Here is a 63,363-nt window from a genome sequence, read left to right as displayed (position 1 = left end):
AGCCTGGGCACATTTTTTGCTTGCTCCAGATCTGCTTGTAAAACATTGTAACATTTATTTTGAAATGAAATTTTCTTCAGGAAAAAAACTAAACCAAAAAACAACACAACCCCTCACCGGTTTGAAAGCAACATTTGTTTAACATGCTTGTGTTACTAATCTACTGACAAGGACCAAGTAGGAAACGTAGCTTAGCAGGAGGCCTCCCAGGACTCTAGGACTGGGTCAGCCTTTACTTTGCCCTTTGCAAACAGAGGTTACACCTCTATGCTTTAAAGGTTGCCAAAGTTTTAAATATAGGCTATACCACTAACGGAATCACTTCAGTCACCAACTCCAACGGTTGAACTCCTGGGAAAGCATTTAAAACTATGTTTATAAACCTATCAAACTCTGTTTTCAAAGGAAAATTCTCATTGTTGATTATGGTGCCACTGTAAAGCTGAAACTGGGGTCATTCTTTTAGTCATTAACTTCTATTCCCCCAAAGTTAAACATTTAAATTAGTATTTCTGTATTCATGGCAGTGACAAGTGCTAGGCCTGAGAACAGTGGCTGAGTTTGACAGCCAGCTTGGGGACACAGCCTTAGAAATCATTCAACGATGAAGTGTCCTGGTGTAGAATGAGCTAAAGAGGGAATTTACAGTTTAAACATTAAACATGTTGCTTAGCTATTAAACAATTAGACTGCCCAGTCCTTATGGGGAGACCAGTATGTCATCTCTGGATCTGGGTTTCCAGCAAATGTACCCAACAATGTCATTTTACAGCGATACCCAGATCACCTGGAATACAAGTAATGGAAGAAAAAAAAAACAGCATAACCCCTCTCCAGGCAGCTCTTCTCGATTTTGCCTGTCTTATGAACAGCAGAATTGCACTTCACTTTCAAGTAATGGCAAAAATTAACTTCATGGGTTATTAACTTTTCTGGGTTATAAGTGTCCCTGTGGAGCTAGAAACATCACTTAACTCTCCTGCAGTAGCTGATGGCAGGTCCCTTTTTTGTTCTTTGGGATGACATTTAATGCTGGTGCCCTGCAGCCCTTCAAAAACACCTCAGTTACTTGGTACGAGACACAAAATGTTCTCCCAGGGCTTTGTACCTGAACCTGCTAGAGATGCTTACTCATGGTGAGCAGAAGTGCCTGTACACACACCAACTGGCCGAAGAAGGCCTTAGGGAGAAGTCTCTGGGAGAGTGTTCACATGGGTGCAATTACTCTGATACCCAGATTGGCTCTGGGGAAGTGGTTGCCCACAATCCGTGGAGGCAGCAGCATATTGCTCCTTCAGGGCTTCATGCAGGGCAGCAGCTTCTACATGCAGCCTCAGGAGACCACCCTCAAAAAAACAGAATTCGTCACTCTGAACTCAGTGCTGGCTGTCTCCACTCTGCACCGCAAACTTATGCTTGGCTTCATTGCTGCTTCATTCATGGGTCTGCTTTTGAAGGTTAAAACCATAGCTATGCTCCTTTGTGCTTCACACCCTGTAGCCAATGCAGCCTGCTGCTCTGCCACTTGCTGAGTTCTGGGAGATTAGGCAGCTGCCAGTACTTGTGCCCTTTCTCAACCCTTTCCAATTTAAAACCCATGCAGACATAACACTTAACATCATAAGAGCCTTAAAACAACTTACCAAAGTTCAGACCTGCACAACTAAATTGCTGCCATTAAAGTGCCCATGTGAGGAAGGCATAATGCCTCTGGTGGACCTGTTTTATGGGGATGGTTGCTAAGCAGCCCTGGAGAAGGCTTTGGAAAAACACATCCTCAATGGACTATTGATTTCATAAATCACTAGATAGCTGAGATATTCTTTCACTAATTAATGTATTTAGAGACAGAGTTACGCAGTGAAGGCCATAATGACATAACACTCAGAAAAAGAGTCTAACCCCTAACAGAAGAGAGATCTTGAGAAACGTTTGTTAATGTAATGCATGTAGGTGAGTTACCAACTCCCCTCCCAAAGAAAGCAATTCTCAGTCAAGCGAGTTTTTATTTTACAACCCTTAAATCTTCACTGAAGCTATTTCTAAATAAGGAAAAAGATCTATGTTGCCTCTTTGATGTCTGTTCTCCATTAACAATTTGAACATGCTGGCCGCAGGTAGCACAGGCACAGGTTTTCCTTGTGTTATTGTGATTAGTGTGCAGCTGCAGATGTCAAGAAGGACTCTCTTTTCACCCAAGGTAACCTGAAAGCTTTCTTCTTTGTTCTAATGGAAACACTGGAATTTTTAACAAATTTATTTTAGTAACACTAATGTATTCCAGCAAGATGATCCATGTTTATGTCTCCTGTACTATACTTTGAGGGAATGTTGGATGAAATTTTTGTCTGTTTTAGAGAGGTGGCTAGGGGGAAGGGTGAAATTTATACTTTTCTTCTGAACCAGGAATAGAGATTTTACAATGGAGATTTTTCCCTGGACTGTGTCAGGGAAAATGTAAGACATATGAAAACTAAATGCTCCTCTGCACAGAGTTAATTTCCATTAAAAAAAAAAAAAATCAGTAGAATATAACATTTTTTTTTTTATCTGCTGAAAAAATACCTATCAAACTAAAACAGCAGTGAGAATGATGGAAATTTTCTTATTAATATAGTTAACATTTTTTCCCTGAGCATTTTGGGTTTTTTCATCATATTTACTAGAGAACACCTATAAAATTGCCTGTTAGGAATTGTAGGAAATCCAGTTATTGAAATAGTCAAGAGTAACATTTTCCAGAAATGTTTCCTTGATATCAAAGCGAGGTCAGAAAATTAAGTACAAAAAACATGACCTTATGATTTTTAGGGAATCCCTAAAAATGGAGCTAAATTTATGATACAGTGAAAATTCTGCTTTATTCCAATCAGCTTTTTTTTTATATATTACAAAAGCAGAGTTTTGATAATAGCAATAAAAATAGGTCTTACGGATAAAGATGGACATTATAAATCCATATATACATAGATAACCATGCCAAGTGCAAGGTCCTACACTTGGGTCAGAGCAATCCCAGGCACAGCTACAGGTTGGGCAGAGAAAAGATTCAGAGCAGCCCTGCAGAGAAGGACTTGGGGGTGTTGGCTGATGGGAAAATGAACATGAGCCGGCTTCAGTGTGCACTTGCAACCCAGAAAGCCAACTGTATCCTGGGCTGCATCAAAAGGAGAGTGACCAGCAGGTCCAAGGAGGTGATCCTGCCCCTCTACTCTGCTCTTGTGAGACCTCACCTGGAGTATTGTGTGCAGTTCTGGTGTCCTCAACATAAAAAGGACATGGAACTGTTGGAACAAGTCCAGAGGAGGGCCACGAGGATGATCAGGGGACTGGAGCACCTCCCGTATGAAGACAGGCTGAGAAAGTTGGGGCTGTTCAGCCTGGAGAAGAGAAGCTGCGTGGAGACCTGCAGCCTTCCAGTATCTGAAGGGGGCCTATAGGGATGCTGGGGAGGGACTCTTCATTAGGGACTGTAGTGACAGGACAAGGGGTAACGGGTTCAAACTTAAACAGGGGAAGTTTAGGTTGGATATAAGAAGGAAATTCTTTCCTGTAAGGGTGGTGAGGCACTGGAGTGGGTTGCCCAGGGAGGTTGTGAATGCTCCATCCCTGGCAGTGTTCAAGGCCAGGTTGGACGAGGCCTTGGGTATGATTTAGCGTAAGGTGTCCCTGCCCACGGCAGGGGGGTTGGAACTAGATGATCTTAAGGTCCTTTCCAACCCTAACGATTCTATGATTCTATGATTCTATGATAAAATATAGATATATATAAATATTATTTAGATAAAGCTGGATTAATAATAACATATTATGTACAACTCTGTAACCCAAATGACATCCCAATGCTTACTACAGCAAAATTAAATTGTCTTTACACCTGTATGAACCACCTGAGCTACTGCAAACCTGTGTGGTATGACGGCTGATGGTTTCTTCACCAAACACTGCACTGTGGGTAGCCTGAGCAGTTCCTTGCTCTGGTAGTAATTTCCAGTAGTAATCAATAAATGGATTAAAAGGTAAATGAACTGAATTATGTGAGTTACCATCTTGATGTACGAAATAGCATGCACTTTGTCACGTGAAATGCTGTTAGCACTGTATCTGGTATAACAGATGATGCCTGTGAGCAGAATGAAAGAGATGAAATTACGCCCTGGTGCAGACGGCACAGCACAGTGCGGGCAATGAGGCATCGGTGGGGGCATTGTGGGAAGGTCCTCTATGGATCAGTTGTAATCAAGCAAGTGCAGTGTACGTGCTTTCTGTTTGTGCTATCATTGAAATGGTGCGGAGTGACCCGACAGAAAATTGTTCTGAAGTGGGAGCAGATGCATTGAGCTGTCAGGGGCAGAGCCATGACGAGACACCATGGCGCCAGGGACACACCTTCACGTCTCCTCAGTCGTTCTCCGTGGCTGAAAAGACACCCCCCCCTCTCCCTCCCCTCCCCAGGCAGCTTTGACACTGAGGAATATTTTTCTCCTTATGGCAACATCCCTGGTCACGGCCTCAGCAGGACCTGCTGCTTGTGCAGATACCAGCAGGGCTGGGCGCAGTGCAAGGGATGCTGGAGAGAAGTGAAGCTCTTGCTGCTGTCTCATACAGACTGGGTGAAGCAGAGATAAAGGGAATATCATACCCTGCTCTGCTGTCTCAGGCAAATGTCTGCCCAGATTTAAAGACTTTCCACCCTTCCGAAACCCTTCAGGATCTGTGGGATCAGCTGCACAGGGCTGGTGGTAATGAAAACCAGTACATGCTGCAAATATGAAGAGAAACTCCATGACACCTTTGGCACATTATACTGTACTGAGCTTCACTGCATCTATTTCAACAAGCTCCAAAGTCAAACATGGTCCACTGCCCAGCTGCATCATGCTATCCTGTTGTCCTGGGTTCAGCAATTCCTACTCAAAAGTTTGACATTCTCATCTATCCACTCCATCCATAAATAGATTATTTTGGTATAAGAATAGACGGTATCAACTCAAGTAATTAATCTCAACTCCAGATTTCTTCAGTTTCACAGTTTTTTTGGGTGTGTGTCAGTGTATTATTTCCCTTTTTATTACTGGCATGGAAGTTACCAGCCTCAGGATTAATGATGTCTTTTCATCTTTTTTTTTTTTTTTCCCATTTACTAACTTCTTATTTTCATACTGTTATTAAAAAAGTTAGCTTAGCTCCCTGACCCACAGCAGTGTCAGAGATAGTAGGATTTCTGTTGCATGTGCTCTTTTAAAAGTTTTGGAGAGGAGAAAAGTAAGAGGACAAATAATGGCAAATATGTGGATGGTGCCCCAATGAAGGATGCATATTCCTCTGTCTGGCAGAAACTCTGTGACTGTAAAGGCACGACCTGGGTGCCAAAGCATTGCTCTGTCTCTGCCAGTATGCAGCAGCCAGGCTCCGTCATCCCTCACTGCCTACAATGAAAAGGACAGCCATGAAGAACATTTTCCATGAGAAGGGACCTTCCTCCACTTTTGCTCGCCTCAGCACTTTCTCACCCAAAGTCTTCCTTCCCCTACTGTGGCAAACTGAAAATCCCCAGCCACTTGTTCAGTTTCCAGAGGGTGCTCAGGCAGCCAGTGGGGCTATGAGATGGTGGTCCAGTTCCCTGCTTTACAACCTATTTCTGCGGTGACTATTAATGGGGATATGAATCCCAGCACAGAGAGGGATTATGAGGTGATATCAGAGAAAAAGGTCAATGGCCCAGTATATGAATAACAATATTTACAAGAACCTCAGCCAGCTTTCTCTTGCCGATGTTTTTTCATTGGCATTATTGAAGATAATTCTCAGTCCAGTGCAATATCCTGCAGGCAGATAACTAGGGAGGATCTATAAACACTGCTTTTAGGAGAACAGGTATTGACACTTTGATAACTGTATTTTTCAAAATGGCTTTTTTCATCTGCAGGAAAATCATAAAATGAGACATGCAAATACAATTACAGATGTTATGATTTTAGACTGATTTAAATTTATGAGTTACAGTCTGACTTGCATGTGAGAGATAATGATGTGTCCTTCATGGAAGGCTTACACCTCTCTTCTTATGGATGGGCTTCTGACCAGGACCAGGAGATTCAGGAAAGAAAGAACATTTTCTTTTCATATTTTCTTTCCATATGAAGGAAATATCCTCAGAATTTGCAATATTTATCTGTTTCTCTTATTTCAGAGACTCTAATATAACAAACAAAAGGACCTGTGAAGCTATCACATGCAGGTAGAGGGTTAGATGGTATAGACACTGGTTTGATATTCAAATGTGTTTTTCTGGCTGACTTGTAGATGAAAAAAAGAAAAACCTTTTATTGCTGTCATGTTTTAAAATTTGTCCTTAAAACTATAGGCTTAGTGCCCTATTTTCAGGCTTGGGAGGGAGGGGGAGAGGTAAATGACAGCTATAGATGTTATCTACTTGGTTCTGAGCTTTAATTTTAATTCCCTACAGAAACTGTAGCCACTGGTTACTTTTTGCCATTTGGGGAAAAAGGGAGAGCTCCTACTACCTGCTTTAGGTTTATTTGATGTCAAGAAAGACATGCTTCGCTATAGAGGCACGCAGAATGATGTGCTATAAAGATTTTATGAGTTTGAGGTTTGGAATACTGTCTTACTCATGAGTAGTGAAGTCACGAGTAAATCGTGGGTGAGATTCCACTCTTCCAGGAAATACAGAAAGCTGGTGCTCAGCAGTATCTGACGGAAACAGAACCCAGAGCCTTCAGGAACAGGATTCTGCCAATCACATGTTCAATATTGGCAACACACCCCGCCCCCCCATGTAAATACTTTATTAGTAATGTATTTATATATGCACACAGGAGAATATATGTATGAACACATATACGTTTATACAGTGTGCTATTTTAATTCTGAATTAACAGAATGTAAATCTTGTAATTAATATGAACAGGATTGTGCCTATCACGTGTTTGATAGGGGCAATATATGGGTAACATATATGCATATACTATATATTATGTAGTACTATATTACATAAAATAGGATGTATTATGTATCGTCTATTATACAGTATATAAGATATTAAGCATGGGTAAAGCCCTTCCCAAATCTTCATTTGCAAAGTCAAGCCATCATCATATAAGATATTGTATAGCATGTATATACATATATATAAACCTATATACATGTATGTATACAGTTAGTTCTTTTCACTCTCAAAATTAACAGAAGTTAACTTGTTTAGCTCCAAACATTAACTCTATATATTTATATATTAAATATATAGCTATACTTTAACTAATTAGTGGGAACAGAATATTGTCTTTCATATATTTGGTAGCAGCACTTTTCCTGTATTTGGTAATGGCAACATCTACACCTATATCTGCATCTACATCTATATACATACATCTATATCTGCATCTACATCTATATACATACGTATGTCTATACATGTGTAAAAGTATGTAAAACTTCTTTATTAAAATCTTAACTAAAATACATCTACAGATCTGTATGTATATATACACACATTCAGACACAGGTGTATATATATATATATATATATACACACACACATACATGCCCATATTGTCTATGTCGACATATGTAAAAGAGACTGTATATCTAATAGTTATCTAATATACATACACATATCTCCGTATATAGAGACTATATCTAAGCTACTTTTAGATAAATATAGAGACTACATAAGCACGTATGCACATGCATATACAGGCGTGTACATATCACACAGAGTGTGTTAACTCTCTGCATTGGTTTATATGAACACATATCTATATATAAGTATGTGTGTTTATATGACTGCACACAAATAAATCTCTTTCAAGGCACTTTGTAGAGGCAGGAGTACGCTCGGGCAGTGCCTGCAATTCTCAGACCCATCCCTCTCCGCATGTACCGGGTTTTAGGAGCCGGTGCCTGGGTGCCAGAGCACTCCTCGGCGCTGGCCCTCACGCGGCCTGAGCACCTGCCTGCGGCTGGGACCCGGCCCGCGCCCGGCGCCCCCGCGGCCTCCGACAGCGGCCGCGGACTGCAGGGGCGGTGGCGGGGCCGGTCCGCGGCTTTGCCCCGCGGGGGCGGCCCCGGGGGGAGCGGGACGCCGCTGGCGGCCGGCGGCGCCGGGCCCGGCCTCGCCCAGTCACCGGGGAGGAGGCGGAGCCGGCAGGGCCGCGGCGGCGACAGGTGCCCGCGGCGGCGGGATGGTGGCGGCTGCCGGCGCGGGGCCGTAGGGCAGCTGCGCGCCGGTCCCGGGAGCGGGGAGGCCATGGGCAGCCGCGGCGGCCCCCCGTGCCCTGCCGCGCCTCGGCCGCCGGCGCTGGCGCTGGTGCCGGTGCTAGCGGTGCTGGCGGCCGGGGCGGCAGAGGCGCGGGCCACCTCGGAGAGCCATCTGCCCGGCGCCTCGGCAATGGGCACCGGCACCCCGCCGAGCCCCAGCGGCACCACTTTCGAGGAGACGAGGCTCCACGTCTTCACCCTGGACTACCCCCACGTGCAAATTCCCTTCGAAATCACGCTCTGGATCCTGCTGGCCTCGCTCGCCAAGATCGGTGAGCGTGGCCGTCAGGCGACTCTCCTTCTTTCCCCCTCTCCCTGCTTTCCTTTGCCCTCCCCGGCCGGCAGCGGCAGCCGGTCCGGTACGGTCCGGGGCCGGAGTGTGATGCTCTGCGTGGGGCGGGATGCCCGGGCGTGATTTGGCTGGTAGGAAACCGGGTTTTCTCGGTTAGGGAACGCGCGGTGGAGAAAAGAGATTCCCTCCAGCCCTTTGCGGCAAGGCGTAAACCCCGGGCTATAGAAGACTCTACACCCCAGCGCTCACCCCGTGCACCTCTGCCTTTTCCTTGAGCTGTCATTTGAGCACTGTCTTCTTTTTCTTAAAATAACGCCGGATATAATAATACTTTAAGAACAGAGGAAGCAGATCGATGCAAAGCAAATTTTTATGGGGTTAGAGTAAGTCTCCCTGTCCTACTTTCCCACCATTGACTTATGTCCCGAAAAAGACAAAAAAGCACTGCATGAGTAAGGAAGGCCACCTCTTCCCTCATGTGGAAAATATTTGTATTGCATAGTTTCACTGTGTTTTGTGCAGCTTATATATAATGTTTTCAATTAGCTTTCTATGTTCCAAGCAGAAACATACGTACAATGTAATTATCTAAAGAATGGCAGGTAATGGCGTACTAGAGAGCTATTTAAAAATTGGCACATCTCTGTAAGTGGTGTACTTTGTATCTTACCTAGAAGGTAATCTTAAGGTAAGAAATAAAGGCATGGGAGCAACAGCAACAAAAAAGGTTTACTCATACTACAGTTGTTTGATTCAGGACTCTGATTTTGCAGTGGAGAGTAGAGTTCCATAAAAAATTATGATCATACTTATTCTGGTAAAACAATTTCATAAAACATGCAACCTTGACTTCTGATGATAGTGATAGTTAAATAGACTGTGTCACATTCTGGTTAGTGATCAGGTAGTTAGGAGTCTGCAGGAAGAAAGATTTGTACTAACCTCCTGTCAAGGCTGGTGCTGTATTTGGGGGCCTGATGCTCTATCCAAACAGCATGCTATGGCTTTATTACTTTCTGCAGAAATGTTGTATGTTGCTCCCATTAAGGGTACATGTATCTTGATACATGTATTATAACACATTGAAGATGCATGCTTAGTCCTGAGTATGTATTTAGGCATTTGCAAATCAGAATATCATATACTCAAGTATATTATGGACTCCAGTAGCCAGAAAATACAGAGTTTGTTAAAGAAGTTAACCAGCTGAGTATTGTAACATTGCTCTGGCTTCTGAGCATGGATGCAGTAAGAACATTTGAATAAGCTAAGACTAGTGAAAAAAATCTATTTTATTTAAGATTACAGGGAAGCCATTTGAAACGTGTAGACACACAGACATACACAATAGTATATAATTTTCTGTAGGACTGTATTTTCTAACTATTACGATATTTCATAAGTGCATAGGCATCTAAAAAGTAAAAAAAAAAAAAAAAAGAAGTTACTTGACAACTTTAATTTTCTGATCTGGCTGCAATGCAGTTTAAACAAGCAAACAGCACAGATGAGGAAAAAGTGCATATAATGTTTAAATCCCTTCAGTTGTACCAAACTACAGCTAATGTGGCTAATCTAGGGCATGCTGCTAGAAGTGTGCATGCGCTAACCAATGAGGGCTGGATCCAGGAGAGGCCCTAGGTGTGGCAGTGCTCGGCTTTGCCACACCCATCTGCAGGCACCCTAACTCCGGGACTGGAATTAGGAACATCCAGTTCTTTCTCCTGGAGCTCTGTCTGTGATTCCTTATCCAGTGAGTGCATCAGGTAAACTTTCCCAGGACAGACTTGTCGCTCCTAAGCCACATTCCTACAGCATCAATTTTTTACTCGCTTGTGCTTTGGTTTGTACTGCAGGTAGCCCTGATGGGCAGCTCTCTAACCACCAAGATAGATACAGAAATGTCATCTCTGCCACCTCCTACTGTTACAAGGAGTGGGCCGTGTGTCTCAGTTCAGAGGGATGGAGGGGGATTTTCCAGCCCATCTCACTGCCTATAGACCCAAGAGAGAGGCCCTGTGAGAGAGGAGGCTCTCCAGTGCATTCCTTTCCCCAGCTTTTCCTGCTGGGCAGCACTGGCATCTCGCCCCTCATGCCAAGCAGCATGAAATCTACCTCGAGACTCATGCACTGCCCAGGAAACTTTGGTGCTTAATCTGGCATCGCAAATTCCTTTCTGGGGCTAGGCACTGAACGCTTACGCTTGGCACTGCCAAGTAGCAAACCTTTATGAGTGGAGCCCTAAGGTCTTTTCAGCTGCAAGGAGCCCAGAAGATAGGGTCACATTTAGTAACAGCCCTCACAGTGCGTGAAGGATCCCAAAAAAAAACCATTATCGCAGAACTTGCTTATTGCCTGAAGACTCTTTTTGAACAAATGTGTTTTTGCAGAAGGGCAGTTTTACTTTAGCTGAAATGTTTTAGCATTTCCTAATTTTTATAGTGGGTTTACCTAAGAGGTTTCTCAGACTCTGGCTGTGATTGTGTCATTGTAGGCTAGGTTTAGAGGGAGCAAGAAAGACAGCATGAGAAAGGAAAACCTGAAGCTGGCAAGCAGAACTTGAACATTTTGACAAGGTACATTTTCGCGAAGACATTAGAAACATGGTGCTTTTTATTCCAGCATAGAACACGGGCACATTTTGAAATCAATTTTCAAGAAATTGCCTTGAACAACCTTGTTGTTTCCTGGCTACGTCTACTTATTATCTTATGTGTTGATACAGTATAGATGGTATGTTACTCCATGAGTGTGTTAAGTGGGACCCAGTGCACCCTAAGTATGCTGCAGTGTCTAGGCAGTGAGACTAGTCTATTTACCTCCCAGTTTTGCTTAATTCTTGTGCTAACTGGTATAGCAGATCCAGATTCCCATCAGTTTTACATTTAATCACAAATGCACAATTAGAAGTGTTCCTTCTGGGAACTGAGCTGATATCCTTCCAACACTTCTCTCCTTAAAAATGGCATAAGCTGTTCAGAGGCTCCTTAGAAAACTCCCTTGTAATCAGAAGCACAGATCTGAGTGGCATTTCCAGCATCAGAGAGCACTGGATTTCACCCAAGAAGTAGTATACCAGGACTCTGCAGACTTTTAGCTTGAAGAATATAGAACTTGCATTTTAGGCAGATTGTCTTCTGCCCAAAGGCCTGAGGGTAAACATCTTCCATGCTGTTGAAGCTGGGTCACTGAATGGTCAGGAGCCCCAGAACAGGGTCAGAAGAGGGGAAAGTAGTTGTAGTCCTGGGTTCAGCATAGAAGTCTGAGTTTTCATGTACTGCAGGTGCTTGTGACCTAGGTGCTTGTGACCATGTGGCTGCTCCTAGGGCGCTTGTGAACATGTGGCTGTACATCTTTCAGAGCAGGGAAGATGTCCCTCATCTTGCAGGGCACCTGAGTCTGATGGATGTGCACTGGATTCTAAATCCAGCTCTCTGCCCTTAAATGGGAAACCACAGCCTCTCCCTCATCACCTCTGAATGCTTTGTGTGGAGGCAGGCAGTCTTTCAGGAGTTTTAGTGCTGCTTGCATGGATAAAAAGCACCTTTAAGTTAGTGGGAGCCTTTCCATTAGCTTTAAAGATGAGGTGGAGTCACAAAAGTTCTGAGAGGGTATGAACTTTTCAAAGGGTGACTTGTAAAGAAGAAAAGAAAAAGATTTTTACTTTTATATTCTCAATAGACATTTCATTGCCATTGTGTTCCAGCTGGATGGGACAGTGTTTGCTTACATTAAAAGCTGCTTTTACAAAAATCTCCTCCTCTTCAGTTTTTATGGAGAAAATGATTTAAGGTATTTTGAAGGGCTTAAAACACTTCTGTCAAAATCTGTTTACTTGGGGGAAACTTCAGTCACTGTATTGGAAATTTTGGCATCCTGCCACTGCAGAAACTAAGAGAAACTATAAAATTTTTATGTGGAAGTGGCTGAAAGGTGAAGAGTCAAGTCTTCAACTCAAATTCTTGTATTTCCAGGGTCACTGCCTGTTCTGCCAATATCATATTGGTGGTTCCGGTTTCGAAGAATGACAATTTGGCAATGCTTTCAATGAGTCACATAGGCCATGTTTCTAAATATTGAAAAGCAGTCTGTATCAACCAGAAAGGAAAGAAATGCAGCTTGAACTGCTTACTTTTTAAAATAGCTTTAATAGTTATAGAATACACAAGTTAAAAAAACATAGATTAAAACAGCTTTCCCCTTGGTCCTTCCTAGCCATTTGTTTTGGCTGAGTTCAGACTTTCTTTTACTTGGAAAAAATCTGTGATGAAAGGAGAATTAACAAAATAGGTGTTACAAGATACAGAAGCCTGAAATTGGGAAATTAGATGTGAACTATACCAAACTTAAACTGGTTTAACTGTTTCCATGACAGGTGTGATTTTTACTGAAATAGTTTTACTGAAATAGATGCCCGTTATTACCACACCCAGTGTTTCCATGCAGCTCTCATTTAAAATGATTTAAATGCTTTTTAGTTAGGCAGGAACTGTGGGATCTTGTGGGTGTGTATAGTTTTCTATATAATTATGTGGGCCAAATATAGATAAGGAGGAGCCTGGAAAAGATTGGCATCGCCAAGAGCTGGAATGTGACCTTGGTGCATAAGGTTCATCATTCCATTAGATTGTCCAGAGTAAGTTCCTTCAAAACTTACCCCATTCATTACCAAAATTATTTTTACAACAGCCAACTTTTGCAAGTAACGAGAATCTTTAAGTCAAAACTGCATATCTTTGAGAATTTTAGTAGGCTAAGGAACATTCAACCACTAAGTCCTCATTCAGAACCTTTATTCAATTCATTTTTTTCAGTACTTTGCACAGATTTTTATGAGAGACTCCTGACACTTCTAGAATGAATATAATACAGAAGAATAAGCATAATAACATAGGCTACATCTTTTTGTCACTTTATGGAAAACATGCTGCTGCTTGTGAAATTAATTTGGAGACGCCTCTAAAATAACAATAATTGTGTCTGTAAATGCTTCCTCATGGTGGCTGGTGAAGTGACCATGGGTGACTGGGTGCAGGTCACATGTACTAGTTCCCCTCCCTAGCTTTGAGACTCTAAAAGACTTCTAAAAATGAAATGAATGTAGTTTTAAACTCCTTTGTGAAGCTGCGCATGGAGGAAGGGGTGGTTAGCATGAGTATTTTTTTCCTCTATCTAGATGTAGTTTGCCCTAGAAAAGTGTTTGGATTGTGTTTCTGGAGGATTCCACATTACAAAATACCCACACTTCCACAAACAGAACACTTGTGCAGAGTTGCTGCCACCAGCTTAGCTAATAAACGGGAACGTTTATCTACTAAATTGTCTCTCCACCAAATTAACTGAATTAACTACCCTAGCCAACAGATTTGCCTTGACCTGTTGTGGCTGTCCAGTTCAGTCTTTGCAATTAAAATGAAATTGCTCTGTGATTGGTGCTTGCTTACGATAGAAGCTAAGGTAGCAGAATCCAGAATAATCTTTTGGATTCTGTATAAATAACCATTTCACTTTCTTGTGTTTGAATTTCCTTTGAAGGCTTTCATCTTTATCACAAGTTGCCCTCAATTGTACCTGAAAGCTGTCTCCTTATTCTGGTTGGATTGCTTCTTGGTGGGATTATTTTTGGAGCAGAGGAGAAGTCCCCACCTGTAATGAACAGTGATGTTTTTTTCTTGTATCTTTTACCACCCATTGTACTTGATGCTGGATATTTTATGCCAACTCGTCTTTTCTTTGAGAACTTTGGTACCATATTCTGGTATGCTGTGGTGGGCACGCTCTGGAATGCCATCGGCATTGGGATGTCACTTTATGGAATTTGCCAGATCAGTGCATTTGGTTTGACTGATATCACACTGCTGCAGAATTTGCTCTTTGGCAGCCTCATTTCAGCTGTGGATCCTGTGGCGGTGTTAGCCGTTTTTGAAAATATTCATGTCAATGAGCAGCTTTACATCCTGGTGTTTGGAGAGTCTTTGCTGAATGATGCTATCACTGTGGTAAGTTACTTGATAAATGATTAGTTGATAAAAATGATAAATGATTGTTTGCATGCCACTCCACTATATCTCTTTGTATCTGGTTATTACAGTTTGCCAATAGACCGAAGTCAAGGAGTGCTAATGTATTTATGTAATTCTCTAAACTTCAGATTTAGAAAGTATGGTAATCTTACTACACCAGAGTAATGTGTAACGGTAACATATTTACTCTACAGATTTTACTACCTGATCTCTTTAGTTTCTGTATCTTTGAATTCTGTTATTTCTCTAAAGTGAAACTGGAGGTGTTCCTCAACTGCAGAAATGTCTTTGGACAATAGAGGGAAAAGGCACAATGTGGGGTGTCCCAGCATGTTCACAGGAGAGTGGGCAAATCATTGAGATAACGCAGGACACAGTTTTGCATCTGCCCATCCAGTTGGAAGTACCCTGAGACTACCAATATGTTCCTCACAGGCTATAGATGAGATAGGACGGCCATCTGGAAGCAGTAATTTCTAATCATTAACTAGCTGAACTTGGTTTGTGGTTCTGACCTATGGGCATCAATCTTCACATTCCATTAACACCCCAGTGCCCCTTATTTGTACCTGATGACAACATGTCTCAGACATTACTCCCATTTATCCATGCCTTACTTGAAAACCTGCCCATGACAGCTGTGTCCTGGCATGCTTCCTGTTTTGTGGGACATGGAGATTCAGTTTTTCATATGCTAGAAGGATCAGAAAGATTTATTAACTGGGTCCGCATCTTCTCTGTCTCTGGCACTCACTTCTTAACCCTGTTCCGTTCTATGCACTGTTGTCCTTCAGTTTTCCCTCTTTCTAGGACTTTGCCTCATGTGCTTGACACGTGTATCTCATCCTTTAATTTGAGCCTTTGTACTGACCATTTCTTGTTTGCCCATGGGAGTACTGTTTGTTGTGAGTACTGTTTTTTTTTCACTTAGGCTTCATGTTATACCTGTTTCTCTTGCTATCCAGTCATCTGAATCATCTTCTCTCTTATGGGCTTGCCTTAAAGCCTAGCTTTTCTCTCTGGCTTACAGCTGAAACTACCTGGTACTTAAGCCAGTCCTGAAAATTAGTGAATGTAAATACCAGGTTTCAGAATGCTTATCAGTTCAGCCATGCCTTGTCTTCTCACTCCTAATGGCCACTTCTGCGGTGGAGCTCTACATACACGTTTTTCTGGGGGAAGAAGGTCTGTTTTTATGTGAATGTAAAACTGTTTTGGGTTTTGTTTTGTTTTGTTTTGTTTTTTGTGTGCATGTGTGTATTTTTCCAACCAAAATAACTTTTTTCCAATTGCAAAAATCAGTCACCTTTCCACTGGAGCAGCAGTTAATCCAGCAGGATTTGCTAGGAAAACACTGAATCTTGATGATGGAATTATTCATGCATGCCATAATTCAATGGCAAATTACTACAAAACACCATTTTTATGGGTGCTGGCATAGCAATTTAATAATCATGATGCATGGCTTTCCTGTAGGTGTCATTACTGCCTTCTTTGGAGGTAGTCCTTTCTGATGGCACGCTTGCCCAGATGCCCTAGCACAGGGGTGGTACTCTGAGGAGTCTGTAGAGCCAGCCCAGTAATGCACTGGCCATACATATGTTCACGAGGGAGTGAAAGGAATTTAGAGTACCTTTGGTCTTACTTCCTAGCTATCGCTTAAAGGTAGCACTTGGCAGAAGATCAAGTGATTTCTACATGCTAAGCAGTGGTCTGCTAATGGTTCCTTGTTATGATTTTGCACACCTGCGATCATGTGATTATACTCAGAACATGATCCAGGCCGTCACACAGATTGCCCATGGGGTGTCCTTAAAAGACCTGGAACCCCATGCCCATAGCAGTGCTGCCAGACCAGTCCTTGCTGCCAGAGTTACTCAGCTATCTGCTCAAAGGAGATGATGTTTTGTAAATACTGTCTCTTTATTTGCCCTTGTTGTGTTACTGGGACAGCTGATAAAACCAGCTAGAAGGAAGAGTGCAGAACCTTCCAGCTTTCATCTGCTGGAGCCCTTGAATTTCACCTGCCGTGGCAGGTGGCTCCAGTGGCGTGCAGAGGCAAAGCAGGAGCAGAGATGAATGCGGGCGGGCCATCCACAGAAGCTGCCTAATGCCTACAGCCCCTGCAGTATCAAAAAACCCAGGGGCTGAACAGATGGGCAGTGCAGAACAGTGGCTTTAGTAAACATGCTTTCAAAATACTTTAAGCCCTTCTTCCTCCTATCTGCTTGCACTGCCTGGCTGCTCCTAATAAAAGCTTTTACTAGAATAGCAGTGTCATCTATGCTTTCTCTTTTCAGAAAACATACTACCACTTCTGCATTTTAGGTGCAAAGCGAGGCGTGTTTTCTTAGGAATCTCAGCTCTTCTGTGTTTCTCATGTGGTCTTTCATGCCTGGTAGTTTTTGTGATAAGCCTGTGCATTTGAATGATCCTTATTCCCCACTGATGGAATTTTGGAGCTTGAATTCAGCTGAGGACAATGCTTGCTAGTTGGCTTCATGTTCAGAGTTGGTGTGTTAGCGAAAGACTGGGTCAGTGATATTAAATGGCAAGATCATATTTTGAAGTGGAGTGTTATCAGTTCAAATTCCAGTTCTAGGTTTAAAATCACAAAGAAGGAGCCAGTGTAATTACAATAATATTATTCCCGTGTTAGAAAACATTACAGCAGAGCACTGTATTCTGCCTCTGCTGAAAACATTATTTTAGAGTGCTTTAAAGTAATTTCAAAATGAAAAACTAATATCCGAGAGCTGACGAAAATAAGCAGTTAGTGTCTAGGTAGAGCAGAGATAGTGTGAGACAAGATTAAAAAGTGATTGTTGACTAATACTTCTTGGTGTGGCCTTCAGTGAGTTCAGCTGAAGGATGATGAGTAAGTGCAAATCTTGAGCCTGGAAAAAACCCCAACGTTCTCAGGACAAATGCACTTCAAATTGTGACCAGAGTTGATGTTAACTCACCTGAAAGTTTAGAGAGGGCTGTAAAACTGAACTGCCATAGAGTAAAAGGGAAGCGAACCTGATTTTTATCTCATTTACAGCAGTGTAAATAAAGAACAATAGGAACATGATCAAAATCATGTTCATGACGTTCCATAGCCTTAGCTGCTGCTTCTATCATGGCAAACTGGTTTTGATCCAAGGTACAAAAGAGAACATTGCTTTTCTTCTTTCAAATAATTTACGACAGCAGATTTGAGATTTATGGAGATGTCTGGATGTGGACACAACAGATTCCATTCTGTTCGCAGGGTGAATACTTTGCTGTGAGGTTGAAGTGATGTTATAGAAAGGCTATTGCTTGAGTAGATCAAAATTATACGCTTCTTTACAAGCAGCTCTTAGTGGCCTTATTTTGAAGACTTGCCTTTATATATATTTATATAGTTACTTTTTAAAATATAAAAAAGGCTGCTTAAAACTCCACTTAAAGAAAATAATAATCTTCCATGATGCATACCAAGGAAGTATTCTGCCAGGTCAAATTCTGTAGATGTGTTGAAGAACAGCATAACTCTGGGGTGGTCCCAAGTTTCAGCAAGTAACTCAGGGGAACTCCTCTCGTTGCAAACAATGAAACTCAACAGTATTTAGTCTATGATTCAAGGCATCCTGGGAGTCTGTGGACTGAGAGGTCCTTGTAAAGTGACCAACAAAGCCACACCTGTTCCCAGTAGGTTTAATTCTGGGATGCTTAATGCAAATCCATAAGGCCCACAAAGCAAAGCAAGGTGGAAAAACAGCATAGCCTATGACATTACTTTCCTGTCCTGCACAGGACATAGTAAGAAGGAGCAGGGCAAAAAGACTGTGAGTCTGCCTCAGAGCAGCAAGATGAAGGGGTTTGTGCAGGTGAAAAAGGACGCTACCTACGCCCAGCTGCACTTTCCTGAGGGCATCATTATCAATTAAATAGTTCATGCTCCTGCTCTTGTCCTGTTTGTTGCTTTGTAATGAAAATGACTGGTGGCCATGCTGCCCTTGATTTAACCTTTTTCCATGCTTGCTCTGGAGTATATTTTTTCTTTTCTCTTTCAGTTCCTTCCCTTCACTTATCCCAAAGGACCCATGATAGGCCATGCCTTTGCAGTAGTCTGTAGTGAGAACTTTTACCTCTGTAAGACCAATTTTGGCCAAGAAGAGCCGCACAACTTACTTTCTGTCACGTGAGAGAGAACAAGACCGAAAACATGACAAATCCTTAGCAGTGACTATTCAAACACCTACATTGTTCCCACAATGCAAGTACTGATAAAACATTGTTCTCTCAAATGCCATTTCTGATAAAGTAACTTATTAGGTTTACTAAGAAGTCCAGAAAGTGGAGGTTTAGCTCCTGCAAGCTGTCTAAGATGTTTAAAGTGTTTATTGTGACCACAGTGGCTTAGCCTGTGAACCCACTGTGACATGAACGAGTGCCTGCGACCAAGCTTAAATCTGTACAAGTGACCTACGTAGCCCTCACATTATCTCATGGCTAGGAGCATACATGCAGCACCAGGCAATGCTTAAATCTCCCAAATAAGTCTGCAGATGGGGAGACCCTTTAAGGTTTCTTTAAGAGTAAGTGATTCCATTGTCTGTTTTGTAGTAACTGAAATACTTGATATTAGAGAAATGTGGACTTCACATCATTCTGTTTCCTGTGTAAACCATAAAGGCTGTCTGGCTAAGAAAATACGGTAATCCTATGGACTCTATTTTGGAGGATGGTTACAAACACTTCGAAAATTAATCTGGGGAAACACACAATAACAGGTCTTCTAATAGGAACTAAATCCCAATCTCTAGAAGTAATCTGAAGTTCAAAAAGTCTTTGAACTATTGGATTCCTAGTGGTTAATTAGGAATTAGTTAATTAATAAGAAATTAATTAGAGAAAGAGTACTTCATGGATGCCTTGTTTCTTGTTTCATGTTTCTTGTACTCCTTGGGGTGGTCACTGTCCATCATCTCTCTACCTCACCCCATGCCAGATGAATCTGTATGGTTCAATTAAGTTCTGCAGCTCTCAATATCTTATGTGGATCAGAATAATTTGGAAAGAACTTGATTTCTTGATTTTTCACTGATTATGGAACTGTATTTTTTCCTTTTTTTAAATTTTATTTTTATCTGGAGAAAATCTGAAATGGCCATTTGTGGAGAAATTAGAAGCTCTGCAAATAAATGGATTTAAAGAAAGATTAGATAGATCTAGGCTCCTGGCCTGCAGAATGGCACAGGTTAAGAAACCTGTCCCATTTGCAAAAAATGGAAATAATTATATTTACTCTTCTTTGTGGACAGAGCCTTGGGTGACATGGTTTGATGGGAGGTGTCCCTGCCCATGGCAGGGGGCTTGGAACTAGATGATCTTAAGGTCCTTTCCAACCCTAACTATTCTATGATTCTATGATTCTGTATCTCCCTGATATCTGTAGTGGACAAGTAATATGCCAGAGGTAAACAACAGCCTATCTTAAAAGTGAGCTCAAGATAGACAGAAAAATTCAAAATTCAACATTGAAGCAGAGGAATGTAAAAGTTCAGAAACATAATGTGCTTTTTTTTTCCTCATAGGTCCTGTACAATTTGTTCAAGTCTTTCTGCCAGATGCACACAATTAAGGTTATTGACATATTCGCTGGGATTGCTAACTTCTTTATAGTGGGGATCGGTGGAGTATTGATTGGAATCCTTTTGGGATTTGTAGCAGCCTTTACCACCCGTTTCACCCATAAAATCCGAGTGATTGAGCCACTCTTTGTCTTCCTGTACAGTTACTTGTCATACATAACAGCTGAAATGTTTCATCTCTCAGGCATCATGGCGTAAGTACCCCGAACTTCAGTACTAATAGTACTCAAGTAAGAATGTCAAAGGAAATTGCAGAATGGTCCAGGTTTTGCAAACTTTGCCATATGGCATCATTCCACTATGCATAGCAGTGATGCTGGCTTGAGGATTTCCGGCCTGTCCCCTCCCGCTTCCATCCCATTTTCTTGGCTTGCCACCACACCAGCTGTGTCACTAAAGCTGGTCATGGCATCACACCATAAACCGTATCTTTGAAATGCTCCAAGTTAAAAATAATCCCTTGTATTTTCAGTGGAATTATTCTTAAATCAGTTTGGTGACCTGTGTCCTCATGTGACCCTACAACTAGTCATAAGGGCATGGCTGAGGGGTAGCCCACAGTGATGTAGGGGCAGCGATGACTGGGAGGGAGTGGGAGTGGTTGTTGGGAACTTTGTGAACTGGCTTCACTTCTGATGCCATTGTGAAACTACATATTGTGAAACTACATCTTAACACTTAGTCATGTGAGCATCTACTGAGTACCATTCAATGAAGACAATACATATATCATTAAGGCAAACTCCTGCTGGATTACAAGCACAGTAAGGATTGAGTGAATGTAAAATTTCCAGAGTCTAGTCCTATGGTGATATAACCCTTTAGTTTAGTATCTTGGTACGTGCGCCTGTGTGTTCCAATGCTGTCTCTACACATCATTATGTATAAAACAATATTATTCTTCCCACTTCCAACAGATAAAAATGTTTTCACTCCTGTTTTTTCACTCCTGGGCTTCAGTCAAGAGAGAACACAGCCTCTAGCTTGATGCTGTTTATACTGTAACAACCTCAACTTTAGAAAGAGCCTTTATGACATTTGATATACTTAAATGATTTGCTCTGATTCCAAGTAATATTTTTAAAGGCCAACCTTCTTCAATGATTTTGTATTGTTCTAGTGGCAAATAGGAGTATTCGGGAATTAGGAGCACAGCTTTTTATGAAAACTCAGATGTTACTTCTGAGTATCACTAATACTGTTAATACCTTATCTGATGATCATCTTTTAGGAAAGCGAGTGAGAGGTTTGGTATCATAGATGTGCCAGTATAAGGTTTGCTGGGACTGGGAAGCAATTTACTGGCCATTTACAGCTGATGATTTCAGTGGTATAAAAATAGAGCTATGCCATGAACCAAGAGGGGTTAGTACTTTAATATACGTAAAGACTGCATGGGTTTCTTTCTCTGATACAAGTCTAAATAAAGCAGCATATGCATCCACTTTGACCAAGTTCATAAATATGCCGTCTCTTTCCCTAGCTTCTATTCATAGCATTTGTGTGGTTTCTAGTTTCCTCCACTTCTTAAGTCAAATGTCCTTGACATCCTATGATCAAATACTTAAAGGGCTTCTAAACCAAAAACATGTGGCTAAACTGTACATGGAAAAAGATTGTGGCAATGTGCATGAAAATACTGATTTGGACATGCTTCACCCAGGATACAATGGAAAGGGCACACTGGGTCAGCTGGTGGGTCAGTGGACCCACTGCATGCCAGTGCCTGCAACAGCATGCTGGTGCTTCCAATGGCACTAACAACCTAGTCGTTTTCATTTGTAATCCTGAGCGAGTGCAAAACTGAAAAGGAAACACAAAGTATTTATTTTCCCTCCAACAGTGCAATAGAAAATAAGTTGTCTTTAAAATGTCCTGTATGTTTTTTAACTCTAAATGTATTTTGTAACCGCTAACAGAGCTGGATACATCAGTAATGCCTTGGGGGGAGCAGGAAGGGCTCTCTGCAGCCATACAGTGTCTCAGCTGTCAAGAGATGTAAAGCGTGCCCCCTCCTAGCAGTGTTCCAAGCGCCTGTAATCTCTTCATCCACTTGGTGTAAATCTACTCCATGCTTTTCACATTTCACTGGGCTTTGAACTGCAGAGAATATTTTGCTCTGTGTCACAGTACAGCATGCATCAGTATTGAGTTCCCTGTCGTTTTCTGCAGTGAGTGACTCACATCAGGATTGCTTGGGACTGACTTCAAAGTCAGTCCTCCTTTGAGCATGTAGTTGAACCAAATGACCTTTGCGCGTCCCTTACAACCCAGACTGTTTATTCATTATATGCTTCTGTGGCCATTTATAGTTCAGCCTATAGGGAATAATTGCCTGATCTCCCCTTTCTCACCCATATCCACATGAGTCTGTTAAACTACTGATTTCCCACTTCCTGCATTAGCAGGTTTCTAAAAATACTCAGCAAGATCTTGTGGTTACGTGTTGTACCATACTTTAGGGGGAGAATATGAGCAGGAATGTACAGTGTTACCAAATAATAAAGATAGATACACCAAGTGCAAGTAGGAATTCGCTGGCAGAGGAGTAGAGGGGAATGTAAGGTGCTTGTCCCTCTTCTGATAAGTCTGTGTACTCATTCTGAGGACAAACAATTCCTGAAGCATCCCTGTATAACCCCAGCACCAGATCACCTGGCTGAAATAGTGAAGGGACTGAACCATGTCCTGATGAGCTGCAGTGAGAAAATCCTTTTCTGAAAGAGAGGAAAGAGCTTCTACTGTAATTAGAGCCAGGTTTGAATCAGGATCAGGGGTGTAAAACATACAGATGTGACTCTGAACTTTATTTGCTTGCTTCCATTTCTAATTACAATGCTGCATTTTCTGCTTACTAATTTCTCATAAAGGCTGTGATGCAGCAGAACTAAGCATATATGTGCCTTTTTTTTTTGTTGTTTGTTTGTTTCAACAGTGAATTAGCAGGCTGAAAGGAACGAACATTGAAACTACTGTAAGTTTAGTAGGTCAAGGAAACTTGAGGATTGAACCTGGTGGCCTAGTTTATTGCAGTCATGACAGAAACTGTACTGTTTGCACAGGAGGACTTTTATTCTTCAGAAGCGCAAAGTTGCAGATTAATTGCAACTAACTGTCTGTTCCCCTCCTCCCCATTCTTGACCAAGGCAACTACCTCAGGTAACAGAAGTAGAAGCCACAATTAATGTATGTGGTTAAGAAATGTAAAATAAAACACACCTAAGCTTTTGTTTTGATTATGGTGATAGTAAAAATTTAGTTTGGGAAGAATGCATTATAATAATGTGCATAAAATCTTGCATATTCAAAGAAATTGATTTTATATTAAACTCTAACACTACTCTGCCATATTATTTTAAAACTGAAGATAATTCAACAGGGTTAGGTTTTTTTTTCTCATGTAAATTAGTACTCTGAGAAGATACCAGATTCATAAAGTGAGCAGTGATTAGATGTGGAATTTTACTTAACTGAAGAGTAACAAATACTGTACAGCACTATTTGTTATACTGCTGAACCAATTCATCAATTAGTTAACACTAATTAATGAACGCAAAATGTGTCTGAAAATAATAAGAGTGCTGTCCCTTTAAAGTCTAGTGGTTAAGCATAGTAGATGTTTTAAGTTACAGCTTGCAAGGATCCTGATTAATCTGGTGGCAGATTCTTATCAGACATCTATTTACAGTGTCTCCATTACCTCAGGATCCAAAAACAAACCATGTCCAGAGCATGCTTCCCCATTCCCCAGGCTGCAGGGCTTTCCTAAGTGACTATAATCATGAAAACTATTTATTTTAAAAGCTAATAAATAGTAGCGTTTTGCAGTGCCTTTGATGCAGACCTGACAGCCCTAATGCTTTGGGCAGTGAGCTGCAGCTTTGAGACCCATAAACTGTGGGTCTGGAAATGGCTGTTTTGCAGCCTGCCCACTACATTCTTGCTACATTGCATTTGCTGCCCCTGCACTTGCCAGCTCCACTGCATGCACAGTTGTCTGGAGGTAGGTGGGATGCATCAGACTTCTTATACTTGTGCAGATAAGCAGTGCATACACAGGAGAGCTGTCATGACATAAATGGAAATATTTGTAAGTCTATCATCAGTGCAACCTGTGGCTTGTGAAAAGCTGGTTTGCCACTGAATATGTGAGTTCTGGACAGTGAAAGTGTTAAGTAGGTTTGAGACCCTTCTTTACATACTCTTTTGAAGCTGGCCACCAGAGCTATCTATAAACCGAAGAACCTGGGAATGTTTGACAGCTTCCGGGCTCGGGTGTATGTCCTGCCAAGTCATCAGTCCTCAGGACAAAATCCATGCATGGCCCAGGTCCTCTCCCACTTTCTTTCCTGACATATGCAGGCACATATGTTTGTGGGATCTATGACAAATACCCGGTTTGGGCAACTGTAAGATAAGAACAAGGAGGAGAGCTGTGAAGAACATTGGCAGTCTGTCAGGATTGTCAAAAATGTAGGACCTCTGTTGTCCCAATCACATGCTCAAACTAGAAACATTACCTAAAGACACTGAGTGTTGCAGGGAGGAAGCTCACATGCTTATCTTATCATCTGCATCCTTTCTTCTCTGGTGGGACCCATGTTACCATGATGAGCTCTGCTTCACATGCAGCATGCTACTCTTGGGCCACAGAGGATGTGTGGTCTAAAAGGTCTTTTCCAACCTAAATGATTCTATGATTCTGTGAAATGCAGATGGGGCTCTGCGATAGTTTTAGTCAAGCTTTCCTTCTTCTTAGTCTTGGAGTTTGCCTAGGGTTGGAGCTAGTTTTTGCATGGCAATGGCTATTTTATTTTGTGCTGACTAGATCTGCAGCCCTATGCAGAGGCAAAGCAAACAGTGGCCTGAAGTGGCAGAGGATGACAAATTATCTGTAGCCTTGCTTCTTAGATTGCCTGGAAAGAAGAGCTGACTACTGTCACTGAGGAGAGGAATGGTTTAGTGAGACAGCTGATAGTGGGAACTGAGGGAAGCTCTGCCCCACGACATGCAATTTTGAGGAACATCCTTTCTGGTGTTCTTCAGCAGCAAGAGAAGCAGCACCCCATTTTCCAGGGCTGCCCCTGGCTCTCCTCACCTCTGCCTCATTCAAAATACAGAGTTAGTGTGACATCTGCAGAGAATATGTGGATTTACTATGACAAAACTCCATACCTAATGTCTTCTCAGAAAACTCCCCGCTGTGGAAAAAAACTCTTGTGCCCAAAACTGTAGGTTCACCACACCTATATATTTGAGATTGGTTATGGAATAAGTTATGCTTTTGTATTTTAAAGACAACTGTGGAAAAGTGAATAATATTCTGCAGTTATGAGAAAGACAAAAAAAACCATTAAAACAGTGAAATACAGGGTAATGTTTGCCTTTCAGGATTACAGCTTGTGCCATGACCATGAATAAATATGTGGAAGAAAATGTTTCTCAAAAATCCTATACAACAATAAAGTATTTCATGAAGATGCTGAGCAGTGTCAGTGAAACATTAATCTTCATCTTTATGGGCGTGTCTACAGTTGGAAAGAACCATGAGTGGAACTGGGCCTTCGTTAGCTTCACCCTCCTTTTCTGTTTAATCTGGAGGGCACTAGGTAAGCAATTACCAGTCCATGTATCAGTATTCTTTTCAAGTGAAACTTTTTACCTCTTCTCAAGTAGAAAATACAAAACATTAGACAGAGTCCCATCCGCTTATAAGAATGGTTTTCGTACTGGCAATGTGTCTTAGACTGCAGAGTCAATTTCCACCTTCTACCCAAAATGGAGCCCCCAAATTAGTTTTGTCCTGACCCTGCTCATCTAAAGTGAGAGGCAGTCTGCTGTATTTATATGTGCATTAAGTACATGCACTTAAGTACAGTATATGAATTTAAGTAAATATTTATTTTAAAATAAGCAAATTTGGCTTAAAATAATTAACAGTTGTACAACAATTAAGGCTCATAGGTCTTAAACCTGCCCCTCACCCCAGTTTCATCTGTAATGACTCAGTCCCTTCCATGTGTCAAGGCAGCTCATGTTCTGATCTGCCTCTGCACCCCTACTTCCAGCTCCCAAGTCTCCCTTCAGTGCAGAAATCTTGATTATTTTCCCTCCTGCATCTGCAACCCCGCAATACCTTAGGCTGAAAAGCAGCCAAGGAGCCTGACTGCTCCCTTACTTCCTGGCCCCCAATCTTTACCTGCCTTTATACCTTTACTCCATTCCACCACAGCCTTGGAGTCTTTGCCTTCAGTACACCAGCATGCTCTGGCATCTTTTCCCTCCATCCCCAGTCCTGCATCCTTTTTGTCTATGCAAGTAAAATCAAATAAGTGAACAGAAGTTTTCAGGGTTCAAAGCACAGATTGATGGAGGTGACAAGCCAAAGGGTTCAAAAGCACCTCAAATCCTATTAAAAGAAAGAAAAAAAGGAGTCTTGGTCTATACTGACACCGAGAATTATTGCTGTTCTAGAGGTGCAGAGTCTAGCAGATAGGTGTCTTGTGGGGATTAATTAGTTCCTTCAGGTCCTAAATCCAGCTGACCGAAGGTGGTTAGCTCACTGAATATGTTTAAGATGATGTTCTGTAGGCATTTGAAATTTTTCTTCCATGGTGTTTTCAAGCTTCTGAGTAATATCTCATTTCTTCAATAATATATAGGTAAGAAGCAAATAAAGTGTTTTAAAACAAATGTTAGCATTGTGGAGGATCTCTGTAATTTAATTTACTTTTCTGGTTTGTTTGTTTTTGTTTTTTTCTTTCAGGTGTTTTTGTTCTGACTCAGATCATTAATGTGTTCCGGACAATTCCTCTCACTTTTAAGGACCAATTTATTATTGCCTATGGAGGCCTCCGAGGAGCTATTTGTTTTTCACTTGTATTTCTGCTTCCTTCTGCTGTGTTTCCCAGGAAGAAATTGTTCATCACTGCTGTTATTGTGGTGATATTCTTTACCGTTTTCATTCAGGTAATGTGCTTTCTCTTACGGACTTACTTCTTGGACAGTTTGTAAATAAGCAGTGCATAAAAATCCAAATGTACTGGAAGGAACATACTTGAAGGTACTCTCTGTGGTCATAGTTTAAAAGAAAATGCTATGCAGACCGCTGACAGGTAGCAAAAGAATGCCAGATATTAAGTACTTGTGCTAACGTGTAAGTAGCATTAAGCATTTAAGACCTAGTGAGGTTGGGGTAGAGATAAAGCGTAATCTCGGTACAGCCCCAGCACTAATTCCTTGTTAGAATATTTAAAGTTGTGCATTTCTCAGGAGTTTGCGTTGGATATGGTGCACAGCGAGCAGGGGATTGAAGACACTGAGGGCACTGAGAGATGAACTGGAGTGTTTGAGTCTAGGTATTAGGCAGTGATGCTGCAAACCAGCTGGACAACCATCCAAAAAAACCAGTTGTGCAGAAAAAAGTAAGGAACTGGACTCTGGTGTCAACGTGGCCATGGAGGCCTGGTCAGGAGTGACCAGGAGAGAGGGAAATGATTGAAACCAGCAAAACTTAGAGGAGGCAAAGACCCTCAAATAAACATCTCAAGGTAGTCATTATCCAGAGAGGTGAAAGTGATGTGAGGGCGAGTACATGGAATTACAGGTCTGTGGAAAAAAAATTTTTAGCCTGTCTTTTAAATGGATAAATGTGCCATGGGAAGTATCTGTGCTTATGCTTAGGAAAGGGGAAAAGGTGGCTGGAGCAGCTGGAAATCTGTTAGTTGACCTTAGCATGTAAGCTGTGAAAATTGATTTTGGAGGGTAGAATAATTTAAAATATAGACATAAATGGAATGCGTTATGAAATGCAACATGGTTTACCAAAGGGAAGCCTGATATTATTCTTTAATAAGCCAGTTTATATTCTAGAGTAATCTCATCCAACTTCACTATTGTAAAATCTTTGGGGAAGGGGACTACATAGGAGATTGTTAGCTTAACTACTCATTAAACTGAGGTTTAGATTGACATTAGGATAATTGTAAAGTGAATGAGGAAGGGGCTGACAGTTTCTCTTTTAAAGGGAGGGGTCAGAAAGACCTCTGGGGATCTCTAGTCCAACCCTGTGCCCAAAACAAGGCCACCTTCAAAGCTAAATCATGTGCCTGGGGACATGTCGAGTTCTGAATATCTCTATGGTTGGAGATTCCCCAGCCTCTCCTGGTATTTTCTCTGAAGTTCAACCTGGGTTCCTGGGGAAGGTTTAGTTTAATATTCTCATTACTAACCATAGCACATGAACACAGGATTTTTTTATTGCTCATTTTCTTGAGTGCAGGCTTTGGAAGGTGTTCTTAGGGTTCCAGTGAGATGGGGTGTTATGTAGAAAGAAGAGAATAACAGAGATAATATGGTAGAAACAGAATGAAGTTTAGCAGTAATAAGTGCAAACATCTTGCTAGGACTCTCTTACTAGGGATTTCTCTTATGAAATGAGACCTTTTCATTTGGAAAAAATAGGGAAAAAAACACTAACTGATAATGGGGTAGAGTTTAAGCCACCAATACCATGGGAGCAGAATAAAGGCGTAGCTGATCTTAAGACATACTGAGACAGGTATTGCCATCAGAGAATAGTGTCATGTTCTAGAGTGATTGTGGGACTGGTAGGCCTGTCACGTGAAAGACCAGAATGCCTTGGCCTTAGCAAAATGAAGAAGAGGCAATATAATTAATGTTTATATGAGGGAGTGAACACCCAAGGAGGAACACTATTTAAACTAAAAAGACAAATGCTGGCACAAGAACAAAGTGGTACAAAGTGACCATGATGCAATTAAGAAGCAGCTTTCTGATTACGAGAACAATGAAGTTCAGGATGAGTGTTCTAGTATAAGCAATGGGGCAGAGAAACCTAACTACTTTTAAGATAAAGCTGGATTCAGTTGTGAGAAGAAATATGTGACCTGGTTGTCTGGGACAGTAGGGACTGATCTTAACACCATGATGGATTCATTCCCCTCCCTTGTGCCAGTGCACCTATACAAATAAGCGAATTATGTCAATTCTTCCACAAATAATTATTAAAAACTATTATATCATTCTGGGATAGCCAAAACATTCTGTTCTTTCTCTGAGAATAGTCAGACAAAGACAAAAGCATTAGCGTCATGATCTTGAATAGAAATTTTAGTGCTACTGTTGACACATCTTTGAGTACCTGTTTTGGAAGTAATCACTAAAACAGGGATTTCTATGTTTGTTTTGGAATGATGTGGGATCCATTTGTTAATTCAGAAAAAAAGTGAGGGTTTTTCTAATACATAACAGAACTGAAAAAACCTCCAACAAACCAAGTTTAAAAATGGATGGGGCAAGTGACATATCCTGAATGGGGTTTGCCAAGTTGCCCTTCTTGGACTTAGCTCTACGGAGCCCCTTTCTTCCTTCTGTTGTATTAATGGAGTCTGTGTTACGACAAGGACTTCCTAGCTAAGTGCATACCTGCTGATGACAAGAGTAAATTCATTGTTATAATTACTGTGCCAGGCTGGATTTTGGGGTTAGGAAGGTGAAAGTGTATCCAGAGCTAAAAAGCTATCTACAGCCATTTTCAGTGCTCTGGCAGAGATGGAAAAGACTGCCAGGCTTATTTATTTATTTATTTATTTATTTATTTATTTATTTATTTATTTATTTATTTCTGTATGTTTATGGAAAAAACATGTATTTTTTTTTCTCTTTACAGGGAATAACAATTCGCCCACTGGTGGAGTTTCTTGATGTCAAAAGGTCAAACAAAAAGCAGCCTGCTGTCAGTGAAGAAATTTATAACAGGGTACGTTGCAGCTTCAGTGTCATAGATGAAACCCGCATACAGATGAAATTCCAGGTGTCTTTCAGTAAGGCAAGGATTCACTATACAGTATTACAGAGAAGCACGTGCTCTTTTAGGTTTGCTAGCTGTTATAAGCACAACAACTGTAAAGCTTATATTAACTTTTGACAATTACTAAAATTAGCATTATTGCATATCACTGTTTTTGAATCTTCAGTTTCTTAATTGCTCACTTCTTGATGTAAATTAAATTTCTCTAGTTTGTTTCACATTATGAGGTACATGTTGTTTTGGAAATTTGTTACACAAAGAAACGTTTGCCAAGGCAATTACATTACCTTGCATTTGAGTTAGTTTAACTAAACAAATGCAAACTGCTAAACACTCTTAAACTTAACTCTCCCATCATCAGCCTCTTTATGGATTTGTATTTGGTATGTGTATATCTCCAGTTATTGAGGTTTATTAGCTACGTATATTCTTGAATGTATGTCTTCTTGCAGCATAACTATGGCAGGTGGCTTGGAATTCCAAAAATGAGGAATAATAACAGCTGTATTCAGCAAAGAAGTTAATCTAGGCATCTAAAAGTCTGTCCTTTTAGAATTTATATTTTGGACCTGTGTATCAGGATTTCCTCTGGAGTTTAAGAGATCCTACTATAGTACTTGGATTAAATGAGCTGCCTCTGGGGATCAAGGAAGATCTTAGCTGAACTGATTCACTCTTTTGTAATTCGTAATAGGCTGAGGAACAATCTGTTTCAAATATTAGGTAATGAGGATGCTTTGAGGTGAGGCTAAACCATGGTTCCCTAAAATAAGAGCTCAGGACCTGAATGCTGGTTATCTCAGCCCTATTCTGTGCATCCCAATGGGCCGGTTCTGATGTGGGGAGCTGCTGCCCACTCAAGCTGTCTCCTCTGCAAAGTCATACCTGGTTCACTGTCAGGCCTGGGGAAGTCCCTGGAGAGGTCCCAGACATAGCCTTGAGGGGTTAGGGAACTTAAAAGAAGTAAAAATATGGGGAAAACCTTCAGATTCAGACAGAAGCTCAGCAAAATCGACATTGAGGATATTAGCAGCTCAATTCTGTCCTTCTGGGGCTGTGAGCTAAAGAAAGCTCCAGGTGCAAAATCAGAGTCTGTCTGAGTTTGGTTAGACTGTATTTAGTTAAACTGAAGCATTATCCTGAATTCTGACCAGGTGCTTGTTTTGAAGTAAGTTAGAAACTAATAATGTCTAAGGGCAAGCCAGGTGATGTTTATAAGCTTATGTAATGAACCAATGTTTCCCTTTAGTTCTTTGACCATGTGAAGACTGGAATTGAAGATGTGTGTGGACACTGGGGTCACAACTTTTGGAGAGATAAGTAAGAATGGCATTTAAATCTCTTTGTTACACAAAAGAGGCTGAACTGGCTCAGCAGCAGCAAACAAAGGCTGTTGGGCATCGTATTTCATTTTCAGCATTTTGTTCTTGAAAGTGGATGGTTGTTTTTAGAACATGTGGGTTACAAAGGGAAAGCAGCAAAACAATGTCCTTTACTAAACCACAAGCAAGTAGAACAAAGTCTCCGTTTGGGAAGAAAGGCAGCCCTCTGATCCCAGGGTGAAGTATGGTACCTCTTGAGGATGTGTGTCCTTTCCCTTTTTCTGACTGTTTAAGAGCATTTCCTGTATTTCTGTGAAGCCTTTCATCCCATCCAGCTTTCCTCCTGCAAATTGTATGTCTTTGCAGTGTTAAGTGAGGGGTTAGTTTCCTGTTTGATGGGAAACATGCAAAAGCTTTGGGACTTTCTCTAGGAAGATGTGGAAGAACCACACCAAGCTGTGTGGTTCGGTTGATACGCTGGAGGGAAGGAATGCCATCCAGAGGGACCTGGACACGCTTGTGAGGTGGGCTGATGCCAACCTCATGAAGTTTAACCATGCCAAGTGCAAGGTCCTACACTTGGGTCGAAGCAATCCCAGGCACAGCTACAGGTTGGGCAGGGAAGAGATTCAGAGCAGCCCTGTGGAGAAGGACTTGGGGGTGTTGGTTGATGAGAAAATGAACATGGGCCAGCAGCGTGCGCTTGCAGCCCAGAAAGCCAACCATATCCTGGGCTGCATCAAAAGGAGCGTGACCAGCAGGTCAAAGGAGGTGATCCTGCCCCTCTACTCTGCTCTTGTGAGACCTCACCTGGAGTATTTGTGTGCAGTTCTGGTGTCCTCAACATAAAAAGGACATGGAACTGTTGGAACAAGTCCAGAGGAGGGCCATGAGGATGATCAGGGCACTGGAGCACCTCCCGTATGAGGACAGGCTGAGAAAGCTGGGGCTGTTCAGCCTGGAGAAGAGAAGGCTGCGTGGAGACCTCATAGCAGCCTTCCAGTATCTGAAGGGGGCCTATAGGGATGCTGGAGAGGTGCTCTTCATTAGAGACTGTAGTGACAGGACAAGGGGTAATGGGTTAAAACTTAAACAGGGGAAGTTCAGGTTGGATATAAGAAGGAAATTCTTTTCTGTAAGGGTGGTGAGGCACTGGAATGGGTTGCCCAGGGAGTTTGTGAATGCTCCATCCCTGGCAGTGTTCAAGGCCAGGTTGGACGAGGCCTTGGGTGATACGATTTAGCGTAAGGTGTCCCTGCCCATGGCAGGGGGGTTGGAACTAGATGATCTTCAGGTCCTTTCCAACCCTAACGATTCTATGACTCTATGATTCTAAGATAAGGCAGTAGCTGGCATGAGGTACATGAGACATGCTAATGGCAGGCAGCTCCACAGTTCTTGATGGTATTATTTAACACTTAGTAAAGAAGATTACTACTGGCAATACCTGAATTGTTCATGTTTCATTTTAGTTGCTGAATCATCATCATCATTGGTTTGGATCTAACTCCCTTTTCTCAGGAGCACACTCTTTTAACACCCAAATCCTTTAGACCCAAAGCATGGGCATTACTCACCCACCTTCTAGTCACTGCTCCAACAAGAATTAAGTGGTTTATACGCAGAGAAACAGCACCATCAGGAAGGGTGGAGAAGAACCCTCTAAAAATGACTTGAGGGCAGCACAGTGAGGACACTCCTGACAGGTGCATGACATGGGTACAACTTTTCTTTACTCAGCCTTATTCTTCTTCAGTCTGTGTGAGATCTTTAATGAACAGATTATGGAGCAAAGGTTTGTCCCACCTCTTCATGACCTTCAGACCGAAATTCAAGAATAATGTCAAAATGTCCAGAGGGCAGAATACTTTCTGACAAACAAAATCACCCTGGCTGTAATGAATGTTTTTTCTCTAAGCATCCAAGAGGGTTGCAGTTGCTTTGGGGAAAGGGAGAACTTCCAGAACAAGCTAAATTTCAAAGAAAAAGCAGCAATGCAAATTTAGACCTTCTATTTGTTATTACAGTAAATATTTAATGTTCTCTTTGTCTCCAAGAAAATGGAGAATTAAAATAATATTATCTAATAACACAGAATACCTGAAAGTTAGCTAGGGAGACTGTCCATTAATGTATTAACCAAAACACAGGTTAAGACTATCTGAAACAAAGATGAATTTGATCCTTTTTTATGTTACTTAGCTGTAGGTTGTTAATATGAACAGACGCATTCCCAGGTAAGAAAAGCCTTCACAATTGCATTAGCTACAGTATATTGGCTTTCCTTAATATGCACATAAAAATTAACCGGTTGGGTTGGTTTGCCTCACATACAGGTTTAAAAAGTTTGACAATAAATACCTACGAAGACTTCTAATCCGGGAGAACCAGCCCAAATCCAGCATTGTTTCTTTATACAAGAAGCTGGAAATCAAACATGCCATTGAGATGGCAGAGAGTGGAATGATAAGTAAGGTCCCATCTTCAGTGTCTCTCAGGTAAGTAAGCAATGCCAGCATGGCCAAGCATTTCAGCTATGTCACGTAATATATTTCACAGCCCAGTCTGTAGGCAGAATAATCAAATAATTACTTTAACTTGGGACACTTGTGTCCAAATGTCACCTGAAGATTAAGCAGATATGAAACAAGAGCATTTTGCCTGCAGCTCACACATGGAATGCTTGGTGAGCTGTGCTCTTCTGGGGTGTGTAATTTTACAAGGGCAGCTGCTCACGGGAACATTGATTTGCTGTGTTGAGCGGAGCTGGATTTGAACCAGTGCCTGCCCATCTGCTGTGAATAGCTACAAGGGAAGCCTGAGGGGCATTTTGAAAAGTACCTTATCAAATTTACAATTGAATGTAATTTTTATCAAATCTTGGAGGCTGAGTTTTGAGCCTTACCACTGACTCAAATGAGATCAAGCTTTCATTCCTAGACATGTTATGTTTTCATCTGTTCCTCAGTTGCTTTGAAATGCTGTTTCCAACTCTAACAAAGGAAATAGTTCAAATGTAGTTTTCAATCATAAAAATAAAATTCTTCCTCTCTCTCTCTCTGTCCCACTCTCCTCTATTTACCTTTTTTTTTAATCCTGCCACAGTGAATATCATGAAGGAAAGATAAAGCCACTTTCTCCTACTGAAATGGAAAATATGCGGGAAATACTAACAAAGAATCTCTACCAAATACGACATAGAGTAAGAATGAATTTTTGCATACTTAAATATCCCAATATTCTTTGAATATACTGATGACCTTCCTAACGTATCTTTGGGCTAGTACATCTGCTGTACCGTATCACAATAATTAACACTGTTACTTACTTTATTGCCTATGAATCCATATCCTTTCATACGTACAGAAACATATTCATACTCTTTTATGTAAGTAGCTTACTTGATATTATACTGTTGATACACCTTAATGTTTTTGTCATATTATCTGCAATCTGCTTACATTATTTAAAGAGAATCATAGGTGCAAATTCAACCCAACACTGTCTACTTACATCAGTATTTTGGTCACTTCATGATTTGGGATTAGATTTTCCATTTGCCTCCAGTGGTGAAGTTGTTTTTATTAAGAGCAGAGGTGATGAGCTGGAAAAATAGTGAAATAAAAGCAAAAGGACATTTCACATTTATCCTCCTGGGGCTAAAGAGTTTGAATGCCTGAGCCCTTGGAAAACGTTCAAAAGTGGAGCGAGCTTCAGTTTGCTGGAGGTAAAAATGACTTCCCCCTAGGTGACTCATTGCTTTCCAAGGTGCATCCGCTACTGACATACTGAATGAGCTAGTGAGATTAGGGGGTGAACACTGTAGGAAGCCAGCTTTTTCGTATTTCTCTTTCATTATAAAGATCAGCAATTTAAAAAAAAGCAACAAACAAAAAAAGGTGCTTGTGAACGGGATGACTAAAAAAATGCTGGCGTAATTACTGTTCTTGCTCTTAATCATGTGCAGTATGATTTTGTTCACAAGGATTTATGATGCTTATTAAAACATTAAAGCAAAAAGCCTGTTTTGCACTGGGTACATAGTTCAATGCATTTGACATTATGCTTTTCAGAGTGTGACCACTGCTTTTATTTTTCAGACAATGTCATATAACCGACACAGTCTGGCTGCAGATGCAAATGAAAAGCAGGCCAAAGAAATTCTGATCCGTCGGCGGCACAGCCTCAGGGAGAGCCTGAGGAAAACGAACAGCCTGTCAAGAGAAAGACCGGTACTTGCATTTTGGTTGTTTCGTAGAAAGCAGTTCTTTATAGCTAAATGTCATGCAGAAAGAAAATCTTCTGAAATGCAGAAAAAATAAATCCTGGATTTGGAAGACAACTGCACATATAATGTCACACTTAACACTTTGAGTTGCACACATGGACTTCTTGTTGACCCCTTCAGCAAAGCTTCAGTCTTGTAGAATGTGATATGGGAGTGGTATCTGCTGACATAATTTTAAGTTTTCAGGTATCTGCTGACATAATTTTCAGAGTTGCTGAACAGGCTCTCACATAGTGTACTTCTAAGGTATGGTCAGTATTCTCTATCAGTATTTTGATGATCAGGGTCAAAAATGACTTTCAGATACACAAAGCTACTGCTCTAAAATACAGGAAAGAGAACTTTCAATTGAGTCAGAATGAGCTTTTCACTTGAAAAATGTTATGGGCTCTTCAGTATTCATAAAATGCAGTCAGGACTTCAGGTTTTGACACAGAATAGGAAAACCCCTTCCACTTACAAGGAATGGTATTGTATGATAATATTTGGCTCTCTGATGCAGTCGTGCAGTACCTTCACTGTAAACTTCAGACCATATTTGAGTGGAGCACACTGATTCAGAAAGGAAGCTGATCCCCTAAATTGTTTTCCCATTTTGCGTATCAGAGAAATTAACCACCCTATGAATATGTATTTTCCTGTTACAGAAGTACTTAGTGACTGTTGTCCTCATTGATAGAGTTGCTCTTCAGCAGCTGAGGCTGGAATGATGTGCCTGATAGGCACTATATCTCATTTGTGATCATTATCAGGGCTATTATGGTGTCAGTTGTGACAATAAATTTATTCCTGAATTATTTTTTATCTCTGAACCACAGTTACATATTTTGTCTTTGTCATACGAATAAGTTACTTACTAGGTGGAATAATGAAGAGACTCAGCAGGATTGAGACGTTTTGCGGGCAGGGAGAGAAACAGGGTATCCATCAGCTTTTTAAAATGCACAGGCTGTAACTTTAAAAGTAATTATCCTTGTGTAAATCCACCATGGAGGGAAGCAGAGCAGTCTTGAGCAGCACAACAATATCTGAAGTGGAAAAATCTCTCATGGAAAATAACTTTCAGGTTCCCATTGAATGTGCAGCAATGAATGGTGGAAGCAGAGGAGAGCTGGTAGACTGTAAAGGTTTTTAAAAATCTTTGTAAGAAAGAATGCCCTTGAGAAACTTTTGGCTTTAAAAAAAAAATGCAATCTGTCCTGGAAAGTACCTCTCATGTTCCAGGAAGTATGAGGTGTGCTCCCACAGCTTTACAGCTTAGTCTGGGGAAAACAGCGATTTTATGTCCTGAACTGGTAAATGATCATGCTGGTACCCAACTTCCCCATCAACACCAGTGTGATTAGTCAACTGTATAAAGTCATTTATATGTATAAAGTGCTTGCAGGATCAGAATACAAATTAGTGCCTGAGCTTCAGTCTCAACCTGATTTTTGCAGCTGACTAATAAGTTTCAAACTGGAACTGCATGAAGTAATGCCATGTTGGCAGCGTTTGCTTCTTTAGGAAAATTGGTACATGTAAAGTTGAGGTTAGAGAGCTTACATTTATAAACTTTGATCTCAGAGGGCATATCAGTAGGCTTTTCTTTGATTAAGATGCTTGAGATTATTCAGTCTTTACCTTAGTTAGCACAGATGTCAACCAGCAATCAGTGTTAACTTGAGTGTGTAGTAAAAGATCACATATTAGCTAATCTCCAACTCTTTAGCTACATAAACCTGCTCAAGCCTTAGTCATGTACTTTAACATGCATTATGCAGCTACTTCAGTCTGCAATAGCTTAACATTTCCTATATTTCTTTCCACACAGACTGCTGCAAATACAAAAAGATTCCTTTCACTTCCTAAAAACACTAAACTCCCAGAGAAACTACGAGTGAGAAATAAAACATCTTCCAGAGGTAATGGAAAAGTTTCTGCTGTTTTCAAATAAATACAAAATATTTTATGTGTACATGTTTTCATTCTAGTGTTAATACCTTCATAGCATATTTCTAGGTTTGGATGTTTAGCAAGGATCTTAGAACATTAGAAGCGATTGGTTCTAAACCAGGTATTTGAGTGTAGAGAAATGCCCAGCAAGCCGAGTTTTGTGGGGCTTTTCCAGTTCAAATGCTGCAGTGGTATAGTCCTCCCAGCACATCTCCTCATATGAGCAGGCAGCAGCCTGACACACTGCAGCACCAGAAACAGTGCCATGGCTCATTCTCCTTGTCTTTATCCCATAATGTCCAGATCTCCCTTCTGGATTATAGGCTTATTTGGTTTCTTTTCTCACAGGGGTCAGGGTAAAGGAGAGTGCTCTGAGAACCAAACCAGAGAGGAGAATGAGGACATGAGATCTGGTTTGTAGTTCTTATGAAGAAATTCTCAAAATGCTGTGGTGTACTACCAACATGTTATATTATTTTTTCTGCCTAAACTCACAAATGTTTTATATTGGAGTTCTTGAATTCTAATAACAACAACAAAAAAGAAAACTAAGGCAACCATTTGATGTGAAAACTTTGCCCAGTTCTATATATTACTTTTGATTATTACTGGTTGCATTGCCATGCACTCCTCAGGAGTGCTTCCTTTCGTGACAAGCGACCATCAAGATCTCTTGCTGGGAAGATTAAATCTCTGCACAGTCACAAAAATTTCCTGATCCCCACCCCAATATTTTCCACTTTTTCAAATTAATTGAGCAATAACCATGCTTTTGTCTGTTAATAATTACATTTTTGCTCTCCTCAATGTAGAATGCCTTTTATTCTGTAGTTATGTCTGCAGAGGTCACCTACTGTCACCAAGAATTAAAGAGGAAATGTGCCTCCAGATTATTCAATTGTCAAAAAATACATTATTTGACATATTTAGGGGGAAAAGGCCTGCAAAAACAATCTGACAAAGAACCTCCTTGATATATAATTATCTGGGTGAATGGACAATTATGTGGTGATACATTTTTTTGACCTCTTCCTCGCCTTTCTAAAAGAAATAAAATGTAGGCTACCAATGGAAGACGTTCTTTTGACAGTTGCACAGTACACAAGTCTTTGCTTTGCTATATTTAAAACATCATATCTGACTTAAGTCTAAGAATAGAACTGAGGCAGTCATAAATGATTGTTAAAATGGATATCAAATGACTGAAGTGTGCAAGTTTTGATTAAGATGTTTATCAATTTAAAATAAGTCTGTTGTGGCAAACATATACATGTGCGCATCCAGAAAGTTGTCAGCTTGGTTTACCCAATAGTGGTCATTTTAGAGCCCTAGAGCCTTTATGCCAGCTTGATGATTATGCCATCTTTCTCTTGACCGTTTTCTACCCTGCTGTGAGGGGGTGAAGGAGTGTGCTGCACTTTCAACTTGTGAGATTTGCCCTGTGGATTTTCTTTGATACAGTACATTCAGGGGTATTAAGGATGGTGTTTCCTCCCGTCTGTACACTGACCTGGGGAGATCCTTTGCTCAGTGGAATATAGACACTCCTTTTACAAATTCAGCTTTCTAGATCCCCTGTACATGTTGTGCTCTAGAAAAGCCTCAGATTAGATTTCATGGTATATGAGGGTGAGAAATCTTAATTTTGTATCCTGCTTGGACATAAGCAGAGACTAGAAGCCAGGTAGCTCAGAGAGAGACATGTCCAATTTTTCCATGTCCAGAGCCAGAACTGGGGAAATGTCAACTCAAACAGGGAGGGGCACCTGGTGATTAAGGAGCAGCTGAGTAAGGGCTTTCTAAAGAGCACAGTTTTGAGGGGAAGGATATTTGTAAGTCAAATCTATCCTCTGTCCTGGCAGAGTTAACTGCCTATTACCAGTCTAATCAGAAAGCACTGTACTTAGGAAACATAGGGAATCATTCTTCTATGGCTGCTAGTGCTCAGTATACTGTTTTTCAGATATTCCTGAAAAAGTAATATTCTGCACCTAAAACTTTAATTTTGTTTTCCATTAACAGTGGGTGACAGCAGCGACTCTGAGATGGATGCTGCTACCACAGTGCTCAATCTAAGACCCAGAGCAGGGAAAATCTTGAGAGACCAGAGACTGAGACAGCAGAGGCCACTGCCTGAGTTTAGGGTGGAGTGGAAGAATGAAGTTGACAGGAGCCAGGATGGACGAGGAGAGCAGCAGGAGCCAAGTGCCTTGCCTCAGCCATCCATTGGGTTCAGGCAGCCACTGCTGACGAGACCAAGATTTGGCACTTTGAGCAGGGAAGATCTGACTGCAGACCATGGGTCAGCAAGACCTGTGCCACCACCGCGGTTAGTTAGGCAGGCATCGCAAGGGGAGAGGCAGAGAAACAAGCCTGAGAACCAGCCATACTGAACGTGGCAAAAAGAAAACTATTGGTAATAAACCACGGATGTGTCAAATTAGGATTCTATCTGATCAGACTATGGGAGCCATTAAAAAAGAAAAAAAGCCTCAATGTGGATCTAACCACTTCCATTGGGTAAAGTCAATGCCATCAACTAAGTGAAAGGAGTACTGGAGCAACTGCAAAGCTGAAGATATAAAAACAATCATCTCTTTTATAAATAACTTACAGCAATGCTTTAATTACTTTATTTCCACTATTAAGACAGGATGGAAATGTGCCTTATCACATCATCTCTTGTGGAACCAAGTCGTGCTGTTCAGTACCCAGTTATCCACTGAAAATCATTGTTGAAAGTCTGGTGATGAATGGATTCTTAAAAAAAAAATTGTATCATTTCAGATTTTATTTATAATCAAATAATACTTGTTTTAACCAGAGCTTTATTATGAGTAACACTGAAAATGCACAATGCACCTATCGTATAGACTTCGTAAGAAGAATAAATATATTCCTGAAGTGCAGTTTGTTTGAAGAGCTGTGATGCAGCAAAAGAGGAAGAAGAGAAGGAATAAGCTGTAGGAGCAGGACTGCAAATACAGTTTATAGAAAAGAGCGGTAACAGAGACAAGACCTGAATAGCTTGAATTTTTACTTCCTGAATTTTTGGCAATATGTTACCTTTGAAAGGTACTGAGGATCACCAAAGGAAATCTGACTTTCAGTAATGTCAACAAAAGCTGAGAGCACCTAGCAGGGCACCAGAAGCCCTAAAAAGAGAAAACTCCAAGCGGATAAATAATGTACTTATTAAAAACAGCTTTTTGCACCTTAGTTTCTTGGTTGCAGTGCAAGCCCAGCAGTAGAATAGTTGCAAAGTGCTGCATGTAGACAAAGCGAGCAGTCTGTTTGAGTCAGGGACCACTGAGGCTCAAGAAAGCTCTTAAACTCATGCTTGTGATCCTGGTCAACTTGTTTTACTTTGTGTTTTCTCATCTGTAAAAGGGAAAAGATAATCTTTTCTTTGTCTGAGCTATACACTCTAAGGAACAAAAGTGTTCCATCTGATTTGTTTGTACAGAAAAGTAGCACAGTGGGGCCCTGGAATCAGTTGAAGTCACTGAGCACCTTAATAACACCCAGAAGAAACACGGACTTCTTCATCCTAGTGTAAATGACTGCCATTTGAGTGCATATGGGAAGGGAGGGTGCATTAAAATAAATGATACTTAACTGTAGCTCTCAGGAATTTGCACTTTCTGTCCCACTTAATCTGTCTTAAGTTTTGAGCTTGCTTTAGCACAGATACACATTTCAGCAGAATGCAGAAATCATTTTCATTCTATTTGTTACAAGATTGATAACTTTCATTGAAGAATGTACACTGTGAAGTCATAACTTTTCTTTTTCATTAGCACATTTCTAAATCTGTGGGCAATAAGATTCTTTTTTTTATTTAAGCTTGTTTTGAAATAACTATTAAAAATCAGAATTTCCTTTTGAAATCACAGGGTAGATTTCTTTCAAATGTTTGTGGGTGGGGTTGATGACTTAGTTTTATAATGTGGGTTTAAGACTTTCCTTTTTCTAACAGCTTTTCCAGAATATTTATTTCATATATGTATTTGAAATGTCAAACCTTCCTAAACTCTTTTATTGGCACAGGTCTTTTAGTCTTTTTCCTCTGTTCCAGCTATGGAAGTTTCTGCTGTGTGTCAAATGCGAAGTCTGAGCTGCAGAGGGATGGCTGTGTGAACCCTTGAAATCTCAGTCAAATGTTCATGGCTCTTTTCAACAAATGATTTTTATAGAAGACAATATTAATCTCCTGTAGGGAAATAAAACTGGGTTCAAACAAAGCCAACAAGCCTTAAAAACAAATTTAAATTTGTCTTGCAACAGGAAAACATGCTTTATCAGTAAAATTGTCAGTGAGTCCTCTGTCACTGCATTATCAGGATGATCTTATTTTCTGAATAAGAAAAAAACCTTGAGTTTGGATTTCAGTTTTGAAACCACATCCTCCTTGCATATCAGACTGTTTAGATGTTTTATATCAGGCCCATCTGAAATCTGACCAAATAAATAAATGTATAATGTTGTACATCAGCATTTATTTTACTCCCTCTGGAGTTTTCTCATTCATATACTGGCAATGACCAAGCAATTGGCTTATATCTGGGGAAAGCTGCCTTTTTTCAAATGGTTGTCATTTTTTATGGCACAAGTTTAAATAACGAACGTAGGTTTCAGCAACCTTACTGCTTTGCTGGTTGTCCATTAGTACAGTGCATGCTCAGATCACTGGTACTGAAAGTGAATGTCCCATAGCACAAGCAGATCAAATTGGAGGTTGTTTTTATCAAATATGGTCATAAGTTCCTGGTGCTTCGAAACACGCTAGCACATTGTTACCTTTAAAGAGCACTTTGAGATCCACAGAATACAAGTATCAAGGCAGATATCCAGCATGGTTATGCAGTGAAGCAGAATTACAAGTCTCCTTGCAAGTGCTCTCTCCCTTCCCAACTTCTGCTCTTCCCACCTTTTTCAGGCTCTTTTCCGCTAGTGCTGGTCTAGACCCTCACCACCTCTGAGAACTGCTTTCCTGGGTGTTCTCCTTTTCAGTAGCAATGACAGCAGCAGGTGACGCAGTCTGTGTCCCAGGTCACCCTCCTCATTCAACTCTTGCTCTGGTTTGAGTCAGGGGTTTGCCTTTTCCTATCCTGCAAAAGAAAAACAAGATCAATAGCACTTTCTGATCTTTCTAAAAGCCTATCTAACTTTAGCTCTCAGAGGAGACTTCCTTTCTGTTGTATTAATGAGAGTTTGTCTGCTGAAGAATAAAATGCCAAATAAATCTGTCCTCGAGCACCATCTGATGGAGAAAGTCATGTATTGACTGGAAACGTGTTTTTCACTTTTTCCGGAAACCACATCTCCAACAGTGACAGGGAAACTTGCCAAATCCACATACAATTCTTTTTTGTTTCCAGATGGACTCTTCAATGCACTGTGTAGTACTGAGATTTTATTGCCTTTTGAAGGAAGCACAGTGTCCAATTTTCCAGTTTTAGGTGCAGTAGGGAATATATATGTTACACTGAATTAGGGTTTTCCAAGAATTTCTTTCACCCTTCGCCTGCTAAAAGCCCTACAAATTGAAAGTTAATATAAATATACCTAAGAAAGTAGGTACAGGAAGGGCTACAGATTAGATAGACATCCAGTTATGTGTTTTAAGCAGATATTTGAAAGAGAAAATGAGAATAACTTGCCATAAAAGGCAAAATCTTAAGGGCTTTACTACTTGGTACTAAAGTATGCTGCAAACTCTACTGAAACCACAGGTGTTCAACAAAAGAAAACCATGCTGCATAGCAATTTAGAAACTTGATATTCTTCTCAACTGAAGCCACATAGAAATCACATGGAGAAACAAAGTTTAAAATTTGGCCAAAATAACATGCATGCTGTTATGAAGGGTATGTTAGCGTCTCTGGGAGCAAACACACTGCAGCCTGCACTGCCTTTTTCAAGAGATGCCAAGTCCACCAAATCCAGACACCAGCGGCATTGTAAGGCTGACACTGCAAGAAACGCTTCAGCTGGACACTATTTCCAAAATTGTCTAAGTTCTACCAACATCCCCTACATCCTGAAGAAAAGATGAAGTGTTTTGAAATTGGCTGGAGGAATGCTTTTTGTACTACAAGAGGTCTGATCCTATAAAGATAGGCTTGTGAATGTACATAAAGCATGGTATCTGCAATACACGGCCCCAGCCAGGCCAACAATAGATGGGAGGCTCAGGCTGGAAAACATGATGGAGAGGGTATCAAACCCAAGCGTGAGAAGGAGAAACTGCTTCAGGACGCAGTGGACAGAGGTCATGGAATACCTGATTCATGTTATGTTTAAATCTGGGAGAGATTTATTCCTCTCAGATGTTATCCCTCAATTTAGCAGTCATCCCCCCATGTTTCCATGATGGCATCTATAATAGTTTTCCACAGCTGCACAATGACTTCCAGCTCCTCCTGTTTGTTGTGTATGCTGTGTGCATTGGTGTGCATGCACTTCAGTTGGGCTATGGATCCCACCACCTTTTTATGGGGAGAAGCTCTAATTCCTATGTGACCATTCTCAGGCACTTCTGTGGTTTCTGACACATCAATAACCCTTGTGTTTTACGATGCCAGGTGGATCTCCATCCGCCACCTCCACTGGTACAGCAGTCCAAAGGGCCTCACTAGCATGTTGTCCCTCAAACATAGGTGTGGTGCCCCCAGGCTTATCTCTAGTGAGCCTGTTTTTATCCCTTTCCCCCTTTAAATCTAGTTTAAAGCTATTTCCATGAGCCCTGCAAACTCCTGTGCAAAGATCCTGTTCCCCCTTTGAGACAAGGAAGGGGTACCCCATCCTTCACCATCACCAGCAGGCCTGGTGTTGTGCAAATTGATACCCATGATCAAAAACCCCCAAATTCTGCCAGTGACACCAGGCTTGGAGCCAGGCATTGATCTGATGGCTCTTCTTGTTTCTCCCATCATCATTCCCTGCAACTGGAGGCATAGAAGAAAGCACTGCTTGTGCTCCCGATTCTTTAACCTGTTGTCCCAAGGCCACGAAGTCTTCTTGATTGCCTTCAGACTTCTTTTTGCAAGTCTTTATTGCTACCTACCTGAAAAATCCGATAATAATCTGAGGGCTGTACCAAGGTAGGAAGCTTCCTCATCTCACATTTAACCTGGGTTGCAGGGATACAGCAGACTTCCCAAAGAAGTGGATCAGTCTGAGTTTTGGGCCTTCTGTTCCCCTCAGAAGGGAGTCTCCTATGACAATGACCTATCTTTTCTTTATGGGAGCAGGGTGTAGGCTGACTTAACCTCGGTGACACCTCCACCCTAGATGAACCATTGTCCTCATTGTTTTTCAGTTCCACTTGCAGAGCCTCATACCTATTGTGCAAGGGCCCCTGGGAAGGTGGGGCAGTGAGGGAGGAGATACACCTGCTGTGCTAGGCAGGAACTTGTCACCACTGCCCCCTATCCCTTATGTCACTGTGTTCAACCAGGCAGAGAAAAGATAGGGAATCCTCCGTATCGTGTCCCGTCTGCCTGCTGGGCATGTCTCAGGGAAAGTAGAGTGTGATTCCAGTAGTCTCCCTGTCTCATTCTCCCTGATACTCCTCAACCTACTCACCTCCTCCTGCAGCTGTAAGTTCCTGTACCTGTCATGCCTCCTTGTAGGTGCGCTCACTTCTGCCATCTGATAGTTCCACAGAGCACACACCACAGCCAGGAACCTTCAGTTCCCCCCAGAGCTCTGCCCGAGCAGCTGTGTCAGCTGTGGTGGGTGCAGAGCTCAGAGGTCATGGCTTTCTGCCAGGTTGATACCACTGCTCCCTGGTAGAGCTGGCAGGGCTTCAGCTGCCACCCAAACTGCTGCTGCACCACACCTTTGCTGATTGCCCACCCTGTGGGTGGTGCTCCTGGTTGCTGGTGCTCCCTAAGGGCTTTTTCTACGGTGGGGGGGGGGTGCAGCCATCATTGCCCTTAGCCCTGCCCAGGTTCCTAAGGCAAGCTAAGCTTTACTCACAATCATTTGACTCTCAAAGTTCAGGCTCTAACATACTCCTTACAAGATTAATGATCAGCTCTTTGTAAGTGTTTACAATTCTAGCAGTAACAGTATGGTTGAGTCATGGGTTTTCAAATCCCAAAGTGCCAAGATACGAAGCATCATCTACAAAGGAGTAATTCCACCTGTGGTGAAATGGGGGCTAGCAGCTCCTGAACATACGCACAGAGATTCCCATCAGCTGGAATGTGAGATATAGCATTATGGAGTGCCTGAAGTTATGAGCAAGCCAGTTAGTAAGCAATACCTGTCCTGTTTTGTTGCTCATTATATGCTCACTAGTCAACTTGTTCTCAGAAAACAAGAATGGTACTGACCTCTGCGATGGTGCTATGGTGAGGAAATTCAGAGAAAAAATGGCAAGACGCAGGACAAGAATTGGTGTGTTTATAAAGGATCTCTTCAAATGTATGCAGCATACATCAACATGAATAAACCTTACATTTGCTTAATCATTTAAAAGCAACAAAATCAGTACATATCATATGCTACCAGCTGTTTTACAGAAACAAATTATTACATTGTATTCACAGCCTCTTTAACATCAGTTGATCATAAAGATCAGAAAAGTAGTCACTGTTAAAAAAGTGGAAATTTCCAAAGGTAAAAAGCAGAAATAACCCTAACAAGCTCAAGAAAACCAATCTGAAACTAACAGAAACAGCAAGCAAGAGAAAAACCTGTGTTTGCAGTGATTTGCAGATAGAAACTTTTTTCTTTAGTCCATATTCAGATCTGTTTTGTTAGTCTTCAGATACCACAACTGGATTCAAGGAACTGCTGAGCAATTCAATAAAACCCACTAGACTGTAGCCAAAAATAGTTGCAACTGCTTCTCCCTCAATTTAAAAGGGGAAATCACATCTCATCTCCAGGGATGTCATTTACTCATCACTCTCAGAACTTGCACAGTTATGGCAACTAAGAGGCAGCACAAGGGATCCAAACAGCCACTAGAACAGTAGTTTTAAGTATGCTGTCTCAGAACTGGTGGGTTCTCTATTTTCTCTCACTTCTTTTTCATACATTGTCAAACCACTTCTTGGTTGAATCCTTAACTCCTATGCCTTTTATGTGAAAAGCAAGCAGATTCAAATGATCATTTGAAGGAACAGCTTGAAGAAAAAAAAATAAAACACCTGCATATCATACCGACTTGTGCTGTAGATTGAACAGAGGACAGGACAACAAACAGAGACAAAATGATAGATGTGGAATGCCTTTGTTTTATTTCTATTCCTTAAAAAAATTATAAGAGAAAGAAAGTAGTGCAACTTCTCTGTAACTTAGGCTTAACAAAGAAGAAATGTTTCTGCAGCACTTCAGAAATCATTCTGGCCTACAAGAAAAAACTTCTCTTCTGTAACATCAGTGGCAACATCTCCCTTAGACCAGCCTTCCATAGATTTCTTAATTTCATTATTTAATTCCATTTTTTAACTATCTTATATGGAGAACTTTTTTCAAAAGAAAACAAAAATATCTGCAGATCATGGAAAGCACATTTTTCAGTTATGTATAAACAAAACCAGTGAGTTTTTGAAGCTTTTATAAGCAATATTCAGGCAGCTGTACATGGTACTATAAACTGAATTTTATGGTGTTTACAGAATTCAGCTTTAATCACTGCAGCAACTTAGAAGGGTAAATGTAAACCTCACATAACCAACAAGTGTAAGGAAAATTACTCAATCTTTCACATATATTATTTTTTGAGTTTTTTTTTTCCTGTCCTTCTCCTTTAGCCCCTTCTGTAGTTTCAAAACAAAAGTCCCTGACTTACAGAAAGATGGGTTTAGGTAAAAAAAAAAAAAAAAAAATTAGGAAATTTAGGGAAAGAATGTCTTGGGGCATCTACCAAGCGAGAAGAAATAAGACACTTGAAAATGCCTCACATTCATAGGGAGAAATGAAACACAGGTTATCATAATGAGGAACTCTGAGAATATGTACTAAAATCACAGCATTAATAAGGCATACTTATTATGTCAATATATACAATTAAACCAACTCAGAGTTCTAAATGTAGCCCTAAGGTTCTGCCACTGGTTTCACTGAGGTTTCAACAACAGTTTAAATAATAACATGCACTGGAAAAGGTAAAGAAAATAAAAATAAAAAAAATGCAAAACACCATCTATGACTGTTCTGAAGCAGCAACATTATTTACATGGATGCATTTAAGGACATAACTGATTTTTAAAAACAAAAAAACCCCAACAAACCAAACCCAAAATTACACATAGTTGACTTCATACTTTCATTGAGTAATAGGAGGGAAAGCATATGGAATGTTATCAGTGCAAAATACATTTTTTTTTATGTTTCAAATGCAATGCAAGCAGTGGTGACTGGTAAGTAATGTGAGCTTGAACATTAAACACAGGAGAGTGCCACAACTCATTGTATAGTTCTGAGAGTAACCTCTCATTAGTTCAGTGGTGTAGACGAATGAAGACCATAATACCAACAATTATACAGTTTTTCTCTTGTCACTGAAATGTCACTTATGCTTCCAGAGATATGAGAAAATGCATTCATCCAGTTCCACAAACTACTGCTAGTTGCTTCAGTACACCTTTAATAGTCATAGCAAATTTATTCTTAAAATGAAGGTAGAAAAATTGCACAGGAAATACTAACAAATAATTGATGATAAAATTGTTCAGCAGAAGTTATTACTAAACAGAAACCACCACTTCAAGTTTCAATAAAGCTTACATTTGGTCTCATTTTCAGCCTGAATGGCCCCGTATTATTCTAAAATTATCCATTTTAGGCCTTCTAATACATAAAGTTAGCATATAACCAGCTCTGTTACCTGGGAAAGAGCAGGCATTGGCACAGTCAGATGGCCACTCCAAAGTGCCTAATCCTGCTGAGCAGCAAATTTTGTAGACAAAGTATGCTTAATAAAATCACATAAACAAGCGTGCTGGTAATTAAGCTACCGTCATGGTAGACAAATGGCAGCAGACCACAGCATAAGAAATTAAGGCTAACGAGCTGTATTACAAGTTCTCCTTCTGATTAAATAATAAAAATTCTCCTCTGAGTAAATAATCGGAATCAATTTCTGTCTTCCAACAATTATCAATATAAACACTGTTCCAAATGTGAGCTACAAGCAGGATTTGTGTTATTTCATGTCATTCCTTTTTTCCCTCCAAAAAGGTTAAAAATCTGTAAAAAAAATCCCAGCCAGTACAATACAGCAACACCTGTCCCCCTCACAAGTGTTGTAGTGGTACCAGTTAGAATAACATTTGTCTAGATTTAACATTCCTGCAGCAGAAATATTTGTAAGCACTTAATGTGCCCTCTTAAAAGATCCTGTTACTATTGTACAAGTCTGGCAAGTGTTAAGCACCACCTCAGGTTGATTCACTTTGCCTCTCCTTTGAGGTACATCTATGCAATCCAAATTTGCAACTACTGATTTTTTAACTTCACATTTCCATGGCTACAGTATTTTTGTTTGTTTGCATTCATTATCAAAATAGCTGCTAAAGCTAGTCCAACCCCTAGACTTGGAGGGCCACAGGGACTGAACTCCTGAGCAATTCCAGAGAGGAGTGGGGCAAGTATACGTCCCACTGATGTCACCGACTGTCCAACACCTAGGAGCGTACCACTGGCCTCATTCCCACCAATGGTCAACTCAAGATCAATGATACAAGTACGACCTATAGTAGTTGAAAAGGCTAAGAATGTGGAAGACAAAATGACCAACCATATGCTCCGTGCTGAAGCATACAGGAGAATCAATGTGCAGGTAAGAGTGCTAGAGTGCAACAAAATTCTGTATGTATTGTGCTGATAGAGTCTTGTTATTGGTCCGAGCAGACAACCAGCCAGGACTCCAAGTGCACTGCTATAGCTCATTAGGTATCCAGCAAACAAGGGTTTCAGCCCAAATCTCTCCTCCAAGGCCAGGCTAAAATTACTGTAGTACAGCAGAATAGCAACAGACATCAGCAACCGCACTAAAAATATATCCCACAGATCAGAGCACGCAATTCCTTTAATCCTCTTCAGCACTGTTGTAACTTGGATCCATGGAGACTGGAAAAGACTGTTGCTTGCCACAGCTCCATTAGTTGCCGATTTCAAGTGCAGGTCATGATTTGCCTTTGCTGAGAAGCTGTCTGTTCCTTTTTTTCCTTGTTGACATTCCCTATTGCCAGTGTTTTCTTCACTCCAGGGTAACATCCAGACAAGACCTATACAGATCAAGAAATTAGCTGATTTTATTCAATTGCATTAATTTTACTTGGAAGACATTAGCTTGATTGTAACCATGTACTCAGTGTAAAGATCAAAGTTTAAAAATGACTTAACAGAGATTTCACTTTAAAAATTTTCAAAGATTAAGTCTAGTGCTATTCACAGTATCAGTTCAATTTTAAATGCAGTGCAAGCAAGGAAGAAATACACCAAGATGCCACACTCACAACGTATAAACAGATCTAAAGGCTAAAGCTGATTTCTGGTCTTCCTGTATCTGAATGTAAAAGTGATACATAGAATACAAAGGAGAAGCACCTGGAGGTTAACTGTTTCAAAACTGCCACCCTTCCACATAGGTTCAAATTCAAAGGGTAATACTGGTAGACAGAACATGTATGCCATATATGATAAACACACTATGAATACAAGGTATTAGAAATAGTGTAAAAACACAAAAGTGAGGAATGAAGGCACCCAAGATGCAAAATATGGTACACAACTTACCAGCATTCAGAAGGAAGATACAGGCACAGAGGAAGGATGTTTGATAAAAGCCATCTTTCAGCTCTGTCAGGTAGCCGCCAACAACAGGCCCCAGAATGAAGCCCACACTGGAGGCTGCATTGAAGCGTCCCATCACTAAAGGGCGGTCTCGCTCAGAAACCAAGTCGGAAAGGAGAGCTTTAGAGATTGAGAGTGTGTGCTTGAAGATACCTGCAATGTAATATAAACAAAATAAACATATATTGCTCAGTCCAAAAGATTAAAAATGACAGAAGCTATCTGAAATATCAGTGGTCAAAATCTACATGACTGGTATGCTAGAGTCCTGCAGCTGCCATCCTGGCTGTTCAAGGATTTGGCTTAGGTGATTTTGATCAAGGCAACCAGTTCATGCCTCTGCTCAAAGTTATGCTCCTACAGCCCTGCTGAAAGGAGAAGTAACTAAGCTGAGTGTTGAAGCACACTAGGAATACAATAGCCACTACAATAGCAACTTGTGGATGGTTAATGGTGAGGTAGGAACAGCTTGCCTGAATATGAACATAGCTCTGTACCAACTTTGCTGAGTATGAAGATTTCCAGGATTGTAACACACCAATTTCTATGGGAAACTAGTGGGTGGCAGAAGAAGGGCACAGAAGGGTAAGCAGACTGCAGGAATATTAATAATGCTATCTTTTACATTCCTTCCCTCTGACCAGGGCAATGCTATCACAGTGCTACTAGGATTTAGAAGTATTATTTCTACTAAGCAGTCAAGTATCAATTAAATAATTCATTAGCAAATTGTCTTTAAATATTAAATATTAACAGCTCCTGAATCAAAACTATGGGCCATAAAAGTGGCCTTTAGTAGATGTGTTCGAAGTAATAGCAATGCTTATTATGACAGAATATAGGCAATAGGTGTTTGATTATTTTAAGAACTCTGAAATGAACCCTGGCACAAACTGTGCTGCAAACATACACACTTTTGTAGAACATATTCTGTTGAAGCAGTGACATAAAATTTCAGCCAAATACTGTAGTGTCACTTTGAGGTATATTTTCAGCAAGAGAAGAAACAGTAATGCATATAATTCTGTTCTCTACTGCAAATGCAGGTCAAGATTTCCAGCAGTTACCTGGTATGTTGTGTACCTGTTATGACTAAACTTACAATAGCCTCTTTCAAAGTACTGCTATACTCCTCATATAATTCAGCCATTCAAGGTGGCATAAAAGTTGTGACAGTTGTTGAATATACAGTTAACCTGGTTTCAGTTGGGTAGAGTTCATTTCTTCCTAGTAGCTGGTACAGTGCTGTATTTTGGCTCTAGGATGAGAATAATGTGGATAACACATTGATGTTTTAGTTTGTACTAAGTAAAGGCCTCTTCAGCTTTTCACCCCACCTTGAGTGCCCCTCAGTGAATAGGTTGAGGAGCACAAGAAGTTAGGAGGGGGTACAGCAAGGACAGCTGACCCCAATCCCCCAAAGGGATATTCCATAACATGTGATGTCATGCTCAGGACATAAAGTAGGAAGAAAGCTGGCTAGGGACCACTGCTCATGAACTGGCTGGACATCAGTTGGCTGGTTGTGAGCAATTGTATTGTGCATGACTTGTTTTGCGTATTATTATTTTGCTTCCTTTTCAGTCCTATTAAACTGTCTTTATCTCAACCCACAAATTTTACATTCTCCCTCCTCTCCCACCCCCTCTCCCCCCGCCTGATTTTCTCCCCTATACCGCTATGTGTGTGAGTGGTGTTCTTAGCTGCCTGCTGGGTTAAACCACAACAACATTTCAAGTTACTTTCAGGAAAAGGTCACGAGAATACTTCGATTTGTGGAGACTTTTCAGTTACTAAGGTTGGTACTGCTGGGTGATGATGCTATGTAGCTATCTACATACCATGTTTTTCCTAGTAGTAATTCTCAAACTGCAACTATGGGGAATTTAAACTCCAAAATCCCATGTGTTTACTCACCTACAGGCACCCTAGAAATGGCAAACAGGAACACAGTGGTGGATGCTCCAAGAACGAAGTAACCCAGAGCACTGAGAAGAATACAAGCAAGCAGGGAATACCGTCTTCCTACTATATCACTCCAGCAGCCCTTTCACAAATCAGGAAATTAAGATTAGCTTTTTAAAACACTTAACTATGTACAGTGAACAACCAATACTTCTACATTAAACTGAGAAAAGAGATGAAAGGACTGTCAATGAAAGCTTAATAAGTTTATTACACAACATTCCTAAGTGCTTAAATTCCTGAAGTCACAAGCAGAGTTCTGTCCTGCCACCAGTGCACCTGCTGAAACTATGATTCCATTTAATGTCATGCATAAAGCTTTTTAAAAAATAATTTTCCTCTTTTAAAAATACAGTCCTGCAATATATATCATGAAATAGCAGTAGTAAGGGCACTCTGAAAATGTTATTACAACCAACCACTAATATTTGTTTGCATCAATGGTTGCAATGTATTAGATACTTGCTGAGCATCCTAAAACGAATGATCTTAGCTATGAGGAGTTTGTCAGCTGAGTGCAGACAGGGAGGAATTATGAGAAGAGCAAACAGTAAACTTGCGTTTAACATTCTTCAGGACAAGGGGTAATGGGTTCAAACTTAAACAGGGGAAGTTTAGATTGGATATAAGGAGGAAATTCTTTCCTGTTAAGGGTGGTGAGGCACTGGAATGGGTTGCCCAGGGAAGCTGTGAAAGTTCCATCCCTGGCAGTGTTCAAGACCAGGTTGGACAAAGCCTTGGGTGAGATGGTTTAGTGTGAGGTGTCCCTGCCCATGGCAGGGGGGGTGGAACTAGATGATCTTAAGGTCCTTTCCAACCCTAACTATTCTATGATTCTTGTAAATCATCTTGATACCAAAAAGGCAACAGGTTTTTTGAGAAAGAAGGCAATGGTCTTGCAGTTCAAAAGAAAATGCCATAAGATCATAGAAGCAAATTATTACAGGTGGCATACCAAACAGTTTTTTCATGAGATGCTCAAAATCTCTTCTCTTAAAAAGGCTAGGAGGTATCAGGGCAATATTAAAGGTGCTCCTGGCTAAGGAGGGATCTAAGGGATTGACAGGTAAAGCATATATTCAGGAGGTTTAGTCTCTGCACTCTTGCTTAGATTAGGATGTAAAAAATCAACAGCTAACAGAAAACAAAACCAAACAAAGCTCAAAGATGTATTACATTAATTTAAATGACAAATTACAAGGCATTGCTTGTTAAGCAGGGAAAGCAAACTCTAGGTAACAAGCTCATGAACAGCTGACTTGTGAGACTGCTTTTTGGACAGGCTACCACACTGAAGGAAACTCCAGCTTTACTAGCACCAACACTGAAGAAGAACCCTGTGTGACTGCAACATACTCTGTAACGTATTTGAGACCAAATCTGGATTCTAGTTTTTGACCAAAGATCGTATTCTGTTTAGTTCTGAAAAATCTGGCAATTTCCTAGAAATGAAACAAACACGTTCCATGCAAACTAAAACCTAGATCCTTCAAGTAAAAATGCTTAGATGAACACTATAAATGTTTTCAAAACATCAAGAAATGCTATTATTAACCCCACCCCTTTTCCCTTTAAAATCCATAGAAATACCAACATGTTCAGAAATGCAGTGTTAGAACTCACCACAAATGTGCTGGAAAATAGTTGCATTATACCATAGAGAGATCCTAAAACAAGCAAGTAAAATTAACAACGTTAAAAATTTAACTTCATTTTTAAGAAAATGAAAACCACACAAAATTTTAAATGGGGCAACATGAAAGACATTCTGGAAATAATTTACTAGAATAACAGGAAGAGGGAGCAGGACAAACCAAGGGTAGAATTTAGCACATAACCAAGGACTCTCACAGTTTAAGCTCAGACAGTAACTCAGAACCTTTCTGGGTAAGTTTGAGAGACCTGAGCATGACACAAGAATGACATGGTGGTTGCTTCCACCATGGTAAGCACATGGCACTTGCCTTGGCAGGTCAGTGGGAGTGTGATACAGTCAGTCTGCCCGGCCTTCCCGTATTTGTACTTCAGCCATTATCCTCCACACCGGAAAGGCTTTAACTGCTTGGCTTGCTTAATTGTAGCACATTTCACATCCATGAATGACCTGGGCAATACTGTCCATTGTTAAGTCCACCTCTTGATCATGAGCCCATCTGTATGTTGCATCTCTGCCTTGATGGCCTGAAGTGTCATGGGCCCACCATGGGCTAAAAATAATTCACCCTTATGTTGCCGATCTAAATTCATTTGAGCCACTTTAATCTCAGCAGCTTTATCCACCTGTTGGTTGTTCTGATGTTCCTCAGTGGCCCAACTCTTCGGTACATGAGCATCTATGTGGCATACCTTCAACACCAGGCTCTCCATCCAGGCAGTGATATCTTGCCACAGTGCAGCAGCCCAAATGGGTTTACCTCTGCGTTGCCAATTACACTGGTTCCATTGCTGCAATCACCTCCATAGGGTATTTGCTACTATACACAAGTCAGTATAAAGTACTGGCCATTTTTCTTGTTCAGCAAAGTGTAAGGCCAACTGGATGGCTTTCACCTCTGCAAAATGGCTTGACATGCCTTCTCCTTCAGGAGTTTTTGCACTTGTCATAAGGCTTACCATACAGCTACTTTCCATCTCTGATGCTTTCCCACAATACGGCAAGACCCATCAGTAAATAAGCCATACTGTTTCTCACATTTTTGATGAACTGCTGCTTAAAATAATACTCAACTCAGCACAGAACCCAAATTATTCATGAAAAGTGCTAAATTTCATTCAAAATAAAGGATGGTAATAAAAAGCTGAATAATAGAGCCCATGTCAACCACATAGCTATAAAAAATATTACAAACCATCAACAGAGCCATAAAATATAAACAAGAACTTCAAACAACAAAAATTATCAGTTATTTTTTAAGATAAAACTCCAAACTTTCAGAATTTACTTGTAAACACTAGTAAAGACATTAAATATTTTGCCAAAAGACAGCTGCAAGAAATTTAATCAAACAGGGAGCAATCACAGGCTTTGTAAAGCTCGGGAGAACCAGCTACAGAAGTACTGTTTGCAAAGCCTGTAAATAACAATAAAACTAAAAACAACACCTCTGGCTTACAAAGTTGCTGAGCTGTGAATTCTTGGATGCTGAAAAAGCACCTGCACAAGTACTACTGCAAGACTTGCTTGTTCTTTCCAAGACTGCTCTTTCCCAAGCACTGTCAGCATGCAAGTCTGGACAGGTCTTTGCATCTAACAAAGTATGGCAGTTTTATTGGGAAATTGGCCTTACTTTGTATTATGCTACTAGCAAGGAAGAATTATGTTACAACTTCCAATCTGCAGTAAGGCATAATTCAGGTCATATTATCTTATTCTTCAGTAAATCAGTCAAGTACTGCAACTCACCTATTATACCAGCAACTGTATGACTTGCTCCTAGAGATTTGATATGAAGGTTCATCAAAGGAACAACCATGCTCACACCAAATAAATCCTGAAAAGAAGGCAGGAAAAGTTTTCATAAATGATCACGTTTACAAAGATGATGGCAACCTGGCTTAGTAACAGTCGATATTAAAAAAGTTCCATAGCAGTAGAAGATTAAAAGAATTCTTTTCATGGCCAATGTGGTACGTTCTAACTTTTAAAATGCATTCAATATGTACTAAATTGCAAAAACACATAAAGGAGTTAAAACTATGGAAACAGCAATCTTCTTTCCCCTGTCAGATACAGTAATTTTTAAGATATATATTTAAATATTCCTTAAATATATACTAAACTTTACCTGTTTCACAAGAAAAGTACTTGGTACCAGTATTTTAAATTCAAAGTGGTTTGTAATTTCAATTGCCTACAAATAGTTTTTATTTGGGCAAAGACAGTATACTTGTAAAATCTACAGTATTTTAGCTCTCATCCACAATGGGATAAAGCTATGGTAGATCTAAACCTACCTACTGTCTTTGTGCATAATTTAAGAAATGTACTGAAAAGACAGACACATGGGGGGGGGGGAGGGGGAAGCAAAGCTTAAGTCATAAATGTTTTGTAAGAGGAGGGCAAAGGTCACTGCCCATCCTTAGCAGTAGAAGAATCTCCTACTCCTTTTGATTTTTCAACTTTTGTTAAGCTAACCACATCAACTCAGGAGTTCTTTTGCTACTATTACCTGGCACAGTATATGGTATCCTATATCAGAGCAGAACCTTACAGACTTAGTGGAGTAAGATCACCTTTTATCAAGGACTACTTGAGCTGAAAAAGTATGAAAGCTGAAAAGGCTTTAAAGCCCCATAGCCTGAATAACTGTAACAATGTGCATTGCTATGTAAATTCTCACAGGCTGTCATTAAGTACCTTTTGATGGTTGAAATTGAGGCTTACAAGGTTAGAATCATTATTAAATATATTAGCTCCAGCAAACAGAGCACACAGCTTATGAAGATCTTCAATGACACAATCTTAGGTGTCCTCTACAAACCTGAAGAGAGGTTCAATGACTTTGTCCAGGTCATCAATAGAGACATCCAAGTCTCCAAATACATCCTGGCAGTATTGGACTTTTATAAGCATATAGGTAGAGCAAGACCTACTAACCAGTATCCTCTGATGGGTAGTTATTTCTCGTTTCACCTATAATGTCTTAGGTCAAATAATAAATACTCTGTATTTGCCTGGTTACAGGAAGCTTGCGTAACAGGCAACAGCTCTTCATTATGATATTTCACCATAAGGTGCACCCTCTAAAAGGATACTCACTTCTTGACTGATTTCAGTGTGTATTCCAGCTCAGTGTCAGCACACTTATTACAGGATTGGAGAACCACGGTACTTAAGTTAGCTAAGAAGCAAAGCTTATTCTAAATGCACTCTTTCCTAGAATATTTGGTCCAGGACACAAATCAACTGCACTGTTTCTACGTCCCAGCCTAAAGGTAAGCTGGGCAATATATCCACATTTCACGGTCATACTCATTTTGTACTCATTTTCCAAGTCAAACCTTTTAGCTTTAAATTCATTAAATAACATTTTCCTGAGGCTCATGGATCACTACAAAATACAAGCCTTCTCTAAAAATCGCCCTCCTCCCCTCACCGAAAAAGCATGGACTTTTTAACTTATTTTAATTTACATCAGCCACTGGTATTTCAAGGAAACAGAACAGCTCTGACAAGCACAAGGCAAGACTTAGCTTTCAGGGTGCTAAACTACTCCGTTGTATTTACAGAACGAAAACCATATCCGTATATGAAGCTGCACGACTGTTTGCACGGGTAAGACAACACAGTAGCAACCAACCAATACCACTACCAACATTAGAACTGCAAGAAGGCGGCAGGTGAAGGGATGTACTTCAAACCCAAGCCTGATCTGGTGTGCGATGGGCCGGGGGTACCGCTACCAGCCGGGGTCCGAGGGTGCCCGCGAGATTCAGCCCGGCAAAGGCCACGGGGAGGAAAGTACGGGGGCCTATGGGGACAGTCCTCGGGCTTTGCAGCATCTCCCGAGGGGACCTCTAGGCTCCGAAACAAGCTACGGTCCCATCGCCCTTTTCCCATCTCTAACACGGCTCCTACCACGGGGCCCGGCAGCGGGCCCTGCGAGGTGGGGATGGGAGGATTTCCCTACTCAAGCAGAGCTGCCCGAAGGAGGCCGCACCGGAAGAACACCCCCGCAGCCGCACCCCGCCTCCCCGCTTACCAGGAAGCCCACCGCGTAAAGGCACCGCACAAAGCGGCCGGACGTTGCAGCAGCAGCCGCTGCCGCCGCACTTTCCGAGGCTCCCCGGCCCCCATCCTCGTCCTCCTCCTCCATCCGGCCAAATGCGGCCGCGGACCGGCGCTCCGCAGCGGCGGCGCTGGGCATGCGCAGTGTGGGGGGCGCGGCGGGTAAACATGGAGGTGATGGGGTAGGGGGGAAGTGGCAAAGTTTGGTGGTGTGATTGTGTTAATGGACGTACTCTCCGTGTTTCCTCTTTTTCAGGCGAGGAGGAAGAATAAGGATCCTTGCCCCCTCCTCTGCTACCCTGCAGGACTTTGCCCTTCTTGGCGTTTTCTTATGTGGAGGGTTTTGCAACCTGTGTATTCAGGGCCTGGAGCTCGAAGGAAAGCAGGAAAAGCTAGATAGGGTGGAGGGCCTTTGGAATGGGAGCGTGGTAACTGTCCCATTGCACCTTTCTGTTAGTTGCTATACAAATACAACTTTTGAACCTGGGCATTGCCGAGCCCGCCTTATCCATGCGAAAGGTGGCTATGCCTCACTGCTGCCTCTTGGGCCTCTCATGGGATTCAGCCAGGTGCCAGGTGTTTCTGATGGCAGCGTTCTCCTGCCTTGTTGGGTGGTTGGTAGTTGTTGTACTGAGCCAGGGAAGAAGGGCATCCTTCTTTATCCTTGGCACATGCACAGCTGTGCTGCACGTTGTTAAAGTCAGGGGTAGCTGGATTGTGCAGAGCTATTATATTATAACGTATTAGCATCCAAAGTAGTAAAACAACATTCTCAAATCTCTCAGATGCACAGGTGGAGTAATTGTGACATGCAAAATACTGTGTCCAGCTTTGGTGTCCTCACTACAGGAAAAATATGGACCCATTGGAGAGGGTACAGAGAAAGTCTGAGAGAATTGGGGTTGTTCAGTCTGAAGAAAAGACTTTCGGGAGATCTTACTGTGGCTTTTCAGTTCTTAAAAGGGACCTTTAAGGAAGATGGGGAGAGACTTTGTAGCAGGGCCTGTTTCAACAGGACAAGGGGTAATGGTTTTAAACTAAAAGAGGAGAGATTCAGGCTGGATGTGAGGAAAAAAGTTTTTTACAGTGAGGGTGGTAAAACTGGCACAGGTTGCCCAGAGAAGTGGTGGATGTGCCATCCTTGAGAGATTTTCAAGGACAGGATGGATGTGGTTCTGGGCAGCCTGATTTAGTTGAAGATATCCCTGCTCATTGTAGGGGGATTGGATTAGGTGACCTTTGAAGGTCCCTTCCAATCCAAGCCTTTCTGTGATTCTGCAGTTTATGTTGGAGGTGGAAGGGATTTTTTCCTTATATATAGCTGCTAAGCTGGGCATCAATGAAGGGACTGCAGTTTTAAATACTTTTTTTAAAAGAAACAGATGCTTTAATTTGTTTTTAATTATCAGGAAAGCTTTTGAAAAATTATAATGAATCACATTTTAAAAGTTACCCCCAGTTGATAAAGTTTGAGAATGATTAATCAATGACTGGCAATAGGGTAACTTCAGTTTTGTCTTCATGTTTTCAGAAGACATAAATATTACAGGATCAAGGGTCTTCAACAGATTTAGGTCGCAAAAAAGTAGAAGGGAATGTGGTTTTCCTTATGATTATGAAGAATTAAGCTTAAGAAAACCCAACCAACCAGCCAAAAAATGTAGAAAGCAAGATGTGTGCCTCTATATGCAGCTTATTCATAAGACACTAAGGCAAAGTTTAGTCTAGCATATGCATAGGGAAAAGATGTTTTCAGAATCTACAATGATTTGGTTATTATCCCAGTGGCTGTGATATTTTATAGTTGGCTTAACCAATGCATACTATTAATTTAGCTCTCTGAGGCCACTTTGAATAACAAACCCTCTCAGTGAGAGAAGGCATTATGGGAATTGACAGTATATTGTCTGCTCAGTATTGCACTATGTTTTAGTCATAGTCGTTTTATCTGATACAAGAAGTGGAAAGGGCCTGAAGATTTATCAGCAGAAATTTAAGGAGGTGGATGATTAAAAGATATTGCAAGAGTTTAGGTACTCTCCCTGAGGTATAAGGCAGATTGAGTTTTGTGCAAACACTGAGCCCAGGTGAAATTTTTGAGGTTCTGTGTAAATGTCAGTCTGTGCTATAAGTCTCAGAAACTGGATTTGGCAATTCTGCATTCTTCTTGGATTCTGAAGATAAAAATGATCTAATGTAATGGGGACAAATTATTGTAGGCAAAAATATTGGATTCCCTGACAATGAAACTGTTCCTTAGTTTTGCCTATTATTTCAAGCAGTCTCCATGCAGAATGCCTTGTAAAGCAGAATAAATGGCTTTTAAAGAGAATAGCCCACTTTTTGATGCTCCAATAACAGTGTCAGTGCAAACTGGGTGTCCAAGAACAAAAATAATTTAGAAAACATATAGATGTCACTTCCTTTAACACATCTTTTCCTGCTTACATACTGGCAAGCTTAATCAGATCATTAAAGAATTGTGCATATTGCATGTTTAGTTTTGTATAATATGTGAGAAAAGCGTTAATATATAGTAACATGGCAAATATCTCTTGCATTTGAACTGAAGGCAAGTGGTTCCTGCAGCCTTGAAGGTTCTCACTCATGTTCTGTCACTGCAATTACAAAATTTAAGATAAAGGCTCCCAAATAAATCTGAAGATGAAGTTCCCAAGTAATGTGATGGTATGACTGATAAAGGAAACGAGTAACAGATGAAATGCAGAAGAGAATTTATCACAGTCTTAAGGAAAACAGAACCAGTCTTAATATCTTTGGGGGCAGAATTTCACAGTTGGTTGATTAAAGTACTGTCAATACAGTACAGTTACATAGCTTTAAGGTATTTGATTTGTTGCAGTTTTAAGGTGTTTGACTTGCTACTGTATGATTCCTAAAAGGCAGTAGAGCAATACATACTCAGAAATAGCAAACAGCATGTGGCTTCAGAATTGTTTGGTATGTCTCCAGACTGTATTTGTGAATGGATAATCTTCCCTGATGAGGGGGTAGATTTCTGCATAGTCTTCTAATATCTGACCCTTTTTCCATGACCTGGAAAAAGAGATAGAATCAAAATTATTGATTTTTATGGACAATCCTAGCACCAGGAAAATTAGGCAGACTGCTGATACAAGAAAATCTGAGCATTTAGCTTCCATGATACATGTAAGTATTCTGACTGGAAAAGCGCAGCTACAAAGAAAGAATGATGCACACTTAGGAAGTGTACCCCTCTGTTGTGGCAGTCAGTGATTATGAGATGAAACTGGTAGTCATAGTAAATAACCAGCAACCAGAAGTTTTTATTGCTATTCTGTAGCCCAAAAAACAATTTTGGGCCATATCCATCCTTTGATAAGAAATAGAAGTAGTGGAAGTAAGCTAGGAAAACTTTCAGTATGTTTGTATCAGTTATTTGGTCTAAGTATTAATGCAACATGGTATCTAGTTCAGCTGTCCTAATTGAAGATCAATGTTGAATAAATGGAGAGGGTTGGGAAAAAACATGCTTTAATGGCAGTAAAAATTTTTCTTACAGTTTTGGGCAGCCAGAGATCAGACTGTACTTAGCCTTGCCTCAAATTACGAATGGGAGGAGAACTGGTTTGCTGGAGAATGTCTGAAGTTCAGTTTGCTAATGAGGAGAAGGTGTGAGGGATCTGCAGCCCTTTACTACAAACATTCACTGTGGTAAATGCCAAACAAGGGGTTGAGACAGCTGTGTCTGGGTGTGCTCCAAGTCATGACAAAGTGGAAGCACTGGTGAAAGTCATTTGAAATCTAACAGTTTTGGAAAAAAGAGCCTTTCATTCCTTCAGTGGGGGAGAAACTGTTAAACCTTATAAGTTCTTAAATAAAGTTTGTAAAATACTTTTGTAAGACAGATCTGTGAGAACTATAGGACTTTATTGCAGTAAATGGAATGTATTCTTGTATTCCAGCATTACAAATGGGTAAGGTCAAGATCCCCAAAAGTACAATCTATCACCAAATTTAGTGAACCTAACAATGACTGACTTCATTCTGGTTTACCACTTCAGACCATTAGGGTAACACTGAACAGTCATTACAACTTTTCAAATACAAATTGAGCCCAGTAGAAAAAGTTACAATCCAGTGGTCCAGAACTTTTGAAGATGTACTGTAAATGAACTTGAGTTTGGAAACTGTTGTTAATCATGAGGACATTTAAAGTGTAATCGCTCTGTAAAGGTCTGCAGAATTAAGGAATCTGGAAAGAAACCTTTTGACTCCACCCTCAAAGCTGTAAGTACTGGTGGTCATGGCAGAGCGACTGCCAAGCTGGATGTGGTTCTGATCTACTTGAAGATGTCCCTGCTCATTGAAGGGGAACTGAACTAGATGACTTTTCACACACACACATGCACCCTTGTCTTTCTCTCTCTCTCTCCCTCTCCATCTCTCTCTCTCCCTCTCCATCTCTCTCTCTCCCTTCTGTCATTTGGCTTGACTATCCAATAATTATAAGAAAAGTTTAGAGCACTCACCGTGGATGTGAGGAACTCAGATGCACCTTTGATGGTTCTAGTTACTTTGCCAGCTTGCAGGTACATGGATTCATCACACCTTGATGAACCAGTGTTATGACTCAGAAAGCATTATGCCTTGCCCTATTTTTACCTAATTTATCCAATGTAGCTTTAATGTAAGATATAATGCAGAATGGGATACATGAAACAGTACTAAATTTTTGTCTTCCTGTCTGTGGCTGAATAAACCTGTGATGCTTTGTACAGAGTGTCAAAATTTCTGAGTATGAAAGGGTATGAGATGGTCCAAATAGGATATACACGCTGCAGGTTTGTTCATCTAGGTGGCTGTGAATTTATCACATGTTCATGTGGATTTGTAACAATGGATCCTGGGTAGATAAAAATGTGTAGATATAATGCCTCATGAAGATTGTTGTTGGTTTATTAAAGTATCTGTTGGAGCTGTTGCTGGGATATGAGCTACTTTTGTCCTTAATTCAGAAGAAAGGTAGTTACCATCATTATGTGCTTAGTAGAGCTTGTGTGGAACGAATAACTCAGTGGTACCTCTGTTCAGAATGGCTTGATTTCATCCATGTGTAGAGGACTTGTACCATCTTAAATCTCTGCTCAGATATTACATGAGTTGACAATGTGCCCTTGCTGAAAAGAAGGCAAATGGTATCCTGGTCTGCATTAGGCAAAGTGTTGCCAGCAAGTTCAGGGAGGTGATCCTTCCTCGCTACTCAGCAT

General features: G+C 40.8%; 2 protein-coding genes across 4 annotated transcripts; one reads left to right on the top strand and one right to left on the bottom strand.

The window, feature by feature from the left end:
* The first annotated feature begins 8,156 nt into the window (after nucleotides 1-8,156).
* SLC9A2 (solute carrier family 9 member A2) lies at nucleotides 8,157-42,091 on the top strand. The gene is made up of 12 exons (XM_057422330.1): nucleotides 8,157-8,555; nucleotides 14,111-14,574; nucleotides 20,166-20,416; nucleotides 25,614-25,831; nucleotides 26,989-27,191; nucleotides 29,914-30,003; nucleotides 31,304-31,374; nucleotides 33,713-33,874; nucleotides 34,482-34,578; nucleotides 35,477-35,608; nucleotides 37,478-37,568; nucleotides 39,622-42,091. Exons 1-12 carry the CDS (start codon nucleotides 8,273-8,275, stop codon nucleotides 39,990-39,992), a joined length of 2,433 nt encoding a protein of 810 aa, XP_057278313.1. The 5' UTR covers nucleotides 8,157-8,272; the 3' UTR covers nucleotides 39,993-42,091.
* Nucleotides 42,092-48,941: 6,850 nt separating this feature from the next.
* On the bottom strand, nucleotides 48,942-58,164 carry MFSD9 (major facilitator superfamily domain containing 9). 3 transcript variants are annotated; one of them, XM_057422257.1, is made up of 6 exons: nucleotides 58,086-58,164; nucleotides 55,787-55,874; nucleotides 54,007-54,050; nucleotides 52,336-52,465; nucleotides 50,362-50,571; nucleotides 48,942-49,850 (listed from the first exon to the last, which is right to left on the bottom strand). In XM_057422257.1, the coding sequence occupies exons 2-6, from the start codon at nucleotides 55,854-55,856 to the stop codon at nucleotides 49,060-49,062; spliced, it is 1,245 nt and encodes a 414-aa protein (XP_057278240.1). In that variant the 5' UTR covers nucleotides 55,857-55,874; nucleotides 58,086-58,164; the 3' UTR covers nucleotides 48,942-49,059. The 3 variants fall into 3 exon arrangements, with proteins under 3 accessions (XP_057278240.1, XP_057278241.1, XP_057278242.1); XM_057422258.1 differs by lacking the exon at nucleotides 58,086-58,164 and adding an exon at nucleotides 57,143-57,339; XM_057422259.1 differs by lacking the exon at nucleotides 58,086-58,164 and adding an exon at nucleotides 56,865-56,885.
* Nucleotides 58,165-63,363: the final 5,199 nt, after the last annotated feature.

Source organism: Pezoporus wallicus, unplaced genomic scaffold (assembly GCF_028554395.1).
Source record: "Pezoporus wallicus isolate ANWC-B61680 ecotype Strahan unplaced genomic scaffold, APGP_CSIRO_Pwel_v1 contig_5785, whole genome shotgun sequence".
NCBI lineage: Eukaryota > Metazoa > Chordata > Aves > Psittaciformes > Psittacidae > Pezoporus > Pezoporus wallicus.
This window is presented reverse-complemented; position numbering and strand designations above follow the sequence as displayed.

Excerpts from the sequence above, each read along its gene's own strand:
- SLC9A2 (XM_057422330.1), top strand. The coding sequence starts at position 8,273 with ATGGGCAGCCGCGGCGGCCCCCCGTGCCCTGCCGCGCCTCGGCCGCCG. Across the intron at positions 14,575-20,165 it reads TGAATGATGCTATCACTGTG|GTCCTGTACAATTTGTTCAA; the intron begins GTAAGTTACTTG and ends TTTTCCTCATAG. Across the intron at positions 34,579-35,476 it reads TCTACCAAATACGACATAGA|ACAATGTCATATAACCGACA; the intron begins GTAAGAATGAAT and ends TTTATTTTTCAG.
- MFSD9 (XM_057422257.1), bottom strand. The coding sequence starts at position 55,856 with ATGGTTGTTCCTTTGATGAACCTTCATATCAAATCTCTAGGAGCAAGT. Across the intron at positions 54,051-55,786 it reads TACAGTTGCTGGTATAATAG|GATCTCTCTATGGTATAATG; the intron begins GTGAGTTGCAGT and ends TGCTTGTTTTAG. Across the intron at positions 52,466-54,006 it reads TATTTTCCAGCACATTTGTG|GGCTGCTGGAGTGATATAGT; the intron begins GTGAGTTCTAAC and ends GATTTGTGAAAG.